Raw genomic sequence first — 72089 nt, 5'->3', positions numbered from 1 at the left:
GATTTCCCGGTTGAACAGAGCACATCAAACAGTGTCATAGAGCCATGCATCGCAAAGTAGCCCCGCAAAAATGGAACCATAATGGAAAAATAAAGTAGACTGGCTGCTTCAACAACAAGTATATTTTAATTGTATGAAAAAATACAAAAAAAAGTGAGGTAAGAGGTAAATGAAAGGGTAGGCGTGTTGCGGAAAACAATAAAAGCAACGCTAATTATTCGGAAACGCGGTTTCCCTACACAATAAACCACAGCAGCGCAAAGACGCACATAATCAAGACAAACACACACAACTAACACAGACAGACAGACAGACACACACACACACACACAGACAAGCAAGGAAAAACGACACAGTGTGGCACCGCCACAGACACACGCACACGTGCACGCATACGCACAGAGCAAATATGATGGAAAGTCAACACAGTGAGCCACCATGTATTCATTAATAAAGACTGTCATTATGCCTCGAACTGCAAATACATGTTTAGATTGGAAGCATCTCGCATCGAAATAGCTTACAATAACTGTCATCAGCATTGTATTTATATGGTTAGATGGTCTGTTTTTCGACCTGTCGCATTGCTGTAACCTTACAATAACACAATAACTGCCCGTATGATTTACAAAGTATTAACTGGTTTATATTCGGGATGCAATGGGTGATGAAATCGTACAAATGCATCGTTACCTTTGTGCAAAATGTGCAGTAAGACTCTATAAGCACTTTGATAACACAGATTTTTGTTTTCCTGTTATCTTTAGACATTTGTGGTATAGGGAAGTTTCGTTTCACATATACAAACATCTGTATAAGCTTTAGTGATGAAGCAGAAATCGCTTAATGTGTACTCCAAGGTGACGTGTGTTCTTTTTACAAGATGATGAATTTTCAGCCGTTGTTAATTGACATCGGTTTATTTTATATTTGTAAAGCACTTCACAATTCATAGACATCTCTGTCAATGTGTATTTCTGATTGAATATCTGAAACTTGTAATAAACTGATAGTGAATTCGTTAACTTGCTTATCTGCCACAAATGCTATTTAACTGTACTTAATAAACTGATCTTGCAATTGCTTACTTGCTTATTTGATGTAATTGTGCTTAAAAAAGTGATCTTATACACATTTACTTGCTTAAATTTGCCATAGATGCTGTTTAGCAGTACTTATTAAACTGATCATATACTCGTTTACTTGCTTAGATTTATGCATACATGCATATCATTGTTGTTTAACTATAAAGTTAATAAAACTAATCTGACCATGTTCTATGGTATTTGGTACTTTTTTCTAATTTTAGGAAATGCGCTATACTGGGTCTCAGTGTTTTTATATTTTCTTGTACTTTGTGATCATGGAGTTATCCATTCGTATTGTAATAGAACTCCGCTTAAGCCGGTGCCAGGTGGCGTGGAGTGAGGGATGTTGCACAATTTATTACCTCTGATGAACAGACTCACTCAAACCGTGTCTGCTACTATGTTGTATGCTTCAAAAGGATCTTCTCACAGATTTTGTTATTCATGTGTTTTCGATATTGTTGCCTCTACTAAATTACACAAGACTGGATTTGAATACATGGATTTCCTCATACCAATCCATAGACAGTCAGATGAGTTATCTTATCAAACGATTAAGACAAACTTAATCTTAACTGATTTTAGATGTCTTGTGTATGTATTCGCCGTACTGCTAACTAAACAATAATGGTCAATGTATGATTTTACAATAGAAAAAACTAGTATGTGAGTTATACAATCTTACATACTGCATATATCATTTGAGTTTTAAAAAACTAGCTTTGGACTATAAAATGACTCTAGTCTTTTATTCACTTAGTGCAGTTTATAAAATATAGCATGGATTTATCTTATTTACAAACATAAACATAAAAACAATAGACAGTTATTTCAGATATGTTAAAATGTAAATGTGTGGTATGTAATTTGTCGAGTTATCGTCACCGAATTGAACTACGACAGAGAGTATGAGCTTGAAATAACATTTGGTTCATTTTGACATGCCTTCCAATTACATTAATGTATTACTCCTTTATGTGATTGTTTTACAATAAACACGTTAAAGTTAAATCGTGAATTAAAGCTCGCTTGTCTGTGACCAAAACAAATACTTCATCGAAGTTTTTGTTTCAAAATAGCGTTTGTTTTAATATACAAGAAGATGCAATAAATCTTTCATCCATCTCAATGATTATAATGAATTACTTTGAATCAATGGATTACCGAACGTATAAATTTCCTTGTTTGACGGTCAACAGCTTTCAAACTTGATATTTTCGTTCAATTTGTTTTGAATGTGACTGATTTATGTTGAAAACTCTTAATATGTTAATGCATGCTTGATGGGCATAATTTGTTCATGTGTTTACTGTTGCTACGTTAGGGATTCACACGGGAAATAGTTCTTTATTCAAAGTGTCTTGTTACCATGTACCATCGTTATGAGTTAAAAGTGAGGTTCGGCACCAGATAACCATTAAAACTTGCGAGTGGTGTTTCTGCAGTCACTGACCTGCCATTGCGATGCCAAAATATGTTTTTGCAATTGTTTCACTTTGTCTATGTATATTTGTATACATGGCAACCTTTTCGTTATTGTTTTACTTCTTCTTTGATAAATGTAATCTTCTACCTGTATTAGAGGCTATATATTTGCTTAATTATTTTCTGTTTCTTACCTTTTGGAAATTTTAAATTCAGAATGACTGTTATAACTAGTCATAAATATGGAATTCAACGTAAAAGTTTGTGTATGTGGTTTCGGAATTTGTGAGTTTTAACAAACGTTCAGTCATATAAACGACAGTGTCTACTTGCAGTGCTGCCTCACTGGAATATTACGCCGTAGACATGTGCCATGAAACCTACTCAGTCACATTACACTGACACCGGGCTGACCAACATTAGAACGGTACTCTTAATTATGAGCGCTAAGCAAGGAAGCTAGTCTTTGATATTACGCAGCCAGGGATCGAACCCACGACCATCCAAACTTGAAGTAGGCGTTCTACGGCTAGGCGCTGCGTATCGGACTAGAAATAGTCAAATATTCAAGAAAGCATAAGAGTTTCTAAACTAAACTAGCTTTAATAAGCATCTTAAAAAAACGCTATCATTATATTTAAATATAAGCTTACCAATGTGCGCAAATATCCGCAGAAGATAGCATATAGCTACAAAATTTGCATTTTTTTACATTTTGCAGCGTGTTTACATAGAAATGCTTGGTGCCCGTTCGGGTATGTGTGTCAACGTCATCCAACAGGGGACTCGGGTCAATCTGAGGACCGTTGTGTTTGTAAGTCTGTTTTATTTATTTATTTTTTGGTGGACTTGCTTCTTGCTTCTGGTAAAATGTATACATTGCTAAAACTGTTGTGACATTCATAAGTCGAAAGTGCATTTAGCAATAATGAGTGAAAATACAAAACCGTGTCTAGATCAAAATGTGTTCCGCCTTGAAACTAACTTTATCTTTCTATTTCTTGACATTTGTAAAACATTTGGCTGCATTAGCCTGTAATACAAAGAACTTAGTTTGCTTTGATATTGTTGTATTATCAATTGAACAACATTGCAAACGCCAATTAAAAGATCAAACATCAGAACACTGAAAAAAGAGAAATAAGTTCAGAACTTAATTCAAAATAATGCCTTATCCAATTTCCGTATTCATAACAATGCTCTTCTGCTAACCCGTACGTTAAAATAAACATTTAGTTTTCGGTTGTCATTTGAAAATGTTTTAAACGTAATGTTTCTTTGTTGTGCATATTTTGTTTACTTAAACGAAAAAGATTTACCTCAAACGTAGTGTTCTAGCAATATCGATAAAGGGTTAGCAATAGTTGTTGCTGAAGGTAATCATACAAATTGTTTTATTTCTTATGGACATTAAATCTGTTGAAATAATTTTATGTTGAAACTTTGGTTTGTTCCAGAAAAGTATGAGTATCGCATTTTTGTGTTGCCAACATAATTATGCTTATCATGACATAAAAGTATTTTTATCGAATTTGTATGTAGTGCGAGATCAAGTGCATCAAAGACGACGTTTATTTCGACCTTCGTCACGGTTTCCTGGTTCACAGCCAGTTACGTCTGGTAGAAATTCACCAAGATCTAGGTCTCCTACTTTGAAATCTGGGTCTCCGTCTTTGAATCGTGAATCTCCAGGAACTCAGGTCAGTCCTGATTCTTCACCATGGATTAGAGGGCCACATCTGATTGGTACTGACAGTATTCAAAATATGGCAAGAGTGGAGCAAGCAATAGCAGACGCTGATGGACCAATAGAACAATCGCAGGTAGCACGTGATAGCATTATGCCAGATTTGTTGAAAAAGGGAGGAGTGCAAAGGCAATCATTGTCTGGTAACCGTTCTTTCAGCCGTATGAATGCTCCTGGTAACAAACATCAGATATTAGTATCGCCAGCTAGTTCACCATTTCGTGCTCAGAATTCATCATCTACTTTTAGTGATGCGGGACGTGTGCAGAACAATACACAGACATGTACACCGTGTAAAGACCACAAGGACTGCAATGACATATTTACATATTGTATAAACAAGATACCGTGCGTTGGAAAAGTGTGTTACAGGGTTACTTGATTGTTAAAATATATGGCATAATATTTGTCTTTTCATCACTTACAAACGTCAAAAATCAGTTAAAACACATGTAGTGTGACATTTTTTTTATTGTTAGTATTTTGTGAAAAAAAAAAATGATATAACACGTTCTGAATGTTAAAATTGTTAAGACAATTATATAATATTTACCTTAAATATCTGTATCGGCTGGAATATTTTAAACACATTATTTAATTGTTGTTTGTTATAAATACGTGTTTTTTATTTCATGGTTATGTTATCTTATATCCTTAACAGGAAAAGATTTATTCAAAGGTGAACGTACATGTAAATGGTGAAACGTTTTGCAAAACAATTGTATATACAAAATATTTCTACAAATTGGCATAACTTCGAAATCCTTAGTTCTATACTTTACTATTTTGACATCTTTAGCAATGAAGTATTAGGTAAAATAGTACCTTGTGCAATCACATATGTAATATTTAGAACACATGAAAGGTTGTATGATATTACCTTTTCTGAAAGAAAATAATATTGAAATGTTTTATTTTAAAGTCATTTTATAGATACTTAAAATTTAATGATTATATTTTTGCTCTTAAATAATTACTAGTATTTACATATATTAAACGATTTGTTTGATTTTTTGCGGTAAGTCATATGAGCCGTGCCATGAGAAAACCAACATAGTGGCTTTGCGACCAGCATGGATCCAGACCAGCCTGCGCATCCGCGCAGTCTGGTCAGGATCCATGCTGTTCGCTATTAGTTTCTCTAATCCATTAGGCTTTGAAAGCGAACAGCATGGATCCTGACCAGACTGCGCGGATGCGCAGGCTGGTCTGGATCCATGCTGGTCGCAAACCCACTATGTTGGTTTTCTCATGGCACGGCTCATATGTGATTCTAAATCACTTACAAATTACATTTAGTATTTTGGATTATTCAAAATGATTGACAAGTGCCATATATTATGTTTACAGGAAATCCCAATACTGACAAAAAGAGTTTAGCCACATAGAGCAGATTAAATTGCTATTATGATTAGATAGATCAAGAATGAGTAATCAAGTTTACTCTGTATCATTATGCTCTTCTGTAAATCATTTTATCTTTGTGTACTCTTTTGTTGGTGGCAAAATGTTTAATGCTTGTTACTTTATTGTATTGTTACGTATTATCTATAGATATCTACTCTTAGTACCCAATTATTTCAATGTTAGGAGGCTTATTTTAGATTGTTTCTGTTGTTACTTTCTTGGTAATGTTCTGATTTTTCCACGAAAACGTCATATCTTTAACTTGTGACAGTTTGTCTTGATATAATATAGTCTTGGTATTTAATTATTACTCCCCAGGAATAAAATCAACACTTGGTCATTTTCTAAGAGATACAGTCAATACCGAGAAACTTGACTTACTGATAGCGATGTATTTATATATTTTTGTTTTGTCGGATTTTACGTCAAACCGGCACAAACTTTAATGGTGAATGAAGGCATTATTTCAGGCATTGGCGGAAAGAGCAAGTTGGCTGGATGGCTTACTAACATGAAAGAATTTTACACAGCTGTAAGGGCAAGTGATTCGAAGTAAGCGACCTTAATAACATGTGCACAGAAACCTCTAAATAGCGATTTAATACAATTGTCTGAATGACATTTTGAATTTTTATTGCCTATAAGGGTGGTTATCATAGATCTTTTTCAAATACTTATCAATGTTTGCAATTTTGTTGGAACCAATATTTTATGCGTTAGTGCAATATTTAGTTATATGAATTTATTTTGTGTAAAATTCTGTGCTCCTTTAACTAAGAGACGAAACCTACGGCGTAATATTCCAGTGAGGCAGCACTGCAAGTAGCCTAACCAGTGTTCCTTGATTCTGTACCAGTAATAACCTGCTCTCCGCAAGTAACTTCTCCACATGAATCAGAGGTGGTGGACGAATGATTTTAGACACAATGTATTTTATCAGATCTGCGCTCTCCCTACTGAGCTAAGCGGGCGGGTGGCACAATGCATGTAGCAGTGTAAATCAGTATATTGGTGACACATTTCACTTGAAATGCGTATAAGGTATAAACAGTACATTAATTGATTGTACTGCACGGTCTTATGCAGACCGTTATCCGTGTGTTCTGTTCTGTTAGCTAAAACTATGGGTTGATGTTTAATACTTATAATTTATTTGATATAGTAGCTATTCGTAGTATCCGATAGCTTTCCTATTTGTTTTATGTTTATTTTGCTTCTGTTTTACTGCCTCGTTGACGTTCTGGTTGTATATTATTGATCTTTCTACGAAAGTCTTATTATCTTTGACTTGAAACAATATGTGTTTGAAGAGCTGAGATTCTTTGTTATTATTCCACCATGGCATTTCTGAACAAATTCAACACTTTGATCATTTTCTAAGAGAATGTATTCAATACCGAGGAATGCTCTCTTAATATTGACTTATTTATCCAACAGCGATTATGCAAATTTCAGTATCATGTTTTCATAATGAAATCATTGACTGACCTTTTAGCTCGTTACCAACACCTTTTCTTTTTCGGTCATTCCTTTCAAAATACTTAATTGAAGCAATAATTGCACCTTCCATGATAACATCAATTTGTTGACATTTATCCTCTCATGAACAAAACGCCTGAAACATTATCATCAATATTATTATTGTTTTCTTAGCACACAGGTCGTTCTGTTTGAAATGTGTTCCGATAAATACACATACTTGAGATAAATTATTAATATATTTTCATATAAGTGCATCTTAAATTATCTGAAAACATCTAATATTACTTGCTTGTCCCTGTTTGGCGCCATATAACCTATACTGTGTTGGTGCGCCGTAAAACCCAAATAAATAAATAAATACTTGCTAGTTTACATGTTTGTTTAAAGGTACAGCATTGCACAATAGTCCTTTTTTCATCTTCTATTAAACTGAACTAGGCAAGGGCGGATGTTGGTCTGATATGAAATCATGTCAAAGGGAAGTTAGTTAGGGCTGTGTAGAGATATTCCGGTTACTATCTGTACACTTTTGCACTTCATGTATGTTTTGATCAATGATATTTGAGAGAAATAATCCATTCTGAACATCTTACTAGATAAATGATACACTTGTTACGTGGTCACACTAGGAGAAAACGAACAACATAATTATATGTATATCGGTTCTATTCAATTGAGATTGCCAATATGCAAAATGTTTAGTAGTATAAATACCAATCATGTACAATGCTGAATGTCTTGAAACAACATAAATATGTTATTGATAAGTGCTCTAGAATGCCAAAGCGCCGATACGAGACGATAAGCCAAGGACCAAGTCCTGCCAGGGACAAGTGCATTATCAACAACCATAAACAGATCTAAAAGTGTAAGAATAAACCCCCATCAAATTCAACCGGACCCGCCTCTGCAGATAATCGTGAAAATGGCCTTTGTAACCTGTTCATTCCTTGTAACATTTTCCTAACTACGAAAAATTGGGTATTATCCTGGATATTATTTATCTTATTAATGTAAATAATCGCTGCAATGTGTTTACCTTTTTATATGCAAATCCGCGCTGCGAAATGCACGCTACATATTCTATGATATCAATCAATCTAGGTGGCCAGAAGTTTGGATAGAGCATCGAACGGCGAAACTTTTCTAAAGATTCCACTCCTGACCTGTAGCATTTATTTGTATTTTCGGCTACTGACCCATTTACATGTACCAATCGAATGATTTCCTGCTGATATATCGCCGAAAATCAGCGTGTCGCAGACTGCAAATTTCTTGCTGGGAATGTACAGTGTTGTCCAGTGCAATACAACTTAAACCCCTCGCTAAAACCATGCAATATAAACTTTAAGCTTTGACATAACAAGTGGTGCCTGTGGTGAAGGTCCGAATACTGATTATGTAGGAGCTACTAGATTGACTCCCTGTGTAAAGTGCTGCGGTGACGGTGGTGGAGGCCCGACTACCGCTGAGGTAGGATTGGCTGGGGTATGGCTATATTGGTTCCCTGTGTAAAATGCTGCGGTGATGGTAGTGGATGCTTAACTGTAGCCCGTATATGTTTGGGTCCGCAATGTTTGGTCCCTGGACTAGGTAATTCCCAAAACACTGATAAGCATAACTGTCCACATAATAGCCCTGATTCACATGTTCCCCATCGCCATACATTGGATCCAGAGGTGTTACGAACGAATCATTTTTTATGACATATTATTGTCTATTAGTGTCGTGGTGGTGATCCTTGTCTAATATGGATCGTTTGTAAAGAAAATTGTCAACCTTCCTGCTTGAATCCAGCCTGGAAAATGATCTCGATATCGTCACTTATTTATGAAGTCCTGAATTGCACGCAAACAAAGCAACAAGGCCGGAGGAGTTTTCTCCCTTAATGCAGAATGCGGACAAGATAACTGTAATCACTTCAAGACAGGCTGTAAATGAGAGAATTTAATTGTTTATGTTGTTTATGTCTTGGTAGAGCCTATTACATTATTTTCAACCGTTCAGTTTAATTTCGGTATATATTGTCATTTAAGCATATCAGAGGGATGACAACGACTTCTGAAATATATGTATACTTACACAATTAACAATTTTGACGGGTAAATGGGTAAGAAAAATAAATTTGTTGTTTTGTAGACATAACACACTCGTAAGTAGAAGAAATATCAAGCGGAACAAAATTTGTCATGCAACTGCTCAGCTACCAAGCAGATACACTTTTCCTCCAACCACATACTTTTTTGACAAATGCTTATTACAGCTTTTTTTTCTGTCTAAAAAGAGTAAGCTTTTTAGTGTTGATTAAGATTAATTGAATTACTTTAGAAAATACTACTCTACATGATTTCCTCCACTGATTTTAAAAGACTAACAACTGTAACTTAAATGAAAGTTGAATATAAAACATAATATATATCTTTGCACAATGAACATGAATATAATTTGATACATGCATTCAATGTACATTTGTATTTGTCGTATATGGGTCATTCTATTAATTTTATATATGACAGACCATGCTAGATCCAAAAGAGAATGAATTATCTGTTCTCCTAATCTTGCAACATCTTAGGTCTAAGGTAAGTATCATGGTAAATAAAATTGAAAACAAAAAGTATAATTTTGTTATGCAAATTACTATATAGCTTTGCATTTACTGTAAAGAAAATTAAAGTAATTGTTAAACAATATTAATATTAACATCTTTATTTGGGAATAAATGTCAACGACCGGTGAATGTGTCAACATTTAATGAGGTCAAAAAAATAAAAACAAATGAGCTAAATGCATATTGGAATGTACATAAATAGAAATGTTTTTGTCTTGTATCATTTTAGTGTAAAACTATCAACAATAAACAACATATGAAAAAAAAAGATAAAATGAGTCGTGCCATGGGAAAATCAACATAGTGGCTTTGCGACCAGCATGGATCCAGACCAGCCTGCGCATCCGCAATACAACTTAAACTCCGCGCAGTCTGGTCAGGATCCATGCTGTTCGCTTTCAAAGCTTATTGCAATTAAAGAAACCGTAAGCGAACAGCATGGATCCTGACCAGACTGCGCGGATGCGCAGGCTGGTCTGGATCCATGCTGGTCGCAAAGCCACTGTGTTGGTTTTCCCATGGCACGGCTCAAATAATAATACATGTTTCTCTTTAATCCTGGCTTTTAATACTACTCTGATTTGCCATTCTTTTTCATTTCATTTCATTCTTTGCCATTCAAAATTGTCAGTTATACTAAATGAAATCTCAAAACAAAGTGAGGCAAACAATGGCATTTTATGTAGATGTTATGTATTGTTGTTAATGAATCAGTTTATCAGTACATTAAGCAGGAAATTTATTCTACCATACATACGAGGGTTGATCCAAAAGTAATGTCACTGTAGCTACAAAATCGTGTATAATGAAAGGAAATTAACAAAAATGCATACCGAAGTACTTTTATCTATTTGTCTAAAACTATCGATAAAATATGCTGCATAGTTTTAACGATATCGACATATACGGAAGGCATGCTTGCAGCTATCGTCGCACGTCACTGACGTTATTGACGTTCGAGACGACGTTTCTTACTTACTGTCTTTCCTTTTCAAAGTATCATCCTTGATTTTCTACACAGCGCTCATGTCTGTTCAACCATTTACGGAAAGCATCAACATACCAGTCCTTTGAAGATATGACAATACATTTTTACATGCTGTTATCAAACGATCAAGGTCCTAGAAATGGACCCCATCTTTCAGCGTACGTTCTTGTCTGAACGTGCACATGCAAGTCTTCCGGTTCTATGGCGATCCTTAAGTGACTTGTCGCCGTCCCTGAAACGCTCATACCGCCTGTATTCAAGCCTCCTATTCACTGTTTTTGTCCATAGGTGTTATTTATCGGCTGCATGGCCTCTAACGGTGATTTGCCTAATTTCAAACAAAAATGCAGAACAGCGCGCTGCGGTGTTTTGTCAGAAATCGACATATTTGCTCTCAGCATAAACAAGCGTTATTTTCAACAGGAGAGATACGTGACATTACGTTGTAAAAAGTCATATAATCTAGCGCGTTGTTTTATAAAGATTAGTTTTTGTTAATGAAACCAATAATATTTTAGCGTGCGGCGACATAGCGTCAGTGGTATATTTTAATTTATGTGCATTTTAAACGGAAAACGCCGCAAACGCTCTTAAAAATATACTTTAGATATAAGATAAGATATTACAAATATAACACTAAAAATGAAGAAAAGAAAGAGCTTACATCCACAGCTGATGTTTGATATACAAGAGGGTCATGATGACCCTGGATCGCTCACTAGAGTAATATGAGCTACATGTTTCAAATGTCAAACTGATAATTTTTAGATTTTTTTTGGAAGATTTTCTGATGTACAATCAAGTAACCCCTGGGGCGGGGCCAAGTTTACCCCGGGGGTCATGAATGGAACAAAGTTTGTAGAAGTCTACTAGGCAATGTAACATATCAAATATCTAAGATCTAGGCCTTCTGGTTTATTTTTAGCAAATTTATGAAGATTTTGGTATATACAATCAAGTAACCCCTGGGGCTCGGTAAATTTGACCCTGGGGGTCCAGATTTGAACTTTTTTTGTAGAAGTCTACTAGGCAATGCTACACGTCGTCAAATATCTAAGATCTAGGCCTTCTGGTTTAGTTTTAGAAATTTTTTGAAGATTTTCCTATGTAAAATCAAGTGACCCCATGGGGCGGGGTCAATTTGACCCCGGGGGTCATGATTTGAATTTTTTTGTAGAAGTCTACTAGGCAATGCTAAACGTCAAATATCTAAGATCTAGGCCTTTTGGTTTATTTTTAGAAAATTTTTGAAGATTTTCCTATGTAAAATCAAGTGACCCCTGGGACGGGGTCAATTTTGAACCCAGGGGTCATGATTTGAACAGATTTTGTAGAGGTCTACTTAGGCAATGCTACACGTGAAATATCTAAGCTGTAGGCCTTCTGGTTTATTTTTAGAAAATTTTTTGAAGATTTTCCTATGTAAAATCAAGTGACCCCTGGGCCGGGGACAATTTGACCCCGGGGGTCATGATTTGAACCAGTTTTGTAAAGGTCCATTAGGCAATGCTACATGTCAAATATCTAAGCTGTAGACCTCCTGGTTTATTTTTAGAAAAAATTTAAAGATTTTTCTATGTACAATCAAGTAATCCCATTGGGCGGGGTCAATTTGACCCTGGAGGTCATGATTTGAATAAATTTTGTAGAAGTCTACTAGGCAATGCTACACGTTAAATATCTAAGATCTAGGCCTTCAGGTTTATTTTTAGAAAATTTCCTATGTAAAATCAAGTGACCTCTGGGGCGGGGTCAATTTTGACCCAGGGGGTCATGATTTGAACAGATTTTGTAGAGGTCCACTAGGCAATGCTACACATGAAATATCTAAGCTCTAGGCCTTCTGTTTATTTTTAGAATTTTTTTTGAAAATTTTCCTATGTAAAATCAAGTGACCCCTGGGGCGGGGTCAATTTTGACTCCGGGGTCATGATTTGAACAACTTTAGTAGAGGTCCTCTAGGCAATGCTACATGTCAAATATCTAAGCTCTATGGCTTCTGGTTTTTGAGAAGAAGATTTTTTAAGATTTTCCTATGTAAAATCAAGTGACCCCTAGGGCGGGGTCAATTTTGACCCCGGGGTCATGATTTGAACAAACTTGGTAGAGGTCCACTAGGCAATGCTTCACACCAAATATCTAAGCTCTAGGGCTTCTGGTTTTTGAGAAGAAGATTTTTAAAGTTTTTCCTTTCTGTTGCCATGGCAACCACAGTTCTGCATGGAATTCAATTCTTTGGAATTTTTTTTTAAGAAGACCATCCAAGGAACATCCCTGTGAAGTTTCATCAAAATTGGCCTGTTGGTTTAGGAGGAGATGTTGTTTAAAGGAAAGTGTGGACGGACGGACGACAGACGGACGCCGGACGGTGGGCGATCACAATAGCTCACCCTGAGCACTTTGTGCTCTGGTGAGCTAAAAAGTAAAACCGCCATTCAAGCAACAGGTTTGCACACCTGAAGCACCTAACGCTCACCTGTATTAGTAATTCACAATGTATTTTCATTGTTGATGTTTACCAGTGCGGGTATTTTATCACATTAATGTCAAGTCCGATTCCTATATAACTAATACCAACGTACCAAAATGTACAAGGGTCGCAATTTGCAAAGCAATTGTATTGTTTGGTTCAGCTCGTCTGCATTCGACATGGATTTGACGTTAGTTCTTGTCAAAAGAAGTTTCATTTTCATGTATGTAACGACATTACGTTCATGCATCCTACTCAATAGTCCTGCCATGTAATATCTTACCGTAATTTAAAGTAAAAAAATGAAAATAGTGAGCTATTATCACCAGTCTGAGAAAAATAATAGAATATAATCAGTTTTATCGGTCTTAAAAGAGAACTAGTAAAACATCAAAACTCGTGTAGTCGCTATTTACTCGTATCCTGAATAGTGCTGCATTTAATGCCTTAAAGTTACAACAAAACGTTTAAGGGTTCTATTTTAAAAAGAACTTTTTGAGGCAAAACAAAATAATTCTGGTACTTTGTTGTAAGCTGGGAGGACAACATATCAGTAGGCCCTGGAAAAATTGTGAATTATCTGTACTAAAATTTGTCAACAATGTCGATTAAAAAACAAACAAACACAGAAGTCCCACAGTAAAATATCTAATGGAAATAGTAAAATCTTAGCTGCCATTGTTTTTAAGTATGCAACAAATGATAAGAAATATGAGAAAATGAAACAAAACGTTTGAGGACTGTATGACGTATTGCATGATTGTGTCATCCTGTATTACAGTTAACAAAAATATGTAAATAGACTACTTTTTCGTTGCTTTAAAATGATTAGAAGCAGTAAATGGTGAGAAATTAACAATTTGCATTAAGTTGTGTCTTTAGGTTAAATCTCAATTAAGTACTTAGCTATGCTGCCTTTAAGGCATTAGTGTAATTTTGGCAGTTATTTGAGAGAAGTCGACATGCTTTTTAGGGGTATTGTGCATTATATATCAACGTACCGGTTTTACTTTTTGAAATGGAGGCTCAGGTTTTTTCTGCAAACTGTTGACGTAGGGCTGATCCAATTTGACGTAATATTTTGTTTTTTACTATCATTTTGCGTGACTGTACTCTTTAGTAAGTTTCACTTTTAAATTGGTTTCAATGACGAAAAAAATCTGATTCGTTTTTCAACTTGTATTTTTTCTAGTTCTCGTTTTGCTAAGTGACTATTGACTTTCTTACTTTTTTATTTTGATGCAAATTAGACATAAATACAACGACATTGACACTATGAAAACAACAAACAAGGCCCAAAGTAGATATCTAGTTTTATTAGCACTGGAAAGTTCTCACATTTTGCTCAATCTTTCATTGCCTGTAAAGTGGCATTTCACACGATATTGTCACATATCTACAAATGAATACTTTGTAAAAGGTTTTATTTGCTGTTTGATTTCGCGATGCTTTTCAGTGTACAATATGTTTATTGTTATTCATTCTGCACATTTCACTGATGTAGAGAAATAAATATTCAGCCGGCTTTCGCAGAACATATCTTCACTAGCAAAACTGATGGAGCGTTAAACCTGTATTGTATAATCACTAATAAACTGCAGATTAGTACTATTTGTGGCTAAAGATACTGCCCAGTTTTCTCCACAACAGGACCGCCAAATTGTGGATTCGGTATTAAATGATTTACTACTGTCTCACGACCGTAGCTGCGTCATCCTGACATTTTTCCAATTTCTAAGAAACCTTCCAGTGTCTTAGATCAAAACTTATATCAGTTTGTTTTATGTTGTTTTCATGAACAACTTCAACTATTTTTGCTACAAGAAGTTTGACTAGCGAAAAGAGATGTTGCAAGATTTCAAACTTCATGGCTGACGCCACATATGAAAACGTTTGTTTCTATTGAAATGTGACTAATTTTCACAGAATTATTTGTTGTTTTATGGAACACAACAAAAACAGATGATGTAATCAAAATAAAGGTCAAAACCAGAAAGATTTTATAGACTTGAGAAAAAGAAAAGTGGTTCCAATTTCCTTTTCGCTCATGGGACAAAAACTGATATCATTTGCTAAAGAGTGGTCAAAGTGCTTATATAAGGCGAGATATAATGATCAAACTCAAATCGATGCTGTAATGATTAATATGTTATAGCTTATTTTACTGATTACTGATGACCCCAACAAGTCGATTTTAGTTGCAAAAGGATATTTGCTAAAATGAAGTTTTATTCGATGGAAAATACATAGGAAATATGTGTATAATAGATTTCTCACATACAGACGCTACCAAGGGAGACAACAGTGAAACTTTCACAAAAATTCAAAAATGAGTTCTTTCCTTTTTGTAAAGAATGGTAGTTGGGCCAGTGAAAATGGGATATGTATTTCATTTGTTATCATTAGAAGCTTTGAACGTATGTCATTAAAAATATTACACTTGTATAACATCAAACTTATAATATGGAGACCGCCTCGGTAGCCTAGTGGTAGAGCGCCCGCTTCGAGTGCGTAAGGTCGTGTTATCGATCCCTGACCGCGTCATACCAAAGACGTAAAAATCGTACTAGTACCTTCCTTGCTTTGCGCTCAGCATTAAGAGGATAGTGCTAGGACTGGTCAGTATAATGTGACTGGGTGGGATATCATGTCACGTGTCTACGGCTTGATATTCATGTGAGGCGGCACCTATTAAGTTTGGTATTGTGCTCACTGCTACAAGTAGACACCGTCGTTTATATGACTGCAAAATTGTTGGAAAAGACGTTAAACCCGAACATACACACATTATAATATGGAGTCAACTTTAAAAATTTGATCGTATGCAAGAGAGTTAAACATAAACACCAGCAGGTATAATTAATTGTTCATCAACACGCCTTTGTTTTTATACATGTTCAATGTACTATGTATTGGTGATCGTTACTGGAGCTGTGTATATGAGTCAAATCGGTCCGCTTACAATTATTATAGGGGCCTCTTTTTCCCTCGAATAGTTACGTTCACTGGCTTATTAAATTTCACCGATGTGTGTTCGAAATACGGCTTAGGTGTATAGTTCTTTCATGTGAGGTAACGATCAAGCTTGTTTACAGAAGGCCTGTGTCTCAATAATGTTCGGATGAGAAAAACGGGACAATTTCCGTATAACTTGTTACAGTTTCGGTGTGATATTAAGCCTAACAAAAAAAAAAAGGAAATTACAATGGAAATTAAAACATAAATATTAATATACTAAGCTTATACATGTTTAAAATAACTACACGAAATTCCGCACTTTATCGGGTACTGGCACGGTTTAAAGGATTCTGTCCAAAAACCAACACAATTTTATTGCCTCTTACCAACACAATAGACATTGCCACCGCATATCAATTGATATGAATTTCAGAATTGTAATTTTGTATTTCTGAGTTGTTGGGTTCTTTTTGTTCAAAGTTTATATTAGTAGTCAAACACTGTATAATTTGCTTACAATGCGAGCAAAAACAATACTCCAATCATTTTTCCGGACGTTATGGAAGTATTGCGAGTACAATCAAATAGTTCGTCGAATCGATTTAAGGGAAAGCAAGTTACTCGCTGGCAGCAGAGATGAATGCTTAGCAATGTTCCTGTAAGGAGGCTAGATTTTGATGTATAGTGTCACGAAGAATTTAAATAAGATAAACTAATAATAAAAAAAAATCATTTTCTAAACGTCAACATTTTACGATCACATTTCATTTCGAAAAATACGTCCCATATCAGGTTAACGTATTGCATTTTCTAAATAAACATAAAACACAAATTTTGTTAGCAAAGTTAATACCAACATATTTTTTTAAGTTTTGTAAAATTTAAAAAAAATGTTCATAAAGGACAAACTGAGTGTGTAATTTGAAAGATGTCCGCAAAACATCATGCAATGTTGATAACACATCATTTGTAGCCACATCATGATCATTTGTCAATGATTTAATAAATTTTTCACCCAATTAATAAGCGATCCAAGAAACGAGACTCCTTTTCCTGAGCCTTTACTGCTTTTTAAGAAAAAAAAGTCAAAAACATTTCTTCACCTGTATCTTTACCATGAGATTTACACTGTACATCAATTATTGTTCAAATGACATACATAACTCGAATATATTGCTGTCTTTATTTTCTTCGGTCATGATTGATGAAAAGGATGAATCCTAATGAATTGAATTGTACAGGAAATTTTCTCTAAGTTTACTTTTTATAAGCGCATACAAAAATACACGTAATTTGTCTTGCTGGTGGTCTTATTTATCTTCATTCTGCTGTTTCCTTTTCCCCTACACTCAGTTTATCACGTTAACGTATATTCTGACATATGATTGATCTGGCAAACAGTGTTGCTTTCGTTAGATTGATGGTAACGTACAATAGCAAAGTGTTAAGACATTTGTAAGGTAATTTTGTATTTGAAATGGATGAAAAACATTTCTTCGTTCAAGTTCTGGTGAGTTAATTATATTTCTATTGATAATTTCCTGTCTAGAATTGTTAATTTCTTGTATTATTGTAAAGCATTCTCTATAAAAGTTAATTTGTTTCATGCAGAATTGTTGAACGTCTTGACAGGCTTACGAAAATGTGGTTTATCACAAAGTCTATCGACTTGGAGCGGCTATGAATGATGTGGAGAAAATAAGTATTATGTTGTATGCCGAGGACATTGATTTAATTGCTGATAGTGAAAATGTCATCTACGTATGTCAAATAAAGTGCAAGATTGGTCTGCAAGAAGTTCAATCTATGTAAACCCGTGAAAAAGAAATATTGTTTATTTCAGACCAAGTCTACCAAGTATACGAGGGTCAATCATAAAATACGTAGCCTGATGTCATTACTTCAAAACCATTCTCTTTTATCAGAGATCTACCATGGTTCCCCAGTTCGTCTCGATATTTTGACGAACCTCTGATGGATGAGAATGCCTCATACCTAGCCACTGAAGATGTATCATTTGATAAAATAATGTTTCTGCTACAAATGTATTTAATCTGAAATTGTTACCATGCACTATTTTTGTGTTGTGTCAATTTCTGTAAGCAATGGATACGCATACCGGCCAACGCCAGCAATGTTTGCTATATTTCCGTTAATGAATATCTTTATTAACTCTATAATGATATACTTAGAAACTGTGTCATTAGGAATCAGTGTATCATTTGAAGAACGAGAATATTCACTTTCAGTATGATGTCAGTGTCGGTTAAAGTCAAAAGATACATTGAAACATGCATGTATTAGATTTTCTTGGCATTTATTGAAGATCGTAATACAATAGCTATATGGGTTAATTATGATTTATATAGTTATTAGAATTATTGCAAGTTGATGACTGACCTATCTTTCTAGATAGATCAACTTAAACTCTTTGTTTTCTACAGTAATTCTGGAGTTGAGTATCAGTGTTTTTTCCAGTTTTTTTAATATTTGATGTTTTTTTTTCCTGAAATTTGTTTTAAATTGTTATTTTTATGTCAGACCGGGTACGCCTCCCCTGAAACGAAACTTTGTTTATTTGAAAGGCAAATTACCTTTTGGCATTAAATTGTAAGGAAATATCAAATAAATGTTATAAAATATTTGCGTGGTGTGGCAGAAGCGTGTGGAATGTTTGTTTCAACTGTTAATGCGCTTTCATACTGTTATTAATTCACCTCTTTCTTTGTATTGTATGATGTCTATCCATTTGAATAATTACAGCTGATAGCTGGGATGGTACTGATTATAACGGTACTGGTTATACTAAGATCAAATAATGAGACAATAGTTGATCAGTCAATCTAGTCCATCAACGTATTTATTAAACACCCCTTTTATAATGATAGTTTAAAGGTGGCAATGATTGTGTACGAATGTTGATGAATAAATATGTTTGGGTCTAGGATTAAATCAATTTCTGAATTTCAACATCACAGACATTAGTGTAGCAAAGACTCATAGTAGAGCTTTAGGTCTTTTAATGGTCAAATTTAAGATGTTACGTGTTTGAAGTATTTTCTCATATATACCACTCAATGGTATGGTCCGAAATAGCATATGATGCGGCAGTCTGAGGCACACAAACATTCTCATGTATATAATCAATACAACATAGGGCAATGTGCTGGTTTTCCGAGGTGTCAAAATTTGAGCCACTGTTGCGGTAGCATGAGAAAGGGACTGGAAAGCCACACCAGTGAGACAAAAACACTGGTATAGATTATATAAAATGTCTGAATCGTCATTGAACTGTTACATTTTGGTTCACGACCTTTGGTTCAAAGACATCTGGTCGAATTAAGTCTAATGCTCTTTCTGGCTAATGGGACAGATTGTCGAATATGTCGCTTCAGTCAAACGCCGGAGAGGCATAGCCTTTATCATTCGCTAATGAATTACCTGATTCGATAAAATATGTATTATTGTAAAAATGACTGAATCAAGCTGTAATATATATTTAAATTTATGTGATGTTGCTAAACTTCATATAGCAACACATGCGATATGGGAGGCCGGAGTTGAATGAAAGCTTGTGTCCATTTAGTACGATCAAATTGAAAACGAAAACCATGTTATAGTGGGTTTCCCACTTTACGATGACCTAAATATAGAACTGTTTAGAAAAGCTTCATTGTTCCAAATGTCTGATAAGTCTGAGCTTTGAATATTGGTTAATTTTAAATTCAATTAAAATATTTAATTCAAACACACCACTTTAGCCCAGACCACAATCATATTCCTTAGTTATGAGCCAGTAACTAGTTCTTATAATATCAGATGTCATGTCATTTGGTTATTATTTATCGATAATATAGGTATCGGTATTTTGATTGGGTATACTAATTTCTCTATATTGAACACTGCGAATTTTAGCGTTACTTAGTTCTCAGGTTTTTTTTACGTGTCACGTCATTTGAATTGTAGTTTCGTATAGAATTGTAGTGAAGAGCAAAACAAAGACAATGGATTTTAAAAGTGGTACATTTGTACAAAACAGTGTATGAAGTGATTTAGAAGCAGTAATAAGTGTGCAATATGTCCTTCTGGGTCTATTTAATCGAAAAAGGAAGTAGTTATTAACATTATGACTTTTGCGTATTTTCGCTATCATTTGAGTTAGAAGAGAAAACTGAATGGTTGAAATGAATTGAATCGTTTAATAGGCAAACCTAATATTTCTTCTTAACAAGAGGGTGTTTTTAACAAATAAAGTATGATTATCTACAAATACATTGTATGATTTTTAATACAAAATAGCAGTACTATTCGACTGATGTAAGGCGATGAGGTTTTACCTATCACAATATTGCTTTAGAATCTACATAGTCTCTGTCTGTTTTCAACAATCTTTGCATTGTAGTTTTAAGGTTACTTTAAGAATACTTTCTGTAGTTACAGTGATACATTCTGTAGCTTTCTGTAGCTACAAGAATACTTTCTTTGGGCTAACTTAAGTATTATGATGGTTATGCAACATTACTGAACTTCTAGTGTCGATAATATTTTTTATGATACAGCAAATATCTTGTAATTCGGAGAGAGAATAACCATTTACATATTTTGATATAATAGAGTTATTATAACAGTAGCTCGACGGATTTTTGTCAGATCGCATCTCGCGAGGCGCGCAAGCGACGAGTGTGATCTGACCTTGCAATATCCACGACAGCCGAATACAGTCCAAACCTAGCTACCGTTATAATGAACATTTTATTATGCACATATACCTTTTTGTTTATTGTTTTGTTATTGGACGACATCTTCCATGTCTATCGATATCAAAATGGAACTAAGTGAAGTTGTTATGTGAGCTATTTATAGAATTGTGCCAGGTCATGCATATTAATGAAAGTAGCCTGGCAGCATGCAATACGAAAGGTACAATATGAATTATTTTTCTGCCTGTTCATATTTCATTGTGATATACAAGCTCATTTTTCACCCAAGCTATATAGGTATATAATAAAATTTGATATATGTTTATACTGATGTTTCCAAAAAGAAGAATAAACGTGATAAAAAACGAAAAACATAGCAGTGACAATGCATTAGTGGTCATTCAAAAAACCCGCGTAATGGCGGATCACCGGCGGATAAAACAGTGGTAGTATAAGGGTAAGTGATACTATTTCTATAGCAAACTCAGTTCTATTTGCGAATCTGTCTCTGAGCTGGACAATTCTGTTTTCAAAACCCAATGCTCAAGGGAACTGTGATAGTTTTATGATGGCGGACGCAAATATATCAGGTGTAAATATTCGGGTCGAATCAGGAACTATGCAGTCTACTAGCTCCCCCAGTGATATAATGGTCTTCTTGAAGCGTATTGATGATAAACTCACACATGTTGACAAACGTTTTAAATACCCTGGACTCGCTTGAAAAAAAGGTAAACAAATTTGAAACTGAACTGAAAAAAACTTTGGACTTTAGTAAGGGATCATACAAAAATTGATTGACGAAAAATTGAGCAAAATTAATGACAGGGTGATAACGTTGAGTTTTCGCTTGGTTTGGGCTCAAGATGACATTTCACGTTTACAAAAGGACAAGGTTAAAATGCAGACGATTTACTGTATTTGCAGTCGCAAAGCATGCGCAACAATCTCATTTTGCTAATATAACGGAAGATGAGCATGAAACCCTCGAGAAAAACCGAGTGCAAACTTCGTCAGTTCATGGTAGATCACCTTAAATTAGCACAGGATTCGGTTAGCCAGATGAGTTTTGAACGAGTACATCGCATGGGCCAGCGTTCGAGTAGTACCGCATTACATCGCAAAATAGTTGCAAAATTTACATTGTTTAAAGACAGAGAAATAGTGAGGCGCCAGAAAAAGGAACTTGCAGGTACCAACTTCTTTTTGCCGAGCAATTTCCCCACCGAGATCGTTGCGCGCAGAAAGGCACTCATCCCCCAAATTAAAGGGCGGCGAAACGGGAGGGTGGGTCAGCCTGGTTGAGTTTGACACGCTCTATGTGAACGGGGCGCCAGTGCGTGATGCCGTGAGTAGGGGTTTGCGGTGAGGCTGGACTATGGGTTCTATCGTGGAACATTAATGGACTGAACGATCTAATTTGGGAAGATAGTGAATTTTTTAGTTTTAAAATATCAAAATATGACATTGTATTCCTGTTTGAATCATGGGCCAACAGCACATCTAAATTTGATATAAGTGGTTATAAGTGTTATAACTTTTATAGGAAATTTAAAAATAGGAGAGCTAAGCGTTGTAGTGGGTGGCGTTGTGATTTATATAAAAGATTCAGTTAAAAAAAAGGGAATTAAATTTTTTCAAAATCATCATGATACAATCATATGGCTCAAAGCTGATAAAACGTTTTTCAATATGAAAGACGAATGTATTTATTGCAGGTTTTATATATGGGTTGAAAATTCACCTCCCTACAATTTATTACAGATGACCTATTTACCTTATTACAAATGACATCATATTACGAATCACGTGGTATTGTATTTTTTAACTGGCGATTGGATGCTCGAGTAGGTAACGGGGACAAAAAGGGATTACATTTTACATGATAGATTAATTGATTATATAGACGATAAATACATAGGGTCCAGATATGCCTTTAGGTCGAGTTCGATGGTTTCTGACATAATAACAAAGGATTAAAACTGCTTGATTTGTGTAAAGCTAATTCTTTCCGCATCGCCAAGGGCCCCGATTGGGTAGTGACTACAACGTCGGCAATTATACTTATGCTATACAATGGGAGCGAGCGTTATTGATTACTTGCTTTTAAGAGATTGTGATTTTTGTTGTATAAACAATTTTGAAATTGAACCGTTTTCTGTCTGGTCAGATCACGCGCCCATTTCCTTTTCAATTTATGTAATAATGCGAATAATTGTAATGAGCTCCGTACAGCCGAACTAAAATAAAATGGAATGATGACCTACGTGATGGGTTTTGACGTGGTTTGATTTCAAAATTGCCTGCTTTGAATGATATTACTCGAGATGTTAACTTTACGTGTAGAAATGAAGCAAATTTATGTTTTGTCAATTTTACAAATATTATAAAATGTGTTGCTGAACCATTATTTTGCAAACATGTAGTAGTTCAAACAGGCCAAGGCCGTGTGATTCTTTATGTAAAAAAGCTGAATGGTTTGAAAACGAGTGTTTAAATGCAAAACAGATTTATGTGTCGTCTGTTAATAAATATAATATGTGAAAAAAACGATGCCAATAGGATAGAATGTGTACTTATAAAACTACCTATAAAAATCTTATTAAGACTAAGAAACGGAGATATGAATTAAATAAAATCAGAAATATTGAAAGATTACGCCATTGCAACCCGAGAGAATTCTGGAAACATTTTCACGTAAAAAAAACGTCTAACAACAGTATAGTATAAATGAATTTTACAAATTTTTTTCGGGTCTAAATGCACAGTTGCCTAACGATAGAAATAATTGATGCTGAGCAATTCTGCGATAATCATGACTTTGGAGGTAATGACTGTGTATATGATGAATTAGATATGCCAATTACTGCGTCCGGATACAGGCGGTGATAAGAAATCTAAAAAGGAATAAGTCGTTTGCTGGGGACAGTTATTGAATGAATATTTTATTGAATCTTGCGACATTTTGTTGTCTCATCTTTTTGGGAAATATTTAACAGTATTTTGGGCATGGCTTTTTCCCAGACGTTGGGAGGGAAGGTATTATGTGCCATTATTTAAGAAGAAGATCCTTCAGATGTTAATAATTATAGGGGTATTACCTTAGTTAGTTGTTTCTCTAAAATATTCACAGGTGTTTTAAAAACAAAAGAAAGCAATTGGATTGAAAGTAATAATATAATTGTGATGCGCAGTTTGGTTTCAGAAAAGGGTGTTCAACTGTTGACGCAATTTTTGTATTGAATGCTATAATTAGTAAAGTTCTTAGTGAAAAATGGACGTTAGCATGTGCTTTTTTGGGATTTAGTAAGGGCGTTTGACAGTATCTCCATCGCAATGGTTTATGTACAAACTACATCATTAGGTATTACTGGTAACACTTTAAGAATTATCCGTGATATTATTCCAAGGTGAAAGCTTGTAAAAGAGTTTGAAGTCATACTCAGATTTTTTGAATGTTCAATGGGCCTTAAACAAGGGGAGGTAATTTCTCCTCTATTATTTTCACTCTTCCTTGAGGATTTAGAGTTATATTTACTTGAGGGGGTTAACAGTGGTTTAAGCTTGGTTTGACATATCATTAAATTTTGATGCTGTTTGCTGACGATATGGTTTCCTTGGTAAAACTCCATCTGATCTCCAACGAAGTTATGATCTTTTAAATGTGTATTGTAAAAATTGGAATCTACAAGTAAATCCAGACAAAAGTAAGATTGTTGTATTTAGGAAGAGGGGTCCATTGAAATTAACCGAAAATGGACTATAAAAAAATGCCCTTAGAAACTGTCGATAACTTCAATTATTTGGGGACCGTATTTAATTACACTGGTACGTTTTTATTAAATTAAAAAAGAAACGCTAGCAGGGAAAGGATTAAAAGTTTTTAAATGTTTTGTTAGCGAATACAAGTAAATTTTGCTTAAAACCTAAAACTCTATGTCAGTTATTTGACGCTTTGTTGGCTCTACACTTAACTATGCATGCAAAGTCTGGGGTTTTGGTAAATCTAAAGAGATTGAACGAATACATCTTAAGTTTTGAAAACTATTGTTACATGTTAAAACATAAATTGAAAATATGGGTGTATATGGGGAACGGGGAAGGTTTTCCGCTATTTATTAATAGATATATACGCATAATTAAATATTGGTGCAAAATTATTCATTCTAAAAACATTATTGTTAAGTATTTATATGAAGCAATGTTGGAATGGTTGAATAGAGGAGTTAAAAATTGGGCTAGTAATTTTAAGATGCTGTTAGATACCTATGGTTTTTCTTTATATTTGGAAAATCCATTATATTATAACTTGAAATCTTTCCACTTACAGTTTAAACAACGCTTTAATCGACGTTTTTGTTCAAAATTGGAAACAATACCCTTTCCAACAGTCGTTCTTTGTTTGCATATAGAACTTTTAAAATGTGTTTTGATTTTGGGAAAAATATTTAGATCTATTACCAAATTTAAATATAGAATTGCTATTCAAGATTGAGATTATCTTCCCATCAATTACGTATTGAATCTGGACGTTATGGTGCTGATAGAAAGCCGCATTTACGTTTTTGTAACTTTTGTCATACTGGTGTATTGAAGATGAATATCATTTTTTAATAATTTGTCCTTTTACAGAGATATCAGAAAGTTTGTATATCAAACCATTTTTTCTATGTAAGACCAAGTGTTTTAAAATTTTTACTGAATTTGAGCACTACACAACATTCAGCGCTCTTGAAACTTGGAAAGTTTGTATATCATCCTTCTTTACGTCAGTCAAATGAAACAAGCTGTTGCATAGTTTCTTATATTATGTACGATATTGTCTTTATAAAAATTACAATAACCAATAAGGATACCTATACAATGATTATTTCTTAGTTCACATATTGTCAATCATATATCTTGTTCCATGTTATGTTATTCCAATTCAAGAAATGCTTAATTACTTACATAAATATTAATTAAAATTTTTGGGGTTTCAACCTCACGTATTGTTAGCTTCAGAAATATTTTGAAGGGTTTTACGATTTATGATGTTCTATGTGTAAATTTTCACTAAATTATGTTTATATTTTTTCCCCTGTATGTAACTAGAAACAGTATCTGTTTACGTTACAAATAATAAATAAATTGAATTTGAATTTTTGAATTTTGTAAATGATTATTATATCAATAAACTAAAAACTGTGTTGTTTGGTTCAGGGGTTTCCCAAATGCATTTTCCCTTTCTTCAGATTTTTTTTTTGCTGGCTTGATTGCTATAGATGGTCAACCATTATGTCCAGTAAGTATATATATTTTCTTACTCAACGGTAACTAGCAACATTGTAAAACGGTTTGTATTGATTCAGAGTACACTGACAGCATACCACTCACAGATATGCGTCACAGATATTGTTTGCAATATTCAACACTGAAAATTATACGACAACTTTGTATTCGTTACAGTTCTCTGCAAACACAAAAAATCATTTTAGAATTATAAAAAACCCTCGAAGCACTGACATTGACCCCAGTATACTAACAGGACATGATTGTTTTATCCATTTATGTTTGTTCACTAAAAGCACATGGTAGTTTTGGCATTTATAATTTTTACTTGACAAGCAAGGTAGTATTACATTTGCCCGAATTATGGACTTGTTTTACACCATTGACATCTATTCCGGTATACTGACTGTAGGTTGTATGGGGAATTATCCCAGTACACTGACAACATTCGATATTGTTATCAGTAATACCGAACACTGGGCAGCAAATAACATCATTGGCATTTAAACCCGATGCACTTGTACGAGTTGTTGGCAATTGACCCTTTAATACTAGGCTTTCAATATTTTAGCGATTAAAGCTAAAAAATGACAGCGCACAATATTTTTCGGCAATTGTCCCGGTTCGTTCAGAGTAAAAAGCGCAGCAACTAAATACTGAACGACGAACCGCATTAAGTCAGAGAATAATTTTGTCTAACATGCTCAATGGCAAAATAGAAATTATTAAATCGACTTCCATCCATCATTTAAGGGGAGCTTTGACGTTAGAATTGATGTAAAACTGTTCTCTCATTCTGGGTATTGTACCATGTCTAAAACAGTTGTCATTGAAATGGGTTTTTCTTCTTAATCCTTTGCAAAAAGATTGCATTGCCCTAACAGTTTGTTATTGTTGGCGTTGTAACTTTTACTTGTTTTAAAAATTTATCAGAAAAATATTTTTTTTTGGCGCCGTTTTAAGCAGTTTAAAACTACTCTTTCTTTCAAAGACAACTCTTATTTTGATATTAAAACCATATTTTTGATATATTACATGTTGATTCGTTGATCTTAAGTTTACTTGTTAAATCAGCTGATCTTAGTGTTTAATGTCGGAGGCACATTGCTATTAGCACGGCCCAAACCTTTATTGCACGAAGGCAGAGCCCGATGACAATACAGGTTAAGAAGTGTAAATAACTAAGTACTGAACGTTATTGCCGTGAGGTGTTATATTTTATGCCTCAACACTATAACGACTATTGGATTGTTTTTAATCAGTTTATCGTATAAAATATTGGGCGTTTACGGGAATTTTCGAAATTTATTTGCAAAGACATCAGGTGAAATGACGTCTTTAAAATGACGTTGCTCATCAAAGGCTCATTTTGTGCCTGCCCGTCATCTGTTATTTAGCCTGGTATACAGGATTTCTATACGTTTTTTACAATTTATAGTGAGGTAAAAACCATAACCGGTTGTATTCATATTAACACGCCCTCTTTTTACATTTTAAGTACACCAGAGCGTTACCGATGCAGTGCTGTGGGAAAAACTTGTACTGTGGTAAGGAATGGCTATGGTCCACAGAATATGATTGTTTAAGTAAGTTTTATACATATATATGTTTTGATTTATGCTACTCTTGAAAAGGCCTTTTTAAAAGCCGAAAGCGCTCGGGTTTATAGTTAAACCTTTTGACACTGTTTGAACATTTTATTTTCCCATACTATATATAAAATATATATATAATATATATATATTAGTAGAGAGAAATTTTTACGAACAAATCACCAACACAATATACCAGACCAATTACGGCAAAGCGCCTAGCAGTACAAACGAACACGCACATGCATAATATTTTGAAGCTGTTGCGTATAAATTGTGTTGAACATGAATATCCCCTTAGCTTTTAGTCGAATAGGAAAAAAGACATAATTTAGCCATGTTGGCCTTATTTGAATACGAACTTATACAAAGAAAGAGCCTAGATCCATAACGTTTTAGAAGTCAGGTAGAAGAAATATAGTGAAACAAGAAAACCTGTAAATAGTGGGTTTCTACGTAAATTAACTTGTTTCAAAAGCTGGAGCTGATTCGTAAAGACTATGTAATACCTGCAACGTTTAAAAAGCGAAATGAATGCAAGACTCCAAAACGTTTGCTAATCTTGTCCCCTAATTTGAGAAAGTATTGTGTGACTTTAAATTTTGCCAAAATGACAAACTAAAATTCACGACTCAAATAATGAATCATTTCGCGATATTTTGCCAATGCAAAATTAAATTGTTAAATCTTAAGACAGTTAAGACAGTGTAGAATCAACATAGTTAGATTGAGAATCCGAGATTGTTCGTCATGTATAAAAAAGTTCGAGTACTTTAAAAGTTCCAATAAGATTTTCAACAAATGTCTTACCTAAACAAAATAATAAGCAATAGTAGGATGGACAACATGACAATTCATTCCACTATTGAACATGCAAACTAATTCCGTTCGAAATGCACGTACAATGACTTTTTGTGACTAGAATACTTTTGCTGTAAATCCATATCATTGAAGATCTTTTACAGCTTTGTCTATCTGAAGTAATCTTATTCCATATAAAGATCTGATCAAAGCGCCAAAATTTTAAAGGACGTTTTCTTGTACCTGAGATATTTAAAAGCAAGACGACTACAGATGGCGATAAACAGAGGCCGGACAGACCGTGGTTGGGATGTGGGACATTCAGAATTTTATCTCTACCCAGGAAGGAGATATGGTCGTGGTCGTTATCCTAGTTTCCGACGGCGTCATGGTGGGAGAGTTTCGCTCCTGTATAGGTGGCGCCGAAATTCCGATTGACATTGGACGACCCCATAAGCCAATTGGCGTTGCTGCTGAAGTTGTACCAACAATCGATGGTGGCCAAGTTGCTTCTAGGCCAAATGTAATCGAAGACAGCTCTGGTCGTGCAAGGCAGAATTGAACATAGAAAACAAACAACGATAATACAAAAAGTGAGACGCAATAGTGGTAACGTCCAGGGTTTGCCAAACTAGCTCAAATACTGCGGCGACTGAACCTGTTGTGATCCTGGAATCTTTCCTGTAATTCTAGAACCAGTAGTTGATCCAATGCTCCCGGAACTTCAAGGCCCGTAGTTGATCAGGCCCCTTTCACTTGAACCCGGTGTTATGAAGGGATACCTCTAGGGTCAGTTCTTAATCCAGGCACTCCTATTGGACCGGTAGTTGTGTAAATATATTCAGGCAACGTTTTGATTTCAAGACTATGTAAATTATACTAGAGAATTTATGGACGAAATCACCACTTATACCAAGGAAGTCAAAAGAATTGGTGATTTGTTTTGTGACTTTTTTGTTCTCTTTAAGGCGTCAGTGCAAACAGAAACTTTAAGAGTTCATTTTTATTTCATTAAATACCTAAAAAGCACGTTTTATGTCCACATTCTTATAAATTGTATTAAAACATCAACCGATGTAACGATATTTCCAATGAATATGACCGTGTCATCATGTTTATATTAACATTTAATATAAATGCACTGATAATTTTGAAATATGATAATTAGACCGAACACCTTACAGTTAAGATTTAAAACTTAATGATTATACGTACTGAACAAAACAGGTAACTTGCCATTCACTTTTTTCCATTATCATTAAAATAACGGAAAGTTCTTTATTTGAATTAAGCAAACATATCGATCAGCATGATAAAAATAAACGTATTAAATTTTAAAAATCGAATAAAACAAAGATATATATTATTTATTTTTACTACCACATCCCATTTTTAAAGATCACAAAATACATATAAAGTTTATAAAACGGGGGAATACCATTTATAAGAATACGGGGTGTGATTTTAATTTGTTACTAGAAACTGGTTGAATATCACATACTTTGATATGCCTCTTTTGAGATTTTATTTTGTTTTGATGCCATTTTCTTCTCTCATAAAATTTTCCGCTAGTTTGTAAATTATTTATGTTTCAGTGTATTTTTGTGATTTATGAAAATGAGATAATGGCATTTATATAATGTGTTGAAATTTTGAAATATTATCATTTAGCGTTACGTAAAATAAGCTACATTTTACTATATGCATTTTTTATTTAACATCTCCGATAGGTAAATGAAGGTAAAATACATTTCGTTTAAATTTTTTGTTAATTGCTAAAAAAATCAAAACTTCTGGGAAGTTATACTGGGAGGAAAACATTTTTAAAAAAAATCTAAATTTATATCGATGTCATTTCATTTTTGTACAAACATATCCGTCATCCTTGTACTATATGAACTTTTTAAACATAAATTGTTGCAAACTTTTAGTATGTTTGTTATAATTCTATGTTTATTATTGAAACATTAAGAGTTCTGTGAAAATTAAATACAAGAACACAATAACAGAAAAAAATCTGAAAATTCTGACCAAAGTTTTAAATTAGCCTGTTTAAGGAGTAAAATGCGGTCCAGCATTACAATAAACTTTATGTCAAGTCACAATCCCTTTTGTGTTGTCTCGGTTTATCGAACCCCTCCCCTACCCTTCTATCCCATCAAATTATGATTCCAGTACTGAGTCAAATTTTTTCATGTAGAATTTAAGTAATCATAGCAGGCTTTTCATAAAAAAACCCATACAAGACAGCCAAGGTATTCCCCACTCAACGATCGAAAACGTGGTTCCATAACCTCTCAAAAAACATATCACTAAATCAAACATAATTCCAGTCTGATTTCTCAGGTGTCTCCCCTCTCAATATCTAAGCAACGCAGAAATGCTCTGAAGTACCAAAAATACCTCGTATCCATGAGATCCTAAAAAATTTCCAAAAATTTAAAGGGAAAATTTCCCATCCGATTGGGCGAAAAACACCATAATTCTTCAAGAAAGGGGATACAAGCGACCCAGCATATTATAGGCCAATATCGTTAACATCTATTCACTGCAAACCGCTGGGGTTATTTATTTCTCCCCAACCTATCCCCATTCTGTAAAAAAAAATATTAACTTCGGCACGGGCTCCGTGAGACGGTCTTCTTAAAAAACTCATTTATAGGCAGAATTATAAAACAAACATTTTGTAAAAAGGTAAACAGACCGACCTCATGCTTCCCGATTTCTGTTAAAGGGCTCCGAAAAGGTAAACCGCTTAAAACTGTTATTTAAGCTTTAATATTTCTGCAAAAATGGCATGAATAATTAATGGTCAAATTGCTGTCTTTAAAACATTATTAAAACCTCAGGTGAATAATGTTTCATCTTTATGTCATCACATAGCTTGACAATGGCCCAGCGGCGTGCACACTCTTGAGAGTAGACGTTTTGAGATTAAACTTGTCATGTTCTGAAAGATATAGCTACCATTTGGTAGTTATCATCCTCCATGATACTTAGAAACTATCACAGGTTTAACAGACATATACAGGCCCTTAAAAAACATTTTTAAAACCTCAAGTAGAATATGTCTTATCTGTATGGTCATGACAATGATCCAGTGGCGTAAAATCAATCGCCAAAAAAAAAACACTCTTGGCTGGTGTATCCTTGAGAGCAGACGTTTTGAAATTAAACTTGTCCTGTTCTACCAGATATAGCTACCATTTGGTAGTGATCATTCTCCCTGATACTTAGAAGTTATCACAAGGGTTTAAAAAAAAACATGTGCAGGCCCTTAGCCAAGTCAGAGTTAGTCCAGATTATTCCAAGTACTTGCTCACCCCCTTCACCCTTTTCCCAGGTATTGAACTACTGTTTGAACTCGAGTCCTTTAAGAAGGCGATGCTGAATCTCAGTTACTAATGAAAAGGGAGTCGTTTTAAATTCTGTCTTCCTCCTTATTTCATTTTTAACATTTTTAACAACCCTGTCTCTTTCAGATTCTCACTGCCGCTGAAGGAACTGCCTTTTAGTTATTATACTTTTATTCCCACTTGCAGTCAATGTGCACCGTAAATTTAAAACCCCAGAAAGACTGAGTCTATGTTCAGGGGTTTGCATAAATCACAAAACTTGATGAAGCTCTTTGATTTGTTTTCACACAGATAACGGGGTGTGAAATGTCAGCACTGAGGTATTACTACAAATGCATCAAAATGAAAAAAATGGGCACAGTTCTTTTGAAAAGTGGTTCTTTGGTGAGATTTTAAAGGCGTTGATTTGACCAAAGCGTCGCCCTTCACGTGGCCCTTTTCCAGACTTCAAAGCACATATCAGTAAATTGACAAGCGTTTTCAGATTGCTATAAAGATTTTATAAAGTGTCCAATTTTCTGTAAAATATATCTTTCTTTCTATGATTTGATAATGTTCAAATTTTAAAATTTCAAAATTCATCTAAACGTGAATGGCTCTTTAATTATATACGTTCCTATTTTTCCCGTGTTGTCTTTGGGCAAAATTGACTGTTAGTTACAGTAAGAAAGACTAAACACTTGTTTGAAACCGTGAATGCTTTTTCGCATGAAGCGCATGGAGCGGCTAGGCTATTATAAATTTAAATACAACTTTCGTATACTGACGTCAGTCGTAGATTTGGAATTCATCTGTTTTCTTTTTGATGCATTAACTGATAATGTGTTTTCCAACTGTTGCGCGTGATTTATAATTATAAATAGTAAATCACTACGAAGTGTGAAGGTGAATTTTAAGGATTGTTTTATTATCTCAGGAAGTAACGCCTGGATAGACCTAGGTTAGAAATAAAATATTTATCATAAATGGTTTTATATCGAAAATTTCTTTTGCAACAATTATCACAGATAAAAGTTTAAAATAATTACAAAACACGGCGATTTATTCATTTAAAAGCAGTTTGAGAAATGACTTGTAATGCAGTGAAATTTAAGTTTACCTAGATTTCAGGGAAAAAATCGAACTTACTGAATGTGAAAAAATAAAAAGTAATACGTTAAACATTTGTTGACAAATGTCAAGGGGTTATCCTGGTTTGTTGCTTGCCCATTTCAAAACGGATTAGAACTGACGTCTAGTTTACATCAGTACAAAGATATGTTTCAGAGTCAAAAACATTCATCAAAGTCTTAAGACAAATTAACTACGGGACACTAATAAGTTTCCCCCCGTCCCAAAAAAAAGCACAATTGCGAAATATTTCGTTTAGAGTGTTCATTAACGAAACGTAATCAGCATCAAAGATTCATGTTAAAAAAATTCAAATGGAGTTAAATACAGTAAGGAATTTGAGGGGTTTTGACTTTTCGTTTAGCCACGAATTGCATGATGTTATGTTAAATGGTCTAACCACACATGTATAACCAAAAAAAACCCCTTTAATCTTATTTACCATTGTGTCAAATAATTGATATCATGAATGTGTGTATTGGATAAATTTTGTGCTAAACCATTGTTTCATTAGAAATAAAACAAAAAAAATTACAAGAAGATGAAATGCAATGAAGCGAAAATAATAGCAGACTTGGTTTGACTGGGTCTGTTAAAAAAAAGTTATGAAATGTGGCACCCCCACTTACCCCACCCCCGAACCCCCCCCACTGTGAAATTTTAAAAAATTTTGTGTCGCAGTTTAGGGGGGGGGGGGTTCACTATTAATATTTTAAATATTTTCTCCTTCTTTGAGTTTTGAATGGTCCCTTCCAATGCAATGTGTCACAGTTGATTGACATTTTAATTAGTTTGACGTAAAAGAATAATGTAAATTAATTTCGCTCGTTAATTCAGTTGAGGAGAACTAATTAACACTTTACGTCCGGCTGTAAAAAAAAAGATACGATTGTTCAAATCAAGTTGATCAAACTACTTCAAAGAATGGATACGAAATTCTACAAGTGTTGGTAAGATATTTTTTTTTACTATTCTTTAAATTTTATTTAATAGTAATAATCCCTTGTTTTCATTTCATTACAATGTACACAATACGATTTTTATGTCTATAAAGTTTAAAAAAGTCGATTTTTTTGCAGATGAACATCACAGTTTTCTGTAAAATATGGCAAATTTTCGTAATAAGTTTTCACACTTTAATAACAAGAAGATTTTCCTTAAAAAAATGCATTTTGATCTATTTGAATATTGTGACAATAGCACCTAATGAAATAATGATTTTGAATATATCTTATTTTGTTGATTAACAGGCCTTATTATGAGAAAATTATACACTTTCAAATATTTACAGATGCTGTTTGTATGTGTGTTTCTTGGTGCTGAAGCTCAAAGGCATTGCTCTGTAAGTGTGACTGCAGTTTATTCTGTATTTATCATATGTGAAGTTTGAAATATTTATTTTTCATTAAAAGTTAATTTCCTTTACATGTAAATAAATACCATGGTATGTTGTTAAAACTCCTTGTGAGATACATAAAGTGTCCCAAAACTGTGTATATCAATTTTTTGTTCAGATGTGTTTTTTGATAAAATATGACTACTCGTTTTTAAATAATAAGGGGATAGGGTAAAGTTCATATCGCCACAATTTTCTTTTGTTTGATTACATTAACTTTCTGATTGTCAAAAATGTCAGCAAAAAGAAATTCATCATAAAGGAGCGGAAGTCAAACCTTATGTTTCAGGTCAAAGGTTAAATTTGTGTAAAAGTCACAAAATTGGCCTATTTGATCCTTTTATTTATTTATTTTTTTTTTGTTAAACAAGTTTGTTGTAATAAGTCATTGCTGCTTATTGTGTTTTTGTATATATCAGACAAAATCAGCAAAAAAGTCTAGGTTAACCCTGATAATTAAAGGTCAAATTTTATTTTTGTGCAAAATATCGAAAATTAGCATGTTTACCATTACTACCTTTCAATTATAACTCACTGGTGTAAATTCATTTTAAACACGACAAAAACGAAAATGTTGTAGGCTCGGTTTGATTGAGCCTGTTCGTGGATGGTAGTGGAAATGCATGCTACCGTCCACGCCCTCTAGCCCCGGGTTGAGCAGAACTCAACATTTACACATGCTAAAAGTACAAAACAACAATTTAGAGAGATCCGCAGATGTGTTCATACGGCGGTGCACATGGAACATTCAGTGATACACTAGCGTAGTCAAAGTCAAACGTTATAGTAAAGTTCTATACAAACATAAAACCTGGCTACGTTACATTATTTCTTACTTGAAAATGTCATGTCGTTATTAGTCACTTATATCATTTCATTTTTATATATAAATGTAAGGCAATTTCAACGATACAAATCTTTTCCCAAAACAGTCAAGACCAACTCTAATATCAAAGGTAAAGTTTATGTGAAAAGTTGCAGAAATATCACTTTTTGGTAATATTTTTATTAGGAATTGATAGTCGCTCATTTTAATGTTTACATGTCACAGACTATATCATTGATGAAGATATCTTCGAAATAAGTCATGGTCAAACCTGATATTAAATGTCAAAGGCCATTTTCATGTAGAAACAAATCAAAAGGTAGCATATTTAATTTATATCTTCGTTCATAACTATTTTGTCGTTATTAGTCGCTGATATTATTTCATTTAATGTACATACTGTTATTTACTTCATGTTGTTGTATACATGTCAGACAATGTCAGCAACAAAGATCTAATCCTGAAACAGTCATGGGTAAACTTAATATCAAAGGTCAAATTTGTATGAAAAATTGCAGAAAATATCAATTTTGCTATAATTTCTTATTGTTTATGAATATTTTTGGTAATTTTTAATGATAAATCGTTTAACTTATTCATTTTAATTTATATAATAGAGACAATGTTCGTGATGAAAAAGTAATCTAAAATGAGTTGAGGGCCAAACTTGATATTCAATGTCAAAGTTCATTTCTGTGTACAAAACTTCATGATGTAGCATATATAATTCTATTATTTCTTTGTCGCTGTGATCTGAAAGCCTGATATCAAAGGTTAAAGGCCAGTTTTGTGTAAAAAAGTGCGAATACCATTTTTATAATACTTTTATTGTTTAAGGATATTGTTTTATTACTAACTGATCGTTATTCTTTGCAGCTTATATATGTCAAACTACGTGACTAATGAAGATATCCGACATGACTCAAGGTCAAAACTTATATAACAGGTCAAAGTTAATTTTCGTGTAAAAATCAAAAGATAGCAATTTTATTTTATTTCGTTACAAATGACCTCTGACCTTTAATATCAAGCTTGACCTTGACTCATTTTTGATTATATCTTTTAACACTGACGTTGCGTGACATAAATACATTAAAATGAATGACGATCAATTACTTATAATAACAAAATACTTTTAAACAACAAAAATGTATTACAAAAATGACATATTCGCAATTTTCACACAAATTTGACCTTTGATCTTTGATACTCAGTTTTCGCTTGATTATAACAGTGTGGTAAAACAGTGTAAAATCTGGCAACCCTACCCCTAATACTTTAGAAGCGAGTATAACCAAACCATTACAAAATACGCGTGAACAAAATATAGATACACGCAGATTTTCCACTTAAGAAATAGGTTTTCCTTGAGGATATAAAATGTTATTTCAAAAAAAGTAAAAACTTCTTTTGGCATTAATTGTTGCAATAAAAGTCCATGGGCTTTCGGACTACGACAGTTGGAGAGCATATGAGAGCAAGGTTTCTTCATAAAAATGAAATCGTTTGTACTTATATATTGATTAGATTCGGGGGTCTCAGTAGCCGAGAGGTTAAGTCGCCGACTTCAAATCACTTGCCCCTCACAGATGCGGCTTTGAGCCTCTCTCCGGGCGCTGAATTCTTCATATAAGAAAGCCATCTAGCTGGCTTACGGAACGTCGGTTGTTCTATCCAGGTGCCCGCCCATGATGAAATAATGCACGGAAAGGCACCTGGGGTTTTCCTCCAATTAAGCTGGAAAGTCGCCATACGACCTACTAATCAGGTCACAGAAATAACGCAACGCTAAATGGAATTAAAATTATCTTTATAGTTTTTAAGCTCTTATCTTCCTTTTTCCTAGTACTGGGAAAGAATGCGGTGTTACCCAAGACAATGTCATATAGTGAGACGCGGAAGGGGTCTGGTAGGAGCGGATTGTCTCAGTAAGTTATATACGCTTAAAATATTTTCTAACGCAGCATTTGATGTCTTTAAAATTACCATGAACATTGTTAAATTTGAAGGACGGTTCTGCAAAAATATATTCCAGTTTCAGTAAAATCATAGCATGCAATCATATGTTTTATTATGTTCACGACTAAATAGTCACAGGTCGTGATTTACAAAGCAAGCAAAATACGTCAGCGCAGGCAAATCATGACAAAAATTAATGTCATATGTTAGACATAAAAGCTAACACGTGATAAAAAGAATATTAGAATTGTGTCTTTCCATATTGAATATATATAAAAAAAGTTAAATTAGATTAATAAAACGCACGACAGAGCCTCGCATTTCATTATTTTATTAAACTCGTTTAATAAATTTAGTATGAAAGACACTTATTTAATACCCTCCTTGAAAAGAACAATATATTCTTCTATGATTCATTATATATAATGTTGAATAGAAACAATGCAATATTCGATTACTTTTTGATATGTTTTTGACTTATTTTTACGTACATTCTTGATATTTTTTATCATTTGGTCATATTTTTAATTACTTTTTCCACCACAGCCGTAAGCGTCTAAACATATAGATATCCACATAGTATTAAAATATTTTGACTGAATTTTAACGTATACAGTAATTATATTTAAGTCATTTAACTCTGTGATCACACATTATTTACAATAACAAAAAGAAACGTTACATGTTTTGTTCCTTACTCAAACAGCCATGCAGGAATCCATTCTCTTAGAGGCGGCATATCGTGGCGGGGCAACAGGTCCTGGTACCGGTATAATTCATCACGGGGGTCACATCAACGACAGATCTGAACGTATACAAGTCAATGTTAATATCGACAATACCAACAACAATGAGCATATCAAATCGAATTCTGGAAACGTAGGCGTTAGTCAAGCCCAAGGTGAGTGTATAAAACGGGTTCTTGAATAATGATAAACGTATACTAAACCAGTTCAAATGTGAGTATATTTAAACATATTATTGTCAGTAAGCGTAAATAAAGCTTATTGTGAGTGTATCAAGCGAATTTCTAAAACGTTAATGCGAACTAAACTCAGGGTAAGTGTATCAAACGTGTTCTTGAAACGTTAACGTGAACTAAAAGTTCTTCAAGCGTTACCAAGAACCGAGCGCAGTCTGAGTGTATCATGAAATGTTAGTATAGACTCCTTGGAAGCATTTAGCACGGTGAAAGCAGGCAGAGCCATACATTTTAAAGTAGGCTAAAACTTCACAGATAGAAACTGCTGTGAAAGGATATTGAAGACGGGTTGCTTCAAATACAAAAACTGAAAGATATAAAAACTTGCACTGGATAAATGGGGGAGGGGTAGGAAAAAAGGGTTGGAGAGTGAAGGGAAATAGCGCCAGCATACAAGACAATACATATAACATAAACGGACGAAAAACATGTTGAAAAAGGGACAACCCCTTGGAACAGTCAGTAATCAATTTGAAGTGGACTTGGGTTTAATAAGATAATATTAGTGACAAACTACCAGACTGTATGAAGTAAAGCGCAAATTGGTTCATGTTTGTTTGTTTGTTTGTTTTGGGTTTAACGCCATTTTCAACAGTATTTCAGTTAAATAACGGCGAGCAGGTAAATCAACCAGTGTTCCTTGATTTTGTACCAGTACAAACATGTTCTCCACAAGTAACTGCCAACTTCCCCACATGGATCAGAGGTGGAGGATGAATGATTTCAGACACAATGGGCGCTTCGTTCTTCTTGTTCTGTGTCCGACCCGAGATAGAATCGCCCTAATGACACAAACAAGGCCCAAGAACATTGTTCTCGGGTCAAATTTTCACACCACCTCCTAATCGGGAGGACCGCGAACAATGCGAGAACAACGAAATGGCGGAATGAGAAGGTACAACTTCAATGTCAAAGAAACATCGTAGCGAAATAAACATATGATAAATGTATGACTAAATAAAATATTTTTATGCCCCCGAAGGGAGGCATATAGTTTTTGAACCGTCTGTCGGTCTGTCAGTCTGTCGGTCTGTCCGCAATTTTCGTGTCCGGTCCATATCTTTGTCATCGATGGATGGATTTTCAAATAACTTGGCATGAATGTGTACCACAGTAAGACGACGTGCAGTGCGCAAGACCCAGGTCCGTAGCTCAAAGGTCAAGGTCACACTTAGACATTAAAGGATAGTGCATTGATGGGCGTGTCCGGTCCATATCTTTGTCATCGATGGATGGATTTTCAAATAACTTGGCATGAATGTGTACCACAGTAAGACGACGTGCAGTGCGCAAGACCCAGGTCTGTAGCTCAAAGGTCAAGGTCACACTTAGATGTTAAAGGATAGTGCATTGATGGGCGTGTCCTGTACATATCTTTGTCATCGATGGATGGATTTTCAAATAACTTGGCATAAATGTGTACCACAGTAAGACGACGTGTCACACGCAAGACCCAGGTCCGTAGCTCAAAGGTCAAGGTCACACTTAGACGTTAAAGATTATTTTTCATGATAGTGCATTGATGGGCATGTCCGGTCCATATCTTTGTCATTCATGCATGGATTTTAAAATAACTATGCATGAATGTGTGACACAGTAAGACGACGTGCAGTGCGCAAGACCCAGGTCTGTAGCTCAAAGGTCAAGGTCACACTTAGATGTTAAAGGATAGTGCATTGATGGGCGTGTCCGGTACATATCTTTGTCATCAATGGATGGATTTTCAAATAACTTGGCATGAATGTGTACCACAGTAAGACGACGTGTCACACGCAAGACCCAGGTCCGTAGCTCAAAGGTCAAGGTCACACTTAGACGTTAAAGATTATTTTTCATGATAGTGCATTGATGGGCATGTCCGGTCCATATCTTTGTCATTCATGCATGGATTTTAAAATAACTATGCATGAATGTGTGACACAGTAAGACGATGTGTCGCGCGCAAGACCCAGCTCCGTAGGTCAAAGGTCCTAAAATCTAACATCGGCCATAACTATTCATTCAAAGTGCCATCGGGGGCATGTGTCATCCTACGGAGACAGCTCTTGTTTGAATGAAGAAATTACACTACTTTTGTAGAAATGTTGGTTTACTACCGTCGATAATGTAAACAAGCGCCGTAAACAAGGCTGTAAAACTCCACTTCCGGGTTTCGGTGTTAGAGCGTTTTACTCGAGCTACGTGATCCGACTCGACTCAATTCCATCTGGGCAATAAACGCCCAAGGACGCCCAATGTCTTTTATCAAATCGTCACGGAGAACATACGACGCCGCGATCTGTAGATCGGCGCTCTCCATATTGAGCTCAGCGAGCGGATCATAAATAGGTTCAATCCGAGGAATTAGTACACCAGTGTACAAAGTAACTTGTATGAAGCGCATAACATTTAAAGGCAGGACTAGGAAAACAAAACAAAAGTCCACCCGTCCGTTTATGGAGGAAAACATCACCATTACATACTTACTTAGTCATCGCAGCATCAAACTTGAAAGCGTAACGACTAACTGTAAAGAGTCAAATACCAAAACATGCACTGTGCTTTATGATATTTGTATTGTATCGTCTTCTTTTATTTTCTAAAATATTTAACAAATATTTTATTAAAATATTTTTCCGTAGTTTATAAATTACAGCCCTATATTATACCGGGTATGCAAGGCCAAATTTAAGTTAAGGTTTGTTCTAATGAACAGACTCAATCAAACGAGTCTGCTATTATTATACTTGGTTGCATTCTTTGCTTCAAAAGGATCTTTTTACAGCTTTTATAGCGATATGTTTCTTAAAAGGATCGGACAATCTGTAAAACCTTCTGTAGTTTGTGATAACGTTGTTGTAACGACCTTTTTGTAAAATAAAGCTTTCTATTATAAAAGTATTCTAACTTTAAGCTAGCTCTTGCAACACGAATTATGAGATACAACGTAAGCTAATCCCAAGCGGAATATATCAAGAATGGTCTGGATGCGTAAACGTGAGTACTCAAGCCGAAGGGGACTATATCAAGCGTGTTCTGGAAATGTGAACGCGATCCAGAAATCTATATGGAATGTATCAAGCGGGTTCTAGAAATATAAACGTACGCCAAGCCCAAGAGGAATGTATCAAGCGAGTTCTCGAAATGTAAACGTGAGCCAAACGCAAGAAAAATATATCAGGCTGGAGTAAAGCTAGAGGGACATGTATCAAGCTTGTTTTGGAAACCTTACTGTGCGCCAAGCCAAATGGTATATATCATGATGGCTCTGGAAGTGTATAAGAGATAAAATCTGAAAAGTAGATCCCTCGGAAGCACCGAGAACAAGGCAAACAGTGAAAATTGCAGACTCGGTTTGATTGAGTCTGTTCACGAGCAGTAATGGAAAATGCAACACTGCCGACGAACCGTACCACCGGCTTAAGCAGTATTCAATCTTCAAATCTAAATGAGTTGAAATCAATGATCCTGAAGGACCAGCAAATATAACAACACTGAGATTAAGTCATGCCCTAGGGGAAAATATCAAGCGGGACGTGAGCTAAGCCAAAGGAAAATATATCAAGCCGATTCTGGAAGAATACGCGTGAGCCAAGCCCAAGGGAAGATACCGAGATTAAGATGAAATTGTAATCACTACCCAAGCCAAAGGGGAATTCGTAAAGCGGGTTTTTGGAAAGTACACGTGAGCCAAGTCAAAGAGGAATGTATCTAGTACCAAGCGGGTTCTGGATACGTAAACGTGAGCCAAGCAAAAGGGGAATATATTAAGATGGCTGTGGAAGCCTAAACATGAGCCAAGCCAAATGGGACTATATCATACAGGTACTGGAAATGTAAATGTGAGCCAAGCCCAGTGAGAATATAATCAAGATGGCTGTGGAAGAGTTAACTTGAGCCAAGCCAAAATGGAGTATATCAGGACGGGTTCTGGAAATGTAAACGTGATCCAACGCATGGAGAATATATCAAAATGGTTCTGTAAATAAAAACCTGAGCCCGTCCCAAACTAAGTGTCTGAAGTTGGCCCTGCAAGCTCAAACGTGAACCAAGCCTGTAATTAGTGTCAGAAAACAGTCAGTCGATGTGTTCTGCTTGTCTTAGGTATATGTTGCGTTTAATATCGTTACATCTTGAACACTTTTCAGCAAAAATAAATATTACTTAAACTTTTATGAACTATTTTAACTTTGTTTTCACTTTCTTTGTTTGTGCCAATTTGCCTTCAGTCGTTGATATTTTGATTATAATTTTAAGGCGAAATAAATTGCGATAGACTTTCCATACACAACGAACTGAAATAAATACTCCATCTTTGAGGTCAGTTGAAACCCAGTCGTTGTATATGAATCCATAGATAGAAATATATTTGAAGTTTGCTATATACGATAATATTGTAGGTTGGTTTAAAGTATCATTGACTGAATATTTCTACTTATTATAGGTACATCATGTTGTTATAATGATATCCATTTATTTCTTTTTACAGCTTCCTCCAATTCCAACGCAGATTGTGTTGTTTGTGGCCCAGGAGGGACGTGCTCAGATGGTTTGATTTGCATGTATAATCCATCATGTACAGCCAATTTGGGTTGTATGCCAGTTCCACATCATCTTTTACAATAACGGAGGATATTTCTCGAAAAAGTCAATGCAACGGTTTCATTATCTGACTCTATTCATTTGAATAAAAAGAAAAAAATATGTTATCCTGACAGTATGTGTCCATGCGAATACATATGAAAAATTGCTCAACAGAACGAAGACTCTGAGTAGTTACAATGTGTTTTAGTTACGTTGAGTTAGCTTATACATAATATATTTTAGGTCGATTGTGAAGGAAGTTCTAAAACTTATATTAATCACTCTCGACACCTCATTCCTGATCGAATCCATCGCCATGAGGGTATGAGAGAAGAGGCCAGTTTCCCTTTTTTAATGCTGAGTGCCAAGCAAGGGAGCTACTGGTACCATTTTTCACGTCTTTGGTATGACGCGGCCGGGGATCGAACCCACGACGTTGAGTTGTAGTTACAGTGCTTTGTAGTTACATTTATTCGTAGCTAATATGATTCTTAGTTACTCCAAGTCGTAGCTACAATGAATCATAACTACAATGAGTTATACACACAATCAGTGGCAGTTACCATTATTTGCAGTTAGAATTCGTTGTAATTACATTGGGTTTTTCGTTAAAATCTGGTGTACTTCAATAAGTTTTAGTTACTGGTATATTGGCTTGAATTTACAGTGAGTAGTTGTTTCAACATGGTACATGTACAGTACAACGAGTTTTTGTTTTCTGTTAATGATACAATAGTTTTGATAGCGACTTTGATGGTGACTAGTGTTTGTTCTTTATTTGAATTTTACCTGTACATGTATTTACATATTTCATTACTCAAGGGGAACGTCTCCAGATGCCATTTATTTTGAAATTTAGATAGTAATTTCGTTTGTACATGAACGAAATTAATTAAGTATAAAATTTATTCATTTTTATTTTGTTGGGTTTAACATCGCACCGAAACAATTATAGGTCATATGGCGACTCCAGGTGGCCAGGTGCTCGTCCGTGCATTATTTCATCACGAGCGGGCACCTGGGTAGAACCACCGACCTTCCGTAAGCCAGCTGGATGGCTTAAGTATAAAAACAGATAAGTGCTAGATAACTTGTAACCTAATTTGTTGACATCTTCTGATATATATATAACTTTCCATTTACTTACTACAGTTGGATTTTGATTCCTCTTGCTCTTTGAATGTTTCTAGAAGCAGTTTCTCAGTTTCAGTTGTCCTCTTAAAAAAAAAACAGTAATATAATATATAAAATTGTTACAAACTAGATGTTATATTTTAAGCAAAAACATATGTATCTCCCACCTCCCCCATTAAATGACAGTAACTCCATTAAAAATCATCTTACTGGAACTCCTCCACGATATGCACAACTACATGAAGGATTAGTGCCAGTCATTCCTGTGAAGTTTTGTTGAATTACGATACAGCTATCTCGTTATTACAACTTGGTATCTCGAAAATATGATGTCAATATAGCATCTAACTTGTGTGCATTTTTCAGTGTTTTTCTTCATTATTTCAATTTATTGTGGAAATCTATCATTCTATTGTGGAGAGGTATTACCATGGAATATCTTTTAAAAAAGAAGTCCAGACCTTGCGCAACGCCCAGTAATGCTTTGTTCCTTGTTGACAGCGCATCTGTCAGAAAATTAGGCTTACAACAAGGCATATTGTACTGTAACTTACAGATATTTGGGATATAAAGCAGGACACTATGTTTGCATTGCTCTAACTGTACAACCGGTGGTCATTAAGTTAAGACTTGTCTACCATTGGACAGGTTAGGGTTTGCTCTACAACTTCTACAACATAGTGATAAGTTCTTTCATAATCAAGGCTCACATGTCAAAATGACCAATACGCCTCTAACCTGATGCATGTACCTAAATCATAACTTTAGCCGAAAACGGTTCATACAAGTACCTCCCCATTAAATTGAATATACAAACCTAAACTTTATACAGATGTCGTATTTGTCAATGCAGAAGGCGGCACACATGCAGAAGGCGGCACACTAACACTTGTTTCACTTTCTGTCTCACGGGCCCTCAGCAGGTTCTCACAGACTAGTTCTTTGAATTGTGGGTCTAAATACAAAGACACAAGTTAACCAATTGTCTTAAACTCAATACATGATCCATGTCATTAAAAACACAATGTTAAAGTGACCCTACATCTTGTATAACATAAAATCTGTAGATGAATTTGCTCTTAAAGGAGCTGTCTCTTTAGGGTCGGCATTTTTTTTCAAAATGAACCAGCTACTGCGACTAATTCACCCTTAAAATTAGAAATATACATGTATGTGGAGGCTGTAAACATCATTGCACATGTTAAGTTATTACCATTATCAAGCTAATTATTCATATAAAATACCCCTATTTGAATACTAACCATACTGAGTATAACACATCCCTTAACATTTCTTGTAAAGGAGTATTTACCTAACAAAGGTGGTTTTGTACGATACTGGACACTGACAATAGATTCAGTCAATTTTGTACAAGTTGTATACTTATATCTTACCCGTTACTTCTCAGGTCAACAAATTAGCTATATGTTGGGGTATCTGAATGTAACATCTTTTCGTCCCTCTCGTTAAAGTGATTTCAATTCTGAAATGAATAGGTTTAAAATAGCATAATTTATACATTTTACTGCTGAATAGTCATTCAGGTTCTTTATGCTCAAGACTATAATATCAGATCTCAAAATCTGAAACATTTTGCCAGGTCTGGGCCCTAAAAATATGAAACTGATTTAAAATCTAAACTGCGACTAAATAACAGTCTTGTTCTGAAATACTACGTAGTATTTTTGAACCAAAAATTCTATACTTCAGTTTGCAATTATGTTGAAAGAATAACTGAACAGATCATATTTACTCAGCACACAAGATGTTGCATGTTCAAATAATAAGTTGGAAGCTGAGGCTGGACAATCGGTCTTTCTCTCCATGCACCATTTGTAAACGAACTTCATTATGTATTATCTGTGTCCACAATGAAATGATTTCAAGTTCTTGTTTGTTAAAGATTTTCGTGTGGAAGAAAGCACTGAGAATTTGAGAAAAAAATTTTATCAATGGAATTGAAAAACTTAAACTTACAGGTCGTCCATAGGCACATAAAGAACATAAGATACAGGGTTTCGTGTTCGGTCAAGATGTCTCCAATGTCAGTGCCCTCACAATCAGCATGAACGACACATGCAGAGCACCTTTGATAGATTCTGAAAAACACACACAAAGGAGTCCATACTAAATATCTATTATGTATACACTGTCTACATCACTGTCTACATCACAATAAAATTAGCTAAAATCTGTATAGATAATACCACTGCATCATAATTTCTCAAAATTTACTGAATCTCTATCAAATTACCAAAGCATACTCAATTACAGGTTATGTTAAAATATTTTTTTCTTTTACGTAAATTCTAAATGTGGTTTCAAAGGCTAAGTATAACCAATTCTCAATATAATGAAACAGTTTTGAGGAGAAAAAAATGTGTGCAGCCTCGACCAGGATTCGGATCTCGAATGTTTGGCTTACCGTCCCAACGCTCTACCAATTGAGCTACCGAGACCACCTGATACGAGAACTACAATAATAAATATCAACTAAGTATTAGTAAAAAGTAAGGAAAGCAAGAAATCTAATACAAATGTAACATGTATTATGTTTATCACGCAAGGTAGCGATATTTCACCGAGTATTGTATTCCATAGAGTGCGTTTCATCAGTGTTCGAGTGAACCGCAAGATAGTGGACTGGACAATCCGGTTTTGTACGAGTGTGATACTCTATTATTAGAGTGTATGTGCGCGCATATGTTCACTCACCATAATTGTTCCTTCTTCTTATACCTTCGTGCACATATTATTTCTTTCTCCCGGGAGTGTGATATAGTTGCTCGATATAGCAAGAAGGTTCTTTACAGAACCCGAACCCTATCTTAGCAGCATTGCTAGAGTATTTACTTTACATCCTTCATGGGATCGTTTATGGCAGTTGCCTGGTTTATTCAAATGATTTGTGCCAATAAATATATTGAAACCCTGGAATGGTTGGTTGTCTACTTAATACCAATAATTACCAACTTCATATGACATTTTATACGAAGTTATCTTTGTTTACCTGTAGTCACCGTCTACGAATATCTGTGTCTTCTTTGATCTCTCTTGGGCTGTTAAGTTGCAACACAGTATTGATGAGGCTTCTTATGGCATATATAACAAGAGCCACTGGAATACTGGTAGTCAACATAATATGAAATAAGGCACTGCCTCAATCGGGAATCGATCAGACTTCAACTCATCCCTTTAACATTTAAAAAAAACCCTGTCTACTAGGATGTTAACAGGCAAATTGTTGAGAAGCACAATGACAGACTTAAGGTGATCACATCAGCTCACACTGTGCTCAGGTGAGCTAAAAATCATACAAACTGAAAAGTTACTAGATTGCAACTCACTGTTAACAAGACTTAACAGACAGACACACATCAACAATCTATTTGCACCACCGCAGGTCAAGAGCTCAGTCTAGGGAGACATATTAGCCTTCTTGTGCAGGCTTGATTTTTTTCTATTTGTGTTAAGTGTAATTCTGAAATTACTCGTAAAACAAATCCTAATTTTGCTTTTATATACACATTGCAAAGACTTGCATTACACTTTATTTATTGAATAAAATGTTCACATGTTTAAGGTTTATCTGTATACACATTTATAATGATCACAGATCACATAATTTGTTTTATCCATACAAGAAATAGAGCTGAACTGTGAATAACAACTTTTAATAACAGTACTGGATACTTTTGTCAGGCTTTAAAATAAGTATTGTCAAAATAAAGAAAATGTGACTTGCTGTAATCTGTATTCTAAAATGTACAATTTCTCTTACAACAAGAACAAATAAACAAGAGGGCCATGATGGCCCTGTATCGCTCACCTGACATATTGACCTAAAGATCATCAAGATAACATTCTGACCAAGTAACATTAAGATATGATCATAAATGTAGCCTGTAAAGAGTTAACTAGCTTTTCCTTTGATTTGACTTGATGACCTAGTTTTTGACCCCACATGACCCAGATTCAAACTTGACTTAAAGATCATCAAGATTAACATTCTGTTTAAGTTTCATGAAGATGCAGTCATAAATGTGGCCTCTAGAGTGTTAACAAGCTTTTCCTTTGATTTGACCTAGTAACCTAGTTTTTAATCCCACCTGACCCAGATTTAACTTGGCCTATAGATCATCAAGATTAAAATTCTGACCAAGTTTCATTAAGATATGGTCATAAATGTGGCCACTACAGTGTTAACAAGCTTTTCCTTTGATTTGGCCTGGTGACCTAGTTTTTGACCCCAGATGACCAAATTTCAAACTCTTCCAATATTTTATTGAGAGTAACATTCTGACCAAGTTTCATTAAGATTGGGCCAAAATTGTGACCTCTAGAGTGTTAACAAGCTTTTCCCTTGATTTAACCTGGTGACCTAGTTTTTGAACCCACTTAAGCCAGATTTTAATCTGTTTATTTATTTATTTATTTTGTTGGGTTTAACGTCGCACCGACACAATTTTAGGTCATATGGCGACTTTCCAGCTTTAATGGTGGAGGAAGACCCCAGGTGCCCCTCCGTGCACTATTTCATCACGAGCGGGCACCTGGGTAGAACCACCGACCTTCCGTAAGCCAGCTGGATGGCTTCCTCACGTGAAGAATTCTACGCCCCAAATGAGGTTTCGAACCCACATCGATGAGGGGCAAATGGTTTGAAGTCAACGACTCTAACCACTCGGCCACGGAGGCCCCAGATTTTAATCTGATCTATGGATCATTAAGATTAACATTTTGACCAAGTTTCATTAAGATATGGTCATAAATGTGGCTTCTAGAGTGTAAACTAGTTTTTTCTTTGATTTGACCTAGTGACCTAGTTTTTGACCCTACATAACCCAGATTCAGATTGGACCTTCAGATCATCAAGATAAACATTCTGACCAAGTTTCATGAAGATATAGTCTTAATTGTGACCTCTACAGTGTTAACCAGCTTTTCCTTTGATTTGACTTTGTGACCTAGTTTTTAATCCCAGATGACCCAATATCAAATGTGTCCAATATTTTATTAAGGTTAACATTCTGACCAAGTTTCATAAAGATTAGGTCAAAATTGTGACCTCTAGAGTGTTAACAGTCAAATTGTTGACGACGGACTAAACGGACATCGGACACAGGGTGATCACAAAAGCTCACCTTGTTGTATGGAAAAGGTATAAATGTTCCCCGTCATCCTGACCTTTGGAACTCTAAATCAATACAGGTAATCTGCTGGTCAAGACCAACCTTGTACTAAATTTTGTGTTTCTCATCCCAAGCATCCTGAAGTTATTGTCCAAAAACTGTTTTAAAGAACCGTTATTTTGTTGAATTTAACATCAAACCGACACAAGATAGGTCATATGGCCACTTTCCAGTTTTAATGGTGGAGGAAGACCCCAGGTGCCCCTCCGTGCATTATTTTAAAGAACCGGGTCAGTGTGACCTTGACCTGTGACCTACTGACCTCAACATCATTAGGGGTCACCTGCTGGTCATAATCAACCTCCCTAACAATTTTCATGATCCTAGGCTCAAGCATTCTCAAGTTATAATCTGAAAAACATTTCACTGTTTTGCCTTATTGTGACCTTGACCTACTGACCTCAAAGTAAAACTTGACCTGTATTTCATGATGTGACACCTGTGTACAAAACTTTATCATCCTAGGCTCAAGGTCTCAAGTTATCATTCGGAAACGGTTCAACTGTTCAAGGTCACTGTGACCTTGACCTTTGATCTATTGACCTCAAATTCAAACAACCTGTATTTTATCATGTTACACCTGTGTTACAAAAGCTATGATCCCAGGCCAAAGCGTTTGCAAGTTATCTTGACCTTTGACCTACTGACCCCAATGTCATCTTGACCTGTACCTATGTACCAAAAAATATTTAAAATGGTCAAGCTTTTCATGAGTTATCATCTGGAAGCCATCAAAACCTACTGACTGAAAGGCAGACAAGCTTACTATATGGGGGTATAACAGAACATTCTCTTTAAAATCTCATGAAAAATATTACTTTACTGTAACTATGTTAATTACAATGTAGTAGACATTCTTTACAAAATAAACCAGAAAACAATTATCTAAAATAAGATTAATGAAACTTAAGTATGTTTTATGAGAACTAGACGCCCATGGGCAATATGTCGAGCCCGCCAGCTGTCAGAAGGACTGGGAGTTGTACATGACACTCCTTGTCTCATTGAGGCAAACATTTATGCCAAATAAAAGAGATTGCAAAAGGTTACAATATAAATTATTTACAGTAACAACAAAGGAACGTAAATTAAAAAAAAAAATATAAAAAAATTCGAAGTCCACACAAAAATCCGCACCACCAGAGATAGGTCAAAATACACCTGAAAATTGGATGTAACATGCATGTTGTACTACAGAAAAGTGGTCTTGATTTTTCCCTTTGACCAGTAATAAAAAAGTTACAAATGTAAGCTATTTATAGTAACAACAAAGGGAAGTAATTCTAGGATCTTATGCATGACCCTCCGTCGCATGATGATGAACAATTGTGCCAAGTTACGTCAAAATCCTTCTATGCATCAAAAAGAAATGCTCCAGACAAAGTCATTCTTGTATCTGACTTTTTACCTCTAAGTATGGCCTTGATCTTAGATCTAGGGAACTGGTTCTTCCGCATGACACTCCATCTCATGGTGGTGAACATTTGTGCCAAGTTACATCAAAATCCCTCCATGCATGAAGAAGAAATACTCCGGACAAAGTTGTCATTCTTGTATCATTTGACCTCTAAGTGTGACCTTGACCCTAGACCTAGGGACCTGGTTGTTGCGCATCACACTCCATCTCATGATGGTGAACAATTGTGCCAAGTAACATCAAAATCCCTGAATGGATGAAGAAGAAATGCTCCAGACAAAGTCATTTTTGAATTTGACCTTTGACCTGTAAGTGTGACCTTGGCCTTTGAGATAGGAACCTGGGGTTTGTGCATGACACTCAATCTCACTGAGGTTAACATTCATACCAAATATAAACAAGATTGCTCCATGCATGTCCAAGTTATGGTCTGGACAAACAAATCCGAACGGACGGACGCACATACACCGAACAGACATTTGGACAACTATGTCTTCGCTTCCGCAAACGGGCTCGACAATAACAAAACCAATGTGATAATACATTATCTCTTAAAGTAACAGAGCTTAGTCAATCACTGCTGCTCTCAAAATAAATTTAGTTTCCAAGTAAATCCTGAATTCCTATCCTTAAAAGTTTTTTTTTATTCAAGTTCCCTTGTATTTCTGTCTTTTCATATTTTCTGGTGTTTCTTTCTTGCTTTTCAAGTATACTGGATTTGTTGACCTTCCATTTTGTAGCTGCCTGCTCTCAAGAAGTAAACCTGTAAAACACAAATCAAACATTGTAAATTGATAAAAAGAGACCCCAACCAACTTTCATAAAGATCCCATGAAAAATGTGACCGCTAGAGTGGTCACAAGCAAAAGTTTACGGACGCACGCACGGACGACGGACGCAGCGCGACCACAAAAGCTCACTTAAAAATCAATATCTGAGAACCGCTTCCTCCGGTAATACTAAGCTGTAAACAAAATTAAACCATTTGTTGATGTGATTTTTGGGAAATGTTACCTTGCATTTTGGGATGCTGGGAAAAAAATGCAATATTTTTGGATTGGGAAGTTGCTGAATATAGGCCTCTTTTCATATAAGGATGAAAAAGCTCTGCCGGCTAACAATTTCTGACAAGAAATCATTTTCAAAGTTTTTCTTTTCGGTGAGTTCTATATGGAATTAAATTCTTTGGTAATTCTGAAAGAGGACCACCCCATGATCATTCTGTGAAGTTTGTGTAAATCTGCCCCAAGGGTTCTGAAGAAGATTTTTTACAAATTGTCGACATATGACGAACATCAACTCGTGTTGTCACCCTGTGACATGTGATCGAGCTAATAATTGTTTAAATTTGCATACATGCATTAATTTTTATGGTTTTGTCCAGAAATGTTTTTTCATCAAGAAAATGAAATGGGAGTCTTTACTAAGGCCTAAAAATCCTTTGTTTCCGGTAACATGCTAAAAAAAATTAGGGTAGGTAGGTCGGAAAAACTTTTTCTTTGGATTTTTTAAAATTTTTTTTAGGGAGACTTTTTGGAAATTATTTTTGTGTCAAAAAATTAATACAAATAGGGGTGTTATGCCTCTAGAGCATTAGTAAGTTGATTTATAACATCACGGCCCATGTTTAAAGCATAAAAAGTGCAGTTTTGCAACTTTTTGTCAAAAAGTTGAAAAAAAATGTTCTCAAAGGCCATAAAAACATTTAGGGTCTGGTCAAAAATTTATGGTAATTCAGGATACAGGAAACAGACGATTTTTTTACGCCTAATGTTCCTTGGTATTTGATTCTGTGCACTGACTCAATCGCAAAAATCTGTCCACACAAATACTAATTTGTATACAGTAATTATCATGCTTTTTGAATGATTGAAACTGCTGCCCACAGCTGCAACTATATGATAAAGAAACAGAAAGATAGAAATACTTTATAAGCTGCAAGCAAGTGGTTTCAGTCTGTCAACAAGCACTTTGGAGCAGTACAACAGTACTCTGTACAATAGACCAAGATGCCTGAAAATAGTGAAAAAGTGAGCAAATTAAGAAAACATGGACAACTAGCAGTTTTGAAATTTCAAAGGTCTAAGGGCTAACATCTTTTTTGCAGTTTTTCAATTTTCATGCCAATAAAATGACCCCAATTATATTATTGGCATGGCGGGAGAAATTTGTGAAATAAAACTTTTTTAATGAAAATAAAACAGTAGCAAATTTTGTCAAAATGTACAATGAAACAAAGTAAATGCGGTTAAAAATTTCAGTTTTGAAAAAGAAAAGTCACTGTATGAGTATAGGTTTGTTTACACGACTGACCAGCCAGAACAGCAAAACATTACTTTAACCCAGTGAATTCCAGGTACCTTTTGACTTGGTGGTCTATGACCTTCACTTTGCTCGATATCATTAAAAGGCAAAAACAGACTTGTAAAGCAGCTAGAAGAATCTGTTCTGCCTTCCTCAGTTTAGTATGAACAAAGGAGCCGACAAAATGCTACAATTGTTTATTGGTATGTGACGGTCATGATTCATAAATGTATAAATATAACTTTAAACATATTTGAGTATGTGTGCAGTGTACAAAATTCAGATTTCAACTAACCCATTCTGGCAACCAGATAGAAAATTTTCCAAGCCTGACACCAAATTATTATTTCACATGCCTGAACTTAAAGCTGAATTTTGAACCATAAAACAACTGGTCTAGCTCATACCCTCAAAATTACTTTATCATATTGTTTGGGACATGATCGACTGGGGATTCCTAGAACAGGAATTGAATGCGTCGGAACAAGTAATGTGAGCGGCTTCAGTTTGCATTTGCAGAGCTCAAATTTAACTTTTTTGACCAACCAGGCCTTTTTTTCATCAATTTGGGAATGCCACCGATACCGGTGGAATTGGGAAAATGCTCTCGGAAATTGTCTTAATTGGGACAATTTGAAAATTACCAAAATCTACATAAATGTGTATTTGTGTGAAATATTAGTGAATTGCATTTCAGGAATTGTTCAGCAGTATTGTAATTTACCTAAATATACATACAAATTAGCAAAACTATTTTAACCCAGCAAAAACCCTAACAGGTATAATCATTTGGGAATTTTAAATTTAACTTTGGGAAAAAAAAACATACTTTTTTGCATTGGGATTACCTCCTTTTACAGGAGGTAGATTTATAGGGGAAAAAAGCCCTGCCAACGTACTAAAAATTTTAGCACGTAGCTTTTTTTCGTGTTGCTAAATCTGAAATCTACTTGCAAATTTAGACTTTCAATTAAAAATGTTAGAATATCCTAAAAAATCATGCTAGAACATCAATATTGTTTGCACGGTTTTCCTTGGCATACAATTTTGTGCGTTATAACTCAAAATGACCCTCAAAGTAATTCGAAATGCATCATTGATGGCGTAACTTAACTACTGGCTGAAACTACGGCAAGGCAAATTTTCGTACTAAATATTATAAATACCCATTCAACTGTATACATGTAAGAATTAGTAAGATAGCCTGCGTTCTAGATTTAATTATAAGATAGACATCTACATTTCTTTTAATATAATCAGTAATCCATTCAACAAAAAATGGCTAACCAAAAAAGATGTTGTGTTTTCTGTTATCCTTAAATGAAAGCGAATCTACAAACATTAACCAAAACCGCAACAATTTTGACTATTATTTGTATTTGCAAAATAAATTGTGTGAAATTTTTATCTTAACTCGCATTCCATGAAACTGACTTGCATTTAGCGGGTCCAAAATTTGAGCCCTGTGATTTGTGAAAGTAATTATATCTTCTGCATGATTATGGTTCCGACTAACTCTTAAACTCTTGCATTTATGGAACAGTTTGAATTCAATTCCTTCATAATTCTGACCAACTAATCGAGCATGTTTCAGAGCTCCAGATAAGGGCTGTATTTTTGTAATTACGAATTTGTTAGGGATCAGATATGACTTAATCTTAAAATGTGGCCATATCAATATGGATTTATTTTAAAATGTGGTTGTATCAGTACGACATGTAAACAGTATTACATATTCCAAAGAAAGATCGAGCTTAACTGCATGTCTGCGCCAAGTTGCGCTTATCAACGCTATCCCGACTGTTGACAATTTGCACGGTGTCAAATGAGTGTGGTATATACGAAACAAACGCCAATAGCATAATGAAATGATTAATGTAATGCATTAACACATAATTTTTTTGGACTTCAAAAATTATGCATCATAAAAATCTGAAAGGGGAAATAATTCTACCAAAACCGAAGGCAACCAAGTTATTTTTATTTTAATTTGTGTTATATGAACCAAGTTTGAAAGAAATATCTTTATTTTTTTTCAAAAAATGTTAGTTTTTATGTCGAAAGCCCGATCGGGCAATGTTACCAGCCTGTTTAAAATCTATATTTTTTTCTATAAGCCGATCCGATTCCCTTTATTTAGGCTGAGCACAGCTTATCGGCAGAATCATAAGCTCAACTTGCACGGGTGTCAAATGAGTGTGGAATATACGAAACAAACGCAAATAGCATAATGTAATGCATTAACACATAATTTTTTTGGAATTCAAAAATTATGCGTCTTAAAAATCTGAAAAGGGGAAATAATTCTCCAAAACTGAAGGCAACCAAGTTATTTTTATTTTAATTTGTGTCATATGAACCAAATTTGAAAGAAATATCTTTACTATTTTTCAAAAAATATTAGTTTTTATGTCGAAAGCCCGATCGGGCAATGTTACCAGCCTGTTTAAAATCTATATTTTTTCTATAAGCCGACCCGATTCCCTATATTTCTAAGGCTGAGCAATAAGGAATTTCTATGATTTTTATGGGTGGGGTGTTTGTTTACATTATTATTATACAATGGAAAGTTAGTTACTCACGTTTCTAAAAATGTCAACTGGTCCAACCATGCACATGCTGTACTGGAGTGCCGTCCATATTCTATATAAAAGTAAAATAATTCCATTTATCAGTCATGCCTGCAAGGCTGCAAGTAAAATCACGGATTTCTTAATTTTAAATGCTTACTGTAGTGAGAAACAGAGAAGTTCAAAGAAACTTAAGTACCGGAAAGGAATTAAAAACGATCTTAAAAGCGACACAAAGGTGAATCTATTCTCTCATTCCCCGAGCTGAAGAACTCGTTGGAGAATGTTTTTGTTTTCTCAAATTTTCAAAATGTCGGCGCCAGTGTAACAGTATCCACTCTCACTCTAAATATAAAAATATTCAAAATGTCGCCGTTTAAAAATGCTACTCAGTATTGAATAAAGCATGTTTGTATCACAAATTATATCAGTGTAGTCACGTTACCGGCTGATTAGCTTCTGACGCAACAAAATTAACAGCTCGCTTTGAATATTCTTTCGTGTCGCAGACATCTTATTGTGCGGATATTGCGTTTCGCCTACTGATCTGACGGACGCTTATTAACATTAACGAAGACCGTGATATCCCGAATTTCATCGGGGTCGTCGCACGCCCATGGTCTAAACCGGAACTCCATATTTTTTTATTTGGATAGTATGTGTTGTTTGGATACCCTCGTATGTTACCGTAGTGGGATTCGATCCCGATTTTCGTCGCTTCGCGACGAAAATCGGTAGGATCGATTCCCTATTAAGGGGACGCATATTGCTACTTTCACACTTCATGCATAAATGAGGAAGGAATTTAAGAAATTGATGGTGGGAGATAAAAAAACCTATTCCTAAATTGATAAAATACTCATGGACACCTGTAATATTCAGTACTTTGTGGATAAGGATGTGGTACTATGAATGTAATAAGAAAACAGAGGTCTTCGTGAAAGTACAGCCAACACAAAATATTAAGCTTTTGTATAAAGAAAAAACAGGTTTTGTACAATACCAGGGTAACAAATAATGTAGTACTTCTGAGTTTTTCTTTCTAACGTACCAGGTTTGCTTAAACAGGTAAATATTTAATGCCCCGTCATCTCAATTTGGGATCGACGCCATCTTTCTAATTGATAAAAATGTAAAAAAAAAACAAAAAAAAAAACAACAGAGTGGAATTAACATTGCAGGGGCATACCATGACATTCTATGAAAAGAATAACTTAGTTTAGGTATCTAAGATGCTACACTGGTCGGGTGGGTTTAATACATAACGTAATCACTTGAATTTATCTTGAAAAAGTGGTTAATTTTAGTTTATTTATGTGTTTTTTTATTTTCCCACGACTTCTCGGCGATTCACTGCAAAAAGTATTACCGGGCTGGACGAACGGTAACTCTAACCATACAACGAGAGACAACATGTGTCAGCACGTGTATCTTTTTAAAAAACTATCGATGTTTATATAATTTCTTATCAAATAAAGAACGTATTAAGAAAATATGTCTTCAATATCTGAAAATTATAAATTTGTATAGACCTTTATCAAAAAATATTACTTACAGCGGACTATTTTCCGAATCGAAGTAATTTCCGCTTTCTGTTGTAAGGCAGTTCCGTTATAATTTTGGACAACAATAACAAATACAAAATGAACTAATAAAGTCACATATAAACTGGCTGCTACTCACATCAGAGGAAGTGTAGTTGTTAATACAACATTCTACTTGTTTATGAGATAAAGTTTTCCTTGAACTGCATTATCAATTAATTACATTTAGATGGTATTGCATTTATAACTTAACTGACCCCGATTTTTTTTACGTGAATGACAGCAGTCTCGTGCAACACGTGGAAACAGAGTAATAAAAGGACGGTGGAGAATTCGAGGACATAAAAGTAAGGATAATTGTATTTTTGTCAAGTTTTTGAGCATTAACATTCCTGCTGTGTATTAGTAAGTTTTGTGAATGAGATTTGAAAGCTATTTTGCACGTATTCACATTGATTCAACCTCTCAACCAAATTTCATACCATATTTTAAAGATGATAAGAAAATACATTTTCAAAAGCTTGTTGAATGTGTTTCGATATTTAAGTGTATTGTATTTCGTGAATACAAAGTTGAAAATTAATAATGGAATCATTTCTAGGCCCTTACTGCAGCAACTCGACTTCTGTAACCATAATCGTTTAATGTATTAAGGGGAATATACTCTTAGTTTTGGAATGTGGCCTTCCTTGACCACCATATCTTTTCATATGCACTACTTTGTAAACAAACTAAATACTGTGTTTTAGCTTATAGTATGCAAAATGAAAATAAAGATAGTGAACTTATTTCACTATTTTTCTTGAAATTAGTATTTGTAGGATATTGATAAATGTTTGGACAAGGTAAAATGCTATTATTTTCACACAAAAATGATTAAATGTGGACTTTGAAAAGTATGAACACAACTTTCTTATTTTTTATTAGTACTTTTTTCACCTTTATTCATGTGAGCATTCCTCTGTGTATTAATAACAGTTGAAACAGAATGCATTTCATGTACCGAAACCTTGTACTTTTTTGCAGATATATTTTATCATATCCCACCAACTTCTTTCTAATTTCAAAGTCTGTGTCCCCTTAATCGATTATCACACTGATGACAGATATGGTTCGAAATGTGCACCTTAGCACAAACTAGTTTAAACATAATCACCATAGAATCAAAGGTTACTTTTATTCAAATTTGTGCAGAGGTGCACATTTGGGTCATATATGAGACGCTGTGCAACATCTTGCAATCACAAAGACACAAACAGATTGTGATATGGGTTCAAACTGTATAAATCTGATCCTTGTTTTACTTAATTGAGGACAGTTTTGAACAAGGGTCGACAGAAATGGGGACGAATCTGAGTTTTATTTTCGCTACTGTATGATAGCGTAAATTGTCCTGTTTATCACAATAAACTCCTAACCAGATTTGAAAAATGGAAACTACAGGCTTATAGGAATATGTAAAAATGGAGAATTGTGTGACACTGTGCGTCTATGCTCGTATTTATGCAGAAATTTAATCTCTTACCTACCTTTCCGTCATGTTTTGCACCGCTACGCCGGTGATGCTAGAACGGCGCATTTAGCGTGGCCCGGATTAAGCCGGCAGCTGAAACTTGACTTAATCGTGTGACTCGCCGGTACTGGAAGTTTATATCGGCGTACGCCGCTTAGGCAAATGAAGTTCTAGCAACGACTGTAATCGGCTTTGGATGTTTGCAGGTAGTCTTTATATAATTGTTCAATAACCTTTGTCATTTGGTAAAAATTGTAATTGATGAATTTATGTTTATGTTTTTTTCAAAAGTGATTTACTTCGGATTTTACAACCGGAAGTTGGAAATGGTATGGCATACTACCAAAACGGCGATTTAGGTAGTGTTAGTTTGCTGGTAAAATGAACGACTTAAATATTCTTCTTCTTAGTTGTGCTCAGCGTAACGAAAGATGAATGTTTTTTCGTTCTTCTGAAAGGTTGTTTACATTGATAACTGAGATTCACTTAGAGTTATCAGACGGTAAAAAATGACTAAAAATGCGCAATTTGCAACCTGTGTACTATTTCATGTCATATTAAGTGGGTAGGATATGTTAATGCATATATATTTATTGAATAAGCTTCAAGCGCCTGTGCGTCAATATTCCCGTGTTTTAATGAAAATGTGCATGTTTTTTTTTTCATATTAGAGTTTATAAAATTTTATTTGTATATTAATCTCAAAATGTTTACATTTTGCTAAAATAATGTGAACATCTCTTAACGTATGAAACGTATGTGCATTTACATGTAAATCCATATATTATATGTAAGCCTTCATTTTGAACACTTCATGAAAGTATATGTAGAGTATGTTATAATAGCATTGTAAACTGCAGAGTGTAGCTTTCGAGATATGGCATAACAGTCTACACAATGCGGCCAAACAACACGACTCGGCAGCGATATTGATCACTATCGCTGGTAAATGTACAACTGTTGCTTGAGGTTCGTGTTTTATGCAACTACTATTTGTACACTCATCGGCTTTGATGTTTACTACTAACTTTCTTTGAAGTTATGTTGATATTAATGTATATACATTTATGAAACCGTACCAGACGCAGCGGCACTGAAGAAGTTTGGAATCTTCTTCGTCTTCTTCTTTAAACTGGTACTCGGCTCCTACTCATCCGACATCACGCTCTCCTTTCGTTTACAGAAACAACAAAATTATTAGTAGTATATATGACTTGGACTAGTGAGAAATAATGTGCGATGGGTCATTAAAGCAGCAGATGCACTTGAATAATATAAGCTTTGTTTTATTCTTGTATCGTTGACGATTCATTTTAAAATCCAATTTGTATAAATACATATATGATTATTAACAAAGCTTTCTATGTTCAAAGACCTGTCTTGTGTCGATGTATCTTTTCATCAAATGCTACTTTATGGCGTCTTACCTTTAACCAGTGGCACAAAGTATCGGCAATGTGTCCTATATATAACAAAGCTTTTCCATACCTCGTCCTGGGAGCAACCTCCCCGGCTCTCATTGGTGATGACCCAAAGGACGTGTATTGTGTGTTGAAGGTGATTCGCCGTTGCCCATACTACTCGAGCATCATCTACTTCCTTGTATTGCTCCCGTAGTAACGAAACCAAATCCTCAGAATACATGCCGTGCTCACTGGATGTCTCTAACTGCAAAATATGTGTACACATACATGTATAATTTTACAAATTAAATTAATTTTCAAACCATAAATAAGCTCCAGCGTGTTCTAGCCATCTATAGACCTTGGTTACAGAAAACACATTGATCATACACGATTCGATTAACATCTAGAATCTAAGGTATCGGTATGAAGAGTTTTATTACATATTTATAAATATGCACAGAAAAGGAGCACACATGTTTAACGATATTCACGGAAGAGTATTTGATATAAAGTGGATCAATACATTCCCTTTAAAGGACAAGACATCAGTAAAATAGGTGTTAACCTCATTTGCCATGTGGCCCGCGATATCGCATCGAAGTCAAGTCCCATCCCATCGACCCGAATGACTGTTCCAATTGCATTGAAAAAAATATTGCCATCCTATGGCACATTTTGGAGGAGTTTCAAACCCAGACGCATAACATCGCTTTTCAGTGAGTTAAGGTCTTCACATATTTTATGGTCCTCACTCATATGGGAAAATTAGACCCATCGTGAAAATCACCACAAAAGCCGATAATAAGTTTGGCCAGGTAAATCTGCTGTCGAGACTGTTCGGTAGTTTTCGGCCTACTCCTTACTTTAGGCCGATATCTAACCCTTCTTCGCCAATGTACCGTTACAATAATACTTTTGATCATACGGATTTAAGGAATATTGTTAAATCTAATTTACAGTGATTGCAAAGATAAATTAGAAAATAGAAACCTAAATGATATTTGGTGGATTAATCTGAATACCACTTATAGCGGTATTTTCAACAAACACATTATTATAAAACCGAACAATCACTTTGCAAAAATAATTTCTGCTATCTTACAATCAGATCGAAGCTCGCTTTTATAATACTTTGTTTGATGATTATGGTTATGAAATAAAGGTTTTAAATATTTTTTTTTTTGTGTTTCAAATAACTGCACATTTATTATTATGTCGTGAGCGGTGTCCAACTAGTTAGAATCTTATGCCAGCTCGAAGATCGAAATTCAACTTCATAACTTACCGAATTTTGATCCTAAGCTACAACTGAAGATCGAAAAACGTCTAATTTCAAAAAAGCTTTTAATTTCGGGCCAGCTCAATGATCGAAATTCATAATATTCCAAAAGCCAAATTTCGATCTTGTATTGAATAAACAGCCTGTTCAAAGATTGATATTGAATTGAAAAAGTCAAATATCGAGCAAGCAATTAGTATCGAGCCATTTCGAAAATCGTACTTCAAATTTTGAAAAGCTGAATTTCAGTATAATACTGAAACTGCGATCTGCTCAAGATCATAATTCAAAGATTAAAAATCGTGCAAGATCGGATATATCGAAATTCAAGTTTTTAAAAATCTAAATAGATTATTCCCTGTATTATATTTCAAGCCTGCTCAAATTTTCAGAGCAATCAAATCTAAAACTGAGATTGAATGTGAAACTAACTTTTGAAACAGCTAAATTTCGATCTTGCATTAATTTTATTTGCGAGCTTGCTCGACGTTTCGAAAATGTAGCACTGCATGTCGAACAAGTCAAATTTTCAATCTGAATATCGAGCAGGTATTGAATTAAGAGCCAGTTTAAAGATCGCAATTTAATTGTTTTTAAATGCCGATTGACTAGAAATTCATGCTAGCTCAAAATGCTTAGTTTATACTAATTTGTTTTATCTCAATTGTGATGAAAGCTTCAAACTTATTGTAACCACTCTCGTGTCCGCTTCCTGGAAAAACCAGTACTGGTGTCATATGAGAAGTCATGGTCGTGACCCCTGTGGGGCTCGAACCCACGACCCCTGGGTTGAGCGGCCAACACATTATCCACTAGACCACCGCTCCCCTCAAAATATTTAAATTTCGATCTTCCTGCTGCCTCTTAAATTAATTCTGCCTCGAAATTCGACGATTTCTTTTGATTTTAATTTCGATTTCCGAGTTTGTGCGAAATTCAATGTAAGCGAAATTCAACGTCATCCTTTCGAAAATTTGAATTTTGATCTTCTACTTATAACTTGCCCAAAATGTGCCGCCTCAAATGTCAACGTTTTGAAACTTTTAAGTCTTTTTTCTTCTTACACGCTCGAGATATAATTCAAGCTCGAAAGACAGACTCGATGTTCAATGCTGGCTCGAATAAAACACTGAACATTTCTGTCACAAATTGACATACGGGCCTTATTTTATCTGTAGTGTAAATGCAGGTATTGCATCATCTTTTTGTAAATTTTTGAGTTATTGAGGTAAATGTCAGATTTCACGCATGAAATACCTCTCATGTTTTTCTGTATTTCATAACTTAAATTTCCATGTAAATTTCATTAAATTCTGTTCAGTAATAAGAAAGTTGATATTTTATAAACTTCAGTAATTTATGTTTTTATCCCCAAAACCACTATAATGGGCCTCAAATTGTCAATTTAAATTCGCGCCAAAGTTAGTTAGATTTCCCGGCTATATCGTGAATCCCGTGAAAATGACAATAGTCATAGCTCACGCTTAGCCGTGAATCCCATGAAATTTAGTATTTGGCGGGACATTATCCTTTAAATAGACTGGACTAGATAGCCTGGCACACCACCTTACGACTTTATAGACGAATCTATGTCTGAATTATTTTCTTGCTAGAAATTTATGCTCGATCGAGCTTCTTCCGCCAGACGATTTTCCTGTGATGTCATAACCCGAAGTACAATGCCCAGGTTTTACTTGTCTTCACTCGCCTGGTTGAATTTCCCAGCCAGAGCTTTTGTCCATGTTTCCGTCCCCGGTTGTTTTTTGTTTGGTTTTTAAAAAATCAAGCAATTGTTTTTCTCCAAAATTTCGCGTAACTAGTTCATACACCACAATTATTTTTTTCATACATTTGGGATAAATAACGTCTGAAAAATGAAAAAATGGGATCGAATTATTTGGTGGGGAATTCCGATGAAACCCTACATGCTGGTGCTTGAATAGTGTAAGTGAACATTTCCGTATGAATAACGTCTGAAAATGCAACAAATGGAATCGAATTATTTGGTCGGGAATTCCCGATGAAAACTTACATGCTGGTGCTTCAATACTTTAACTGAACATTTCAGTATGAAAAACGTCTGAAAATGGAACACATGAAATCGAAATATTTTGTCGGGAATTCCCGATGAAACCCTACATGCTGGTGCTTGAATAGTTTAAGTGAACATTTTATAAGGAATTTACGCTGAATAAGTCATTTTGGTGATTAAATTCGTACTGACTACACAAAATGTCTTGTTTTGTTATGCAAATGCCTTTATTTTGACCGCTGAAATACATTTTGGACCAAAACAGAAAAAAAGATTTTCCGTTTCTAATTTGGACAGTGATAATATGTGTAAAAACGATGCCAATAGGATAGAAATGTGTACTTATAAAACTACCTATAAAAATCTTATTAAGACTAAGAAACGGAGATATGAATTAAATAAAATCAGAAATATTGAAAGATTACGCCATTGCAATCCGAGAGAATTCTGGAAACATTTTTCACGTAAAAATACGTCTAACAACAGTATTAGTATAAATGAATTTTACAAATTTTTTTCGGGTCTAAATGCACAGTTGCCTAACGATAGAAATATTGATGCTGAGCAATTCTGCGATAATCATGACTTTGGAGGTAATGACTGTGTATATGATGAATTAGATATGCCAATTACTGCGTCCGAGATACAGGCGGTGATAAGTAATCTAAAAAGGAATAAGTCGTTTGCTGGTGACCAGTTTTGAATGAATATTTTATTGAATCTTGCGACATTTTGTTGTCTCATCTTGTTGACATATTTAACAGTATTTTAGGCAGTGGCTTTTTCCCAGACAGTTGGATGGAAGGTATTATTGTGCCATTATTTAAGAAGAATGATCCTTCAGATGTTAATAATTATAGGGGTATTACCTTAGGTAGTTGTTTCTCTAAAATATTCACAGGTGTTTTAAACAAAAGAATAAGCAATTGGATTGAAAGTAATAATATAATTAGTGATGCGCAGTTTGGTTTCAGAAAAGGGTGTTCACATGTTGACGCAATTTTGTATTGAATGCTATAATTAGTAAAGTTCTTAGTGAAAATGGACGTTTAGCATGTGCATTTATTGATTTTAGTAAGGCGTTTGACAGTATCTATCGCAATGGTTTATGGTACAAACTACATCAGTTAGGTATTACTGGTAACACTTTAAGAATTATCCGTGATATGTATTCCAAGGTGAAAGCTTGTATAAGAGGTTGTAAGTCTTACTCAGATTTTTTGAATGTTCAATGGGCCTTAAACAAGGGGAGGTAATTTCTCCTCTATTATTTTCACTCTTCCTTGAGGATTTAGAGTTATATTTACTTGAGGGTGTTAACAGTGGTTTAGCTTGGATGACATATCATTTATTTTGATGCTGTTTGCTGCGATATGGTTATCCTTGGTAAAACTCCATCTGATCTCCAACGAAGTTTAGATCTTTTAAATGTGTATTGTAAAAATTGGAATCTACAAGTCAATCCAGACAAAAGTAAGATTGTTGTATTTAGAAGAGGGGTCCATTGAAATTAACCGAAAAATGGACGTATAATAATATGCCCTTAGAAACTGTCGATAACTTCAATTATTTGGGGACCGTATTTAATTACACTGGTACGTTTTTATTAAATCAAGAAACGCTAGCAGGGAAAGGATTAAAAGCTTTAATGTTTTGTTAGCGAATACAAGTAAATTTTGCTTAAAACCTAAAACTCTATGTCAGTTATTTGACGCCTTTGTTGGCTCTACACTTAACTATGCATGCGAAGTCGTGGGGTTTTGGTAAATCTAAAGAGATTGAACGAATACATCTTAAGTTTTGCAAACTATTGTTACATGTTAAAACATCATCTTGCAATATGGGTGTATATGGGGAACTGGGAAGGTATCCGCTATTTATAATAGATATATACGCATAATTAAATATTGGTGCAAAATTATTCATTCTAAAAACTTATTGTTAAGTATTTATATGAAGCAATGTTGGATGGTTGTAATAGAGGAGTTAAAAATTGGGCTAGTAATGTTAAGATGCTGTTAGATACCTATGGTTTTTCATATATTTGGAATAATCCATTATATTATAACTTGAAATCTTTCCACTTACAGTTTAAACAACGCATAATCGACGTTTTTGTTCAAAATTGGAACAATAGCCTTTCCAACAGTCGTTCTTTGTTTGCATATAGAAACTTTTAAATGTGTTTTTGAGTTTGAAAAATATTTAGATCTGTTACCTAATAAATATAGAATTGCTATGTCAAGATTGAGATTATCTTCCCATCAATTACGTATTGAATCTGGACGTTATGGTGCTGATAGAATAGACCGCAATTTACGTATTTGTAACTTTGTCATACTGGTGATATTGAAGATGAATATCATTTTATCATAATTTGTCCTTTTACAGAGATATCAGAAAGATGTATATCAAACCATATTTCTATGTAAGACCAAGTGTTTTGAAATTTACTGAACTTATGAGCACTACACAACATTCAGCGCTCTTGAAACTTGGAAAGTTTGTATATCATGCCTTCTTATTACGTCGTCGAATGTACTAGCTGTTGCATAGTTTCTTAGTATTATGTACGATATTGTCTTTATATAATATTACAATAACCAATAAGGATACCTATACAATGATTATTTCTTAGTTCACAATATTGTCAATCATATATCTTGTTCCATGTTATGTTATTCCAATTCAAGAAATGCTTAATTACTTACATCAATATATAATTAAATATTTTGAGTTTCAACCTCACGTATTGTTAGCTTCAGCATATTTTTGAAGGTTTACGATATTTATGATGTTCTATGTGTAAACTTGTCACTATAATTATGTTTATATGTTTTCCTGTATGTAACTAGAAACAGTATCTGTTTACGTTACAAATAATAAAATAAATTGAATTTGAATTTTGAATTTTGTAAATGATTATTATAATCAATAAACTAAAAACTATGTTGTTTGGTTCAGTGTTTGCCAAATGCATTTTCTTTCTTCAGATTTTGTTTGCTGGCTTGATTGCTATAGATGGTCAACCATTATGTCCAGTAAGTATATATATTTTCTTACTCAACGGTTAACTAGCAACATATGTAAAACTGGTTTGTATTGATTCAGAGTACACTGACAGCATACCACATCACAGATATGCGTCACAGATATTGTTTGCAATATTCAACACTGAAATTATACGACAACTTTGTATTCGTTACAGTTCTCTGCAAACACACAAAATCATTTTAGAATTATAAAAAAAACCCTCGAAAGCACTGACATTGACCCCAGTATACTAACAGGACATGATTGTTTTATCCATTTATGTTTGTTCACTAAAAGCACATGGTAGTTTTGGCATTTATAATTATACATTGACAACGCAAGGTAGTATTACATTTGCCCGAATATATGGACATTGTTTTACACCATTGACATCTATTCCGGTATACTGACTGTAGGATTGTATGGGTAATTATCCCAGTACACTGACAACATTCGATATTGTTATCAGTAATACCGATACACTGACAGCAAATAACATCATTGGCATTTATCCCGATGCACTTGTACGATGTTGTTGGCAATTGACCTTGAATACTAGGCTTACAATATTTAGCGATTAAAGCTAAAAAATGACAGCGCACAATATTGTCGGCAATTGTCCTGGTTCGTTCAGAGTAAAAATGCGCAGCAACTAAATACTTGAACGACGAACCGCATTAAGTCAGAGAATAATTTTGTCTAACATGCTCAATGGCAAAATAGAAATTATTAGAATCGACTTCCATCCATCAGTAATGGGGAGCTTTGACGTTAGAATTGATGTAAAACTGTTCTCTCATTCTGAGTATTGTACCATGTCTAAAACAGTTGTCATTGAAATGGATATTTTCCTTCTTTACTCCTTTGCATAAAGATTGCATTGCCCTAACAGTTTGTTATTGTTGGCGTTGTAACTTTTACTTGTTAATAATGATCAGAAAAATATTTATTTGGCGCCGTTTAAGCAGTTTAAAACTACTCTTTCTTTCAAAGACAACTCTTATTTTGATATTAAAACCATAATATTTTGATATGATTACATGTTGATCGTTGATCTTAAGTTTACTTGTTAAATCAGCTGATCTTAGTGTTTAACTGTCGGAGAGCACATTGCTATTAGCACGGCTAAACCTTTATTGCACGAAGGCAGAGCCCGAGTGACAATACAGGTTAAGAAGTGTAAATAACTAAGTACTGAACGTTATTGCCGTGAGGTGTATATTTTATGCCTCAACACTATAACGACTATTGGATTGTTTGAATCAGTTTATCGTATAAAATATTGACGTTTACGAATTTTCGAAATTTTATCGCAACGACATCAGGTGAAATGACGTCATTTAAATGACGTTGCTCATCAAAGGCTCATTTAGTGCCTGCCCGTCATCTGTTATTTAGCCTGGTATACAGGATTTTCTACTACGTTTGTTACAATTTATAGTGAGGTATAAAACCATAACCGGTTGTATTGCATATTTAACACGCCCTCTTTTTACATTTTAAGTACACAGAGCGTTACCGATGCAGTGCTGTGGGAAAAACTTGTACTGTGGTAAGGAATGGCTATGGTCCACAGACATATGATTGTTTAAGTAAGTATTATACATATATATGTTTTGATTTATGCTACTCTTGAAAAAGGCCTTTTTAAAAGCCGAAAGCGCTCGGGTTTATAGTTAAACCTTTGACACTGTTTGAACATATATTTTCCCATACTATATATATATATATATATATATATATATATATATATATATATATTAGTAGAGAGAATTTATACGAACTAAATCACCAACACAATATACCAGACCAATTACGGCAAAGCGCCTAGCAGTACAAACGAACACGCACATGCATATAATATTTTGAAGCTGTTGCGTATAAATTGTGTTGAACATGAATATCCCTTAGCTTTTAGTCGAATAGGAAAACGACATAATTTAGCCATGTTGGCCTTATTTGAATACGAACTTATACAAAGAAAGAGCCTAGATCCATAACGTTTTAGAAGTCAGGTAAGAAGAAATATAGTGAAACAAGAAACACCTGTAAATAGTGGGTTTCTACGTAAATTAACTTGTTTCAAAAGCTGGAGCTGATTCTGTAAAGACTATGTAATACCTGCAACGTTTAAAAAGCGAAGTGAATGCAAGACTCCAAAACGTTTGCTAATCTTGTCTCTAATTTGAGAAAGTATTGTGTGACTTTAAATTGTGCCAAAATGACAAACTAAAATTCACGACTCAAATAATGAATCATTTCGCGATATTTTGCCAATGCAAAATTAAATTGTTAAATCTTAAGACAGTTAAGACAGTGTAGAATCAACATAGTTAGATTGAGAATACCGAGATTGTTCGTCATGTATAACAAGTTCGAGTACTTTAAAAGTTCCAATAAGAATATCAACAAATGTCTTACCTAAACAAAATAATAAGCACATAGTAGGATGGACAACATGACAATTCATTCCACTATATGAACATGCAAACTTAATTCCGTTCGAAATGCACAGTACAATGACTTTTTGTGACTAGAATACTTTTGCTGTAAATCTCAGTATCATTGAAAGATCTTTTACAGCTTTGTCTATCTGAAGTATCTTATTCCATATACGATCTGATCAAAGCGCCTAGATTTTAAAGGACGTTTTCTTGTACCCTGTAGATATTAGACAGGCAAGACGACTACAGATGGCGATAAACAGAGGCCGGACAGACCGTGGTTGGGATGTGGGACATTCAGAATTTTATCTCTACCCAGGAAGGAGATATGGTCGTGGTCGTTATCCTAGTTTCCGACGGCGTCATGGTGGTAGAGTTTTCGCTCCTGTAGTAGGTGGCGCCGAAATTCCGATTGACATTGGACGACCTCATAAGCCAATTGGCGTTGCTGCTGAAGTTGTACCAACAATCGATGGTGGCCAAGTTGCTTCTAGGCCAAATGTAATCGAAGACAGCTCTGGTCGTGCAAGGCAGAATTTGAACATAGAAAACAACAACGATAATACAAATGTGAGACGCAATAGTGGTAACGTCCAGGTTAGCCAAACTAGCTCAAATACTGCGGCGACTGAACCTGTTGCTGATCCTGGAATCTTTCCTGTAATCCTAGAACCAGTAGTTGATCCAATGCTCCCGGAACTTCAAGGCCCGGTAGTTGATCCAGGCCTTACACTTGAACCAGGTGTTAATGAAGGGATACCTCTAGGATCAGTTCTTAATCCAGGCACTCCTATTGGACCGGTAGTTGTGTAAATATATTCAGGCAACGTTTTGATTTCAAGACTATGTAAATTATACTAGAGAATGTATGGACGAAATCACCACTTATACCAAGAAAGTCAAAAGAATTTGTGATTTGTTTTGTGACTTTTTTGTTCTCTTTAAGGCGTCAGTGCAAACAGAAACTTTAAGAGTTCATTTTTATTTCATTAAATACCTAAAAAGCACGTTTTATGTCCACATTCTTATAAATTGTATAAAAACATCAACCGATGTAACAATATTTCCAATGAATATGACCGTGTCATATAATCATAACATTTAATATAAATGCACTGATAATTTTGAAATATGACAATTAGACCGAACACCTTACAGTTAAGATTTAAAACTTAATGATTATACGTACTGAACAAAACAGGTAACTTGCCATTCACTTTTTTCCATTATCATTAAAATAACGGAAAGTACTTTATTTGAATTAAGCAAACATATCGATCAGCATGATAAAAATAACATATTAAAATTTTAAAAATCGAATAAAACAAAGATATAATATTATTATTTTTACTACAACATCCCATTTTTAAAGATCACAAAAATACATATAAAAGTTTTATAAAACGAGGGAATACCATTTATAAGAATACAGGGGTGTTGATTTTAATTTGTTACTAGAAACTGGTTGAATATCACATACTTTGATATGCCTCTTTTTGAGATTTTATTTTGTTCTTGATGCCATTTTCTTCTCTCATAACATTTTCCGCTAGTTTGTAAATTATTTATATTTCAGTGTATTTTTGTGATTTATGAAAATGAGATAATGGCATTTATATAATGTGTTGAAATTTTGAAATATTATCTTTTAGCGTACGTAAAATAAAGCTACATTTTACTATATGCATTTTGATTTAACATCTCCGATAGATAAATGAAGGTAAACTACATTTCATTTAAATTTTTTGTTAATTACTAAAAAAATCAAGCGTTCTGGGAAGTTATACTGGGAGGAAAACATTTTAATAAAATCTAAATTTATAATCGGATGTCATTTCATTTTTGTACAAACATATCCGTCATCCTTGTACTATATGAACTTTTTAAACATAAATTGTTGCAAACTATAGTATGTTTGTTTAAATTCTATGTTTATTATTGAAACATTAAGAGTTCTGTGAAATTATACTACAAGAACACAATAACAGAAAAAAATCTAGAAACTTCTGACCAAAGTCTAAAATTAGCCTGTTTAAGGAGTAAAATGCGGTCCAGCATTACAATAAACTTTATGTCAAGTCACAATCCCTTTTGTGTTGTCTCGGTTTTTCGAACCCCTCCCCTACCCTTCTATCCCATCAAATTATGATTCCAGTACTGAGTCAATATTTTTTCATGTAGAATTTAAGTAATCATAGCAGGCATACATAAAAAACCCATACAAGACAGCCAAGGTATTCCCCACTCAACGATCGGACACGTGGTTCCATAACCTCTCAAAAAACATATCACTAAATCAAATATAATTCCAGTCTGATTTCTCAGGTGTCTCCCCTCTCAATATCTAAGCAACGCAGAAATGCTCTGAAGTACCAAAAATACCTCGTATCCATGAGATCCTAAAAATTCCAAAATTAAGGTAAAATTTCCCATCCGATTGGACGAAAAACACCATAAATTCTTCAAGAAAGGTGATACAAGCGACCCAGCATATTATAGGCCAATATCGTTAACATCTATTCACTGCAAACCGCTGGAGTATATTTATTGCTCCCCCAACCTATCCCCATATCTGTAAAAAAAAATTATGAACTTCGGCACGGGCTCCGTGAGACGGTCTTCTTAAAAAACTCATTTAATAGGCAGAATTATAAAACAAACATTTTGTAACAAGTAAACAGACCGACCTCATGCTTCCTGATTTCTGTTAAAGGGCTCGAAAAGGTAAACCGCTTAAAACTGTTATTTAAGCTTTAATATTTCTGCAAAAATGGCATGAATATTAATGGTCAAATTGCTGTCTTAAAACATTATTAAAACCTCAGGTAGAATATGTTTCATCTTTATAGTCATCACATAGCTTGACAATGGCCCAGCGGCGTGCACACTCTTGAGAGTAGACGTTTTGAGATTAAACTTGTCATGTTCTGAAAGATATAGCTACCATTTGGTAGTTATCATCCTCCATGATACTTAGAAACTATCACAAGGTTTAACAGACATATACAGGCCCTTAAAAAACATTATTAAAACCTCAAGTAGAATATGTCTTATCTGTATGGTCATGACAATGATCCAGTGGCGTAAAATCAATCGCCAAAAAAAAAAACACTCTTGGCTGGTGTATCCTTGAGAGCAGAGGTTTTGAAATTAAACTTGTCCTGTTCTACCAGATATAGCTACCATTTGGTAGTGATCATTCTCCCTGATACTTAGAAGTTATCACAAGGTTTAACAGACATGTGCAGGCCCTTAGCCAAGTCAGAGTTAGTCCAGATTATTCCAAGTACGTGTTCACCCCCTTCACCCTTTTCCCAGGTATTGAACTACTGTTTGAACTCGAGTCCTTTAAGAAGGCGATGCTGATCTCAGTTACTAATGAATGGCAGTCGTTTTAATTCTGTCTTCCTCCTTATTACATTTTTAACATTTTTAACAACCCTGTCTCTTTCAGATTCTCACTGCCGCTGAAGGAACTGCCTTTCAGTT

At 34.7% G+C, this 72089-nt stretch overlaps 2 protein-coding genes across 2 annotated transcripts in view; both read left to right on the top strand.

Moving 5' to 3' along the window:
* LOC123553992 (decreased expression in renal and prostate cancer protein-like) overlaps positions 1 to 5305 on the top strand; it is a 19360-nt gene extending 14055 nt beyond the window's left edge. Inside the window, exons 5-6 of the mRNA XM_045343798.2 lie at positions 3235 to 3327; positions 4056 to 5305. Of these exons, the coding sequence (XP_045199733.2) occupies positions 3235 to 3327; positions 4056 to 4642 (680 nt within the window). The 3' untranslated portion in view covers positions 4643 to 5305. The remainder of the gene's footprint in view (positions 1 to 3234; positions 3328 to 4055) is intronic.
* Positions 5306 to 17531: 12226 nt separating this feature from the next.
* On the top strand, positions 17532 to 70688 carry LOC123553993 (uncharacterized). The gene is made up of 4 exons (XM_045343800.2): positions 17532 to 17686; positions 66117 to 66164; positions 67661 to 67748; positions 68824 to 70688. The coding sequence occupies exons 1-4, from the start codon at positions 17654 to 17656 to the stop codon at positions 69411 to 69413; spliced, it is 759 nt and encodes a 252-aa protein (XP_045199735.2). The 5' UTR covers positions 17532 to 17653; the 3' UTR covers positions 69414 to 70688.
* Positions 70689 to 72089: the final 1401 nt, after the last annotated feature.

The sequence above is a fragment of the Mercenaria mercenaria genome, chromosome 7 (genome assembly GCF_021730395.1).
Source record: "Mercenaria mercenaria strain notata chromosome 7, MADL_Memer_1, whole genome shotgun sequence".
NCBI lineage: Eukaryota > Metazoa > Mollusca > Bivalvia > Venerida > Veneridae > Mercenaria > Mercenaria mercenaria.
The sequence above is the reverse complement of the archived record's forward strand: the minus strand, read 5'-3'. Positions and strand labels throughout refer to the sequence as shown.

Bases quoted from the DNA above. Each gene is read 5' to 3' on its own strand.
- LOC123553993 (XM_045343800.2), top strand. From the start codon at position 17,654: ATGGATGAAAAACATTTCTTCGTTCAAGTTCTG. The intron at 17,687-66,116 runs GTGAGTTAATTA...TTCTTTCTTCAG, and splicing joins ATTTCTTCGTTCAAGTTCTG to ATTTTGTTTGCTGGCTTGAT. The intron at 66,165-67,660 runs GTAAGTATATAT...TTACATTTTAAG, and splicing joins ATGGTCAACCATTATGTCCA to TACACAGAGCGTTACCGATG.